The following is a 72,089-nucleotide window of genomic DNA, read 5'->3' on the forward strand; positions in this document are numbered from 1 at the left end:
TTGCACGTGAGCCTCTACCAAATTACAGGCTAATTCTTTCAGCGATTGTGTCTTTGCAGGCTAATAGCGAAGCGAAAATAAAATAAAATTATTCACAGTGCAGCTTGACAGTCGACTTCAAACATGACAACTTCATTTTGACTTGAATCTCGCACTCAGCTAGGGTTCCCCCCCCCCCAATTTCGTGATCTAAACTAGAATTTTTATTTCTATTATCAAGATTCCAGGTTCGCATTCTTCCGTAGGGCTTTTTCATTCTTTTGTAGGGGCATACATAAGCTTGGGAATCATCGATCGACTTTGATCCAGATGGCTCCCAGCTTCGCAACGATAGCTGCTGGCTCAGTTTCGTCAAACTCTGGGGGGCAAGCTCCTACCCATATCGTCAGTGAAGCCCCAACTCCCACTGTCCAGGTGGTCCAGGTCTCACTCAATGAGGTTTTGAAATTTTCTGAAAGTGCCCTAATCTGCCGGTTCAATGGTTTTTGGCCGCGGCTAACAACTCTCCACAGTTGGATCTTGGAGGTATGGAAGCCTATCATTTCTGATGAAATTAATATCTACCCCTGTGTTAGGGATTTCTTTATAATATATTTTGAAAACCCTGAAAATATACAGTGCATTCTAGATTCCGACCCTTGGGTTTGGGAAAACTCAGGCTTATTCATGAAGCCATGGAACCCATCATTTGATCCCTCAACAACATTCATAGCCTCAGCACCAGTTTGGGTGAGATTGCCAAACCTACCCTTGCATCTTTGGAATTTCTCCTCGCTAAAAGCCATTGGAAATGTAATTGGGAAATTTTACTGAAAGTGCCCAGAAACAAAGGAATATGCCAGAACCACCTATGCATGCATCTGTGTGGAAATGGACTTCAACGCCGAATTCCCAACTGAAATAAACCTATCAAGTAAAGACTATGTGTGGAACCAGAAACTCGATTATGAAAGTGTCATCTTCAGATGTCGATCCTGCTTTGAGACAGACCATCTAACCAAAAATTGCCCAAAAACCTCCCAGAAAAATTCTGCTAGGAAGAATCACCACAGATCTACATGGTGGGAAGGAGCACAAAAAGAACATTACACTATCATCAAGGAAGAATACTCTCCAGAAAACTCTGAATTGCAAGAAATCGGACAAGAAAGAAACAACTCTCAAGACAAGCAGGGGGAAAGCCCCGCCCAACGTCAAAAAAGTGAACTCGACAACCCCTCAAGCATCAACAAGTATGAGGATTCGAACACCACACAAAATAAATCTTCATTTAACAACAAAGCAGATCTCCCAAACCAAACTTCTTCTCCGACTATCTTCAAAAGGACGAACACAACAGATCGCAAAGCTAAGACACCAATGTCCCAAGAACCAGAAGAGATGAAGGAGATGCAAGATAAAGGAAATTGGAAGACCGTAGAGAAAAAAAGAAAGCTACAACATCAATCTCGCCAAGAAAGACGAGAAGCCAGACAATTAAGAACTAAGAAAATTATAGGTCCGATAGACCAATTTGGTCTTAGTGGACGTTAACCACCACCACCAAATAGGAATATAAAATGATTATACTCATTAGCAATAATTTTATCACTTTCCCAAAACAAATTGTATAAAAAATGCTCATCCTACACCTTGATGTGATCTATGTACTTCTGATTAATTAATAGAGGTAATGGGCACATTAATAGAGGCAAAAGGCAATAACATGTTCAATTTGATAGCCAATTAAATTGAGCATAAATAAATTAAATTATTTAAAAAAAAATCATATATTTCAATGTGTAATGTTATACTATAGAATTTTTTGCAATTTTTTTTTGTCAAACCCAAACTAATATGGGTTTGACCAAAAACCCATTGTAATATCCACTTTGGGGGATAATAAGATATATCATATATAAAATATAATTGTGCAAGTTTTTTATATTTATATTGTGAAGCATCTTGGGCATGGTTATATTTTTTAAATAACATACATTTTTAGATGTAAAAATGGTTGTTTCCATAAGATGAGATGTTTCTTCATTCGGCATTTGTTATGATTCATATGAATATAATTGGTAAGGAGTTAAAAAATCCCAATTTAAAATGAACTAGGGTGATTGCACCAACTCCAATCTCTTTATAGAAAATGCATGTAAATAAAATTCCAAAAGAAGCAGATGTTGAAGGCGTAGATTTTTACTTGTAGATTCAAACTACTTATGTAATATGTTAAAACAAAAGACTTGAATCTACTATACTCATCAACGGAAACAAAAATTGATCAATGAAAACACTAAGCAGAAAAGGAAGAATTTCAATCACACATAACACTTTTTTTTTGGGGAAAGCAACTGCTCAAAACCTCGACTGTCGATATTGCATTAGCCAGAACATCTAAGAAGAAAATACAATGCTTATTCAACCCTGAACAATTCCCGCACAAGTACAATCTATCTCTCTACTTCACAAACCATCTCAAGCCAACACTTAGCCAATTCTGCTGCATGCCAAGCCCCTACTTCCTTGCGCAATTCCTGAGAGAATTAACCATATTTAATTGGTAAATTCCCCACCCATAACTATGCAATCCATCATAGGCCTTCTATTGATTGCATGCACCATCTATACAACTCGAAAAATTATACAGCTGATAATACATAGTCCCTGAACTCTAATCTCAACTGGGTCTTCCTCTGAACTGACATGCATGAGTTATTTATGAGTGAATTTTTAGTCAACTGGTGGAGCAATGAAGCTGCTCCCCACTACTAATCCTCCTACTAGTTCCTCCAACTGTTTGAACAAATTTAATTCACTATAACTCAGTTAGACTAAGTTAATTAATTACAACTCAAAAAAACTCAACCTGGACCCCCAAAATTTAGGAATCACTCTACATGACTCAATTCTACTAGAATCTATTGAGCCAACTTAACTTAGTTAACTATTACATGTTGCTATGAGAATAGAATTTCGATTTAATTCTTAATTTAATTCAAAGACAAATTAAATTATTATTTTCTTGATGCTCTTTTTAATATTTCTTGTTGCTATTTTCAAAAGTTACGTACAAATGCATTGGCATTAAAGCATTAATTGCATAATACACATTCTGTAGTTGGCAAATTACCATAAACATGTTACATGTTTTTTTTATTTTTTAATTTATTTAAAACATAAATATACCAATGAAAGATATAAGTTTGAAAAATTAATAAAGCGAAACCTAAAAATAAAATTCCAAATTAAAAATGAATAACTCAATTAGTTCTTAAATCAATGGAGTACTTTGCGCATAAAAATCAAAATTTCATAAATATTGAAATTTAATATATACACTATTATAACATTTAGTATCAGATTAAATATATAATATTTATAAAAATTAAATTCTCAATTAAATATTAATTGAACAATTCAAAACATAAATACAAACGGTGAATGCGCAATGTAATAATTAAATCATTCAAGATTTATATAAATGTTGTTATACGTTCTCTCATTAAAAAAAATATAACCTGAAATGATTTACCCATCTTTAAAAAAATCCACCGGCATCATCATTCTTTATTTAAATTATCAAAATTCAAAATGAATATAAAAAATATCAAAATCGACAAATTTAACAATGAATATCCATTGGATAAATAAAAGAAACCAAGTGCTAATGTCTTTCTTAGAGGTTTTTTTCATGGACATCCCATCTCGTTTTTTCTCAAAATCTAACAAATAATTGAGCTAAATTTTGGTATTTGCACCAACCATACGGTTACCGAGGCATGGGTTTCCCTGCTTGCCTTGGTGGGATATGGAAATATATTTTAATGTTCTCAACGCACTTGCCCACGCAAAAACATATTTTTTCACTTATATATGACACATCTTCTCAGCACAATTAATGTATTAATGGTGACAGAGTCCTTTGTATAAACACAATTAGATTTTTATAAATATTTAGATTCTTTAAGTATATTATTTATTAATTGTTATGATACTATAATTTAACATAGATATATTTTTATAAATATTTAGATTTGATGGATATATTATTTATTAATGGTTATAATATTGGATGATATAATTTTTTTTAATATATAATTTTTAACTAATAATTCAATTTTAAATTCTATAAAATAAACTATTTCATTTATATAAATTAATAAAAAAATATAAAATTTTCAAAATATTTAATTTAATATTTACTCTACATTGATATCTATTTTTTTCAAAACTTTAATGTAGAATAAATATTCCCTTAAACAGCCAAGTCTCGTGAACACATTAAAAGCAATTTCATTTCATTTCAATCCTTCACCATATCAACGTCACAAAGCTAGGCCTTTGAAAGTGGTAAATTTGTTCGACACAATACGCAATAGCGATGGATACACTATACAATCCATGCTTCAAATAAGCCCCTTCAGCCCACCCCCAATACAATAACAGAAAACCGAAATCACAAGTTGTCAATGTCCTAGTTTAAAAGTAACAGATAATACAGCAGTGTTGGACGTGTGGCTATGGCGATGGTGGCCTCTGCTGCTCAACGGTGTGTACCCACTTGTTCATCTGTTACTGTTGCCACTGCCAGCCAAACTGAGGCGGCCAAGAACCCACATTGGCTGCGATCCACTTTCAAAGTTTCGTCTGCTGGTGGCAGTTTACGGAGGCCAAACTTGGAAGAGATGTTTACCTGCGCGTCCTATGCCTCCCACCTCACATTTCACCCAAATAAGCGAAAATTGAACGGACCGTCTGCCCTATTAGGTAATCAATTTATTCCCTCCCTTTCCGTGTAGGATCTGCTTTGTTGGTGAACTTGTTAGCATGGATAATTATTCAGATGAAACAGAGATATCACTCTGCTTTTGATTTGGCTGAAACCCTTGAATTGTAAAGTAAACTATGAAGGCAGCTACCCTGTTTCAGGATAGTATTGGAGACAGATAACAGTAGTTGAAAATCCAATGCCAGAATAACTAAATGAGTGAATTACGTACAGGTCTGGGGTTTAGGGTGGGAACAGTTTAAGAAAATGCTATTTTTTAAGCGTTTCATCTTTAAATCTTCAGAGAATAGCACTAATGTATTATGATTGTATATTCAGCTTGGATAACTTGGACAAGTGATTTGTTTCCCATAAATCTAGTGGATTATAGTGGTATTAAGAATATGGCGAAAACATGTGAAGAAAGAATGGAATGCAGTTTTTCACGATTTGGCTATAGTTTGATATTTATTTTAAGACCAAAGTTGCTACACGTCCAAACTATCTTAAGACCTTTCCCCAGTTTATTGTAGCTTTTGTTACAATTCCTTTAATCTTCCTGAAATTTTCCATAAACAAAGAGAAATGCTTAAATTTTTGGGATGCTTGCCTATTGTGTGTATCTATATATGTATAGAAGTTAGGCACTTTGCATTACATTAAAAAAAATGATTACATAGACCAAATTTTTCTGCTACTGGTCTGCCTGAAGGGAAACCAGACCAGTAGAATAAGTTTAAAATTTTGAGATTGCTAAGACCTTGTCTAACTAGAGCATCTTGTAAATAAAAACTCATATAAGAGGGCTGGCTGTGCCAGACCTTGACATGGATCAACATGACTAAACTAAAAAGACTAGTAGAACTGTAAATAAAAGACTAGTGAGTCATGACAACTAGTGGGCAAAAATTTCAGGCATCCACGTTGGCTAGTCACCATCCTCATCTGAGGAGAAGGAGATATTGGCTGATCTCTTGTCTAGAATGGTCAGCTTGCGGTCTATACTGTCATTTTTTTCCTCCAGCTTTGCCAATCTGATAGAATTCTCGTGTTGAGTGTCTGCATGGTTGGTGAGGATTTGTCCCATAAGAATTTTGGTGTGGCAGTAAATATTGACTGCTTGCATGTACCAGGAAAAATGTCACTGAGTAGAAGTCCCTATATGAGGGATCCAGTCACCAATAGCAGAATCGACATGGGGGTCGGGAATAAAAAGTCGGTCATGGCGCACTTCGGTTTCCACTCGTTCAATTTCTTGCTGGAACAATTAGGGGATGATTTCCTGGTATCAAGCCATGGAATCATGAGCTTGGGCGTCAGTGTGGCGCTGGGAAGTAAAGGCAACATCGTGATCCATCTGGGCAGAAATAGAGGAGTGCCCTTGCCTACCACCTTTGCATCTAGTGGTTGGTCCACCACTATTCATAGTTGCCTGAAGAGACAGGGAGAAGGCAAGAGGATAGTGGAAAGGAACACATGAGTCAGGGATGACATGAAGGGACGACTAGAAGGGAGAGGGGCTAAGGAAGGATAGGGACAACATGGGATAGGAGGCTGAGTAGTCTACAGGAGAGTGAAATGGCAATGCAAAAAGGGAGAATTGGCAACTTAGATGGAAAGATAAGCTGAGGTGGAGAGGGAGAGACGAACGAAGTGAAGAAAAAAATAGAGAACACAAGGAGAGAGAATGACTTGGAAAAGTGTGAGGGTCAATAGAATAAGGCGAGGCACTAGAGATGGAGCCTTGTCGTAAATCCCAAGAAGGAAATTCAAACCCATAAACTAGTAAACCCATAATCGAGAAAACTTGAGCAAAAATAGAAGGATAAATAATAGAGTTGAACTGAGAGAGTTGTTACCAGAAGTGGAGAGACATCAATGGAGAGGCTGAGTTTGAGTGCTCTGATGGAGTCTGGTGAGGAGCAACTGGTGTATAAAAGCACAACTCTAGCAATTCTCGGCATGATCAACCTTGAGCGCAATGCATGTTTTGGATTCCGAAGAATTTCCAAGGCCAAGGATCTGAGCATCGTCGTGCTGATGACTCGGAGGTCAAAAGCAGTAATTGCATTTGTATGAAAGACACCAAGACAAAAATTTGAGCTGATAATGCCAAAGGGGTTGGATTTTCTCAAATCTTGAATACCATATAGTAGTGTAGTGACAGTTCCCATGGTTGACATCCTGCGTGCAGAATGATAGCACAAATTCGGAGCCACTGCCATGTCAATTATGGTTCGAGCGTGGTAAAGATGTTAATTTTAGTTAACAATGGTATGTTCTATGCTTAGCACAATTACTTCAATGTTCCTTTAGTAACCCAATGACAATTTCCAATTTAGTTTTCAATAGCAAACACATTAATCACATTGACAATAAAAGTAGATAGAACATGAAACAAAATGCAGAAGACAAGCCAAGATAAGAGGACACCAGATTTGGCGGATGCTAGGGAAAAACCCCAATGTGGGGAAAACCCTTTGATCAATTCTTCTTATTATTATATCAAATGTTCAGTAGAGAGAGAGAGAGTACAAAAGTGAAAATTTGACTTGCCAAATTATAGTCAAAACAACCCTGTCAAATCTATAGTCAACTACAGTCAAATTCCGCCCTAACTAGAAAGTCAAAGATGGTCAATGCAACAATGAATCTTCCTTTTTGGAGCTCGGTCATACCCAGTCAAACTTGACTTGATAAGGTGGTTAAAGTCAACCCAGAACAGTCCTAAAAACTGCGGTCAAACTTGGTCAACTTTGCGGTCAACCTTGCAATCAGCCCTACGGTCAAAGTGCCCAGAAATTCTCGGTTCTTGTGCCAAACTGTACGCCCTGCCAAAAATGATTTTTTCCCACAAAAATTGTAGTCAAAGGATGAGTCAAAGTGCTCGGTCAACGCTGGTCAAACTCCTACAACAATCCTGAAATTCAGCCCTGCAATTTGCCCAGAAAATTCGTCCTTCTGCCACATGTGTGACAGAGAGAAGATTTGCCCAATAACTGTACGAACCAATGAGAGAACGAGAGAGAAGAAATGTGTGTGATGATGATGCCAAATGATGTGAGAGGGTGCTTTTATTTATACAAGTCGTTGAGGATGAAGGGTCATGTCCATTGGGCTTCATGAGCCTACATGATGATGTGGCCGACTTGAACAATTTGCACATGTGTGGGCAATAAATTCAAAAACACACTTCTGCTTGTCCAAATTGGATGATCTTTATATCAAATTTGGCCCTCTCGAAAAGAGGAATTTAATGCAATCATCATCTCCATCAAATGAGCTGTCCCAAGGTGGAATTTGGTCCTAGTTGCCAATTTTAACACTCCCTCTCAACTAGGGAGAATTCCACCTGCCAATCCATCCATCATCATCGATCATCATGCCATCCTGTCTTCATGTACCATCTCTATATCTCATCTCATCTTTGCTCTACTGAACACTGATATGAATAATGAAGAAGAATCGATTGAGAATGAGTCACAAGACCTTACCACTCTCCACTGGCAAAAGTTAGTCTAGAGGTAGAACCTCAATCAGACTTGATCCCAGATCAAGTTGTTGAAAACCATGCATCCTAGACATAGGGAGTACAACAGTACACGATGCGTCCATCGATGGTGCTATGGTCCCTATCCACTATTCTCAACTCATTGGCCAGATGAGAGGTACTTCCCATGAGTCCCAGACTACATGGGTAGGATGTATGTTGGGGCATCAACAAGAGAAGGTGAACCACTCATCCTGCTCATATGCCATAGGAGAAGGTGAACCACTCATCCTATGCATATGTCAATCGCAGGGGAAGGTGAACCACTCACCCTACGCACATGTCAATCATCATGGAGTATCACAGGGGAAGGTGAACCACTCACCCTGTACACAACGCACCAATAAGGAAGGTGAACCACTCACCCTATGGTCGCTCATAGCTCCAAGAAGTGCCCCAAGCCCTCAGGAGCTCCCAAAGCTCAATGTCCAACTCAAGAGGGACCCTCATGGGAGGGTCTTTCCACAACTCCAAGTCTCTCTTGGAAGGCTAAGAATTTGACCTTCCCTAAGGGCTTCGTGAGGATATCTGCGATCTGCTCATCAATCCTGATGTGGTGGAGCTTTATTGCTCCCCGTTGTACCATATCTCAGATAAAGTGGTACTTGATATCAATGTGCTTAGAGCGGTCGTGGAACACGAGATTCTCTGAAATCTGAATCCCACTCTGGTTGTCGCAGTAGATAACAATGGTATCCAACACATGCTCAAATAGCTCACTAAAGAGCTTCCTCAACCAAACAACTTCACAATAGGCCATACTAGCAACAATGTATTTGGCCTCGACGGTGCTTAGAGCAATCGATTTCTGCTTCCTGCACATCCAAGAAATTGATGCAAACCCTAGTGAGAAGCAACATCCAGACGTGCTCTTACAATCCACCACATTGCCAGCCCAGTCAAGATCAGTATATCCATGTAGCCTCAAATTCCTGACAGTGTATCTTAGTCCATAGTTGATTGTGCCACGAAGATATCTCAAGAGATTCTTAGCAGCAATCCAATGTACATGATGAGGCTCGACCATAAATTGACTCAACGTATTCACAGCGAAGCATATATCCGGTCGGGAGTTTACCAAGAACATCAGGGCCCCCACAAGTTGTCAATACTTGGAAGGGTTTGCCAATTCGGGCCTAGTAGCACTTCCACATAGTTTCTTGAAGTTGAGTTCCATCGGAGTAGACATAGACTTGCAATCCACCATCCCACATTCTCGAGAAGCTTCACAATATATTTTCCTTGAGAAAGGAAAATCTCACTGGGCTTTTGCTAGACCTCCAGGCTTAGGAAGTAATGCATCAGACCTAAATCCTTCATTTCAAATTTGGAAGCCAACTCTGAACTCTCTCTTGCGTTGATAAATGAGAGGGTGTGCACCTGTCAGAAAGATATCATCTACATAAAGGACCAAAATGAGAGCCATGTCCTTTTCAACCTTGAAGTATAGGTTAGGATCAACATCGCTGCTTGTAAATTCCAGCTTCATAAGATAACTATCAATTCTCTCATACCAAGCCCTAGGGGCTTTCTTCAACCCATAGAGGGCTTTCTTAAACTGGCATACATGTGTCCTTCGATCTTGTACTTCGAACCCCTGAGGTTATTCCAAGTAGACTTCCTCCTTAAGCGAGCCATGCAAGAAAGAAGTCTTAACGTCCATTTGATGCAGGCTCCATCCTTGAGAGGCAGCGAGAGCAATAATCGATCAAATAGTGGTATATCGGGCAATCGGTGCAAATATATCGTCATAGCCCACTCCTTCCTTTTGAGAGAAGCCTCGAGTAACGAACTCGACCTTATATTTTTTAGCACTCCCATCAGCTCCATGTTTAATTTTGTATAGCCATTTTGAGGTGACTATGGACTTGTCCTTTGGTCTAGGCGTCACATCCCAAACATCATTTTTCATGATAGATTCATATTCCTCATCCATCGCATCCTTCCAGACTTGGTGCTTTACAACTTCTTCGAATGTACATGGCTCATATTGAACAATATTACTCATAAAAACTAAGTACCCTTGATACTTGTTCGACTTCTTGCTTTCACGGAATGTCCCTCTTGGAGCAATATGTCTTTCAGCGTCTTCGAGAGTATCTTCGAGCCACAAAGGTATTTTTCCTGAGGTAGAGGGATCACCAGGAGGTGGATCAATGGTGTAACAGCCCCGAAATAACAATACGTAATTAATTAGATTAAACAAACGATTTATAATCAACACACAATTTATCAACTAGTTAACATTAAATTTCAAAAGAAATGTGACAAGAGACAACTTACCTGTGGAACGCTAGTTGAACTCTGCCAACTGCAACAAAGTCTTGGGGATGACTCTCCACCCAACCGTAGGCTCAATTGCACAAAATCTTGCTACAATTGGCCACCCTCGAGCCCTTAATCAACGTACTACTGCTAGGGTATCTTTTGTCTCACAACACTATTTTCCCAAGAGAATGGATGATAGAATCATGGAATGCCTCTCATCTTCCTCCTCATCTATTAAATAGAGCAAACATTGGAAGGGGAACCACATGCACACACTCCATGTGTTAACATGCAACTTTATTGCTTTCTTGTTTTATTTTTTTGTTTTTACTTTTTGATAGCTTTACTGATTTTTACTACTTTCTTGTTTTATTTCTTTTGTTTTTACTTTTTGACAACTTTACTGATTTTTACTATTTTTCTGTTTATTCTTATTTATATTTATTTAGAGCATGTAATTAATTTATTAATTTATTATTATTTATTATTTATTTACTATTACTATTTATTTATTTATTGTTTATTATTTATTTAATATTATATTATATTATTTATTATTTATTATTAAGGGACATTACATACTCTCCCACTTTAAGGAACTTCGTCCCGAAGTTAAGTTTTTATTATTTATTATTTTTATTAAGGGACATTACATTTATTTTGTTATTTATTACTTCATGTTACAATCCTGACACCCTCTGCTGAACTAGTATAACCAGCAAGCACTGAAAGTTTCACAACACTCGGGAAATCCCAAGGAATCTCTGTCCTTTTTCCCACTTTCAGAATCAGGCATAAGCCTCCTCGGTCTGTATCCTAGTCCAAGGCTGGCCCCAAGGCTCGCGCCTGACTCAGACCTCATCTGCCCCAAGGCAGGCATCTGGTACAGTGCTCAATGTCTCCGGGCATCTCGCAAGGTTGGCCCACTCCCTCCACAACTCACTAAGGCGCACAACCCCAGGCATCGAAGTCCTTACACCCCTACCAGACTTCGGCATCCCAATATAATACTAGGCACCTAGCCTTCAATATCAGGGACTTGGCCTTCTCAAGATGGTCCCATAGCCCTCAAGAGCTATCCATCAAGAGCTATACAAGACAAAGGAACCACTGGCATATGTAGTGTTGATTGAGCTTGCCTCAGCCCATATGGTGTTACTTATTCTCCCTCGTGCGTATGGGCTTGCACGAGATCATCAAATAAACCGGCCCTCTCAGCTCATTTGTGGAGTCCTGTCAATCATCACACCTCAACATGCAACCAATGCATTAGCTATACCATCATGGTATCATAGAAAATAATCCACATGCCAAGTCTTGCATGTCATCATGAGAACATTCATCATTGTTAATTGCAACATTATGATTAGTTCACCACACATTTTAATCAAGTAAACAAGGAAAGTCATTAAAAATAACATCCGCATCTTCCCAGGTAGCTGACCCTAGGCTATATTGGTCCCACTGGACCTTTGACTTGCTCAAACTCACGGTTTTCTCGATAGAGGCTATTGTTTCCTATCTAATATTCAAGTACACTGAAGGCCACACTTTAACTCGCAATCGAACATTTGCTGAGTGCTCTTTCACTCTATGAATACTGCCTTGGGTTTACGCCTGAGTTAGCGTCCATACATCTATAGTGAAGGATACTTGACAAAAATAACAAAAAACAACTGTATGAGTCTATTTCCTTGTACTCTTGGCTGACAATCGGGCATAAGCTCATCTGTCAAAGGTTTATCCTGCTTTTCTGTAGCATCATCATTATCCTTCCTTGGAATGGGGAGATCTTTGGCCTTCCCAAGTGCAGTGTCTTCATCAAAGGTGACATCATGGCTAACTTCCACATCTCTTTGTCCAGGCACATAGATTCTATATGCCTTTGAATTTTCACTGTAGCCCACAAATATACCTTTCTTCCTAGATGCTTCTAGCTTGTTTCTTTTCTCTTTAGGCACATGAAAATATACGGGGCAACCAAATATTCTAAAATGAGAAATATCATGCTTCTTACCAGTGAAAAGTTCTTTGGGTGTCTTGAAATCCAATGCTTGACGCGGGCTCCTATTTTGAACATATACGACAGTGTTTGCAACTTTTCCCTATAAGAACTTTGGTGAACCTTGATCATGGAGCATGGCATGGGTGGCTTCCATGATTGTTCGATTCTTTCTTTCAGCAACTCCATTTTGCTCAGGAGTGTATGGAATGGTTGTCTCCCTCTTAATGCCAACCTCTCTACAAAAGTCATTGAATTCATTTGATTCATATTCGGTTCCATTGTTGGTACTCAATATTTTAATTTTCTTCCTTCTTTGTTTTTCCACCAAGGCTTTGAAAGAACAAAACCATTTGAACACTTCATCTTTCTTCTTCAAGAAATAGATCCATGTACTGCGAGAGAAGTCATCCACAAAAATTGCATAGTATAAGTATCCTCCTAATGATGTTACGGGCAACATTCCAGATAGATCAGAATGGACCAAATGAAGAATATCTGTAGTTTGGCTTTTTACTTGAAGGGAATGGTCCCCTTGTAAGTTTCCCAGTTGCACAACCCTGACAAATTCCATGATTCATGTTGAACTCGGGCATACTTGTGACTATCTTCCTTACCTTAGGTAAGGCTTTGTAATGAAGGTGAGCAAATCTCTGGTGCCATAATCAAATACGCACCTTTCCATCAATGAATGCTACTTTGAAGCCTTTATCTTCCATCATAGAAATAGACACCAGGTTCTTCTTCAAACCAGGTACATACAATACTTCTTGTAGATGAATTTTTTGACCTTGATTTAAGTGAAGAGTGACAATACCTATTCCTTTCACAGGATAGGTGGCATTATCTCCAAATATGATCTCCAAATTAGTTTTCTTTTCAACGAAATTTGAGAGGGCCTCCTTGTACCCAGTGAAGTGCCTTGAGGCTCCACTACCAATCAACCAATGATCCAAAGAATCCTGAGAAGAGGTAGTAAATAGAGTGGAAATAATAAAATTCCTTTTGTTTTTCTACAACCTCATACTTGGAATTTCTTGTCCTTTTGGGATGTCGACCATTTCCATTTCGAGCAGCGAGAGCATTCCTCTTTCCTTTATTGTTGAACCTATAGTTCCTTCGATTGCCATTGCCTTTGAAATTGTTGTGGTTGTTGTTGTCATCATCCCTTGGAGAATTCTTCTTGTGAGGGCATTCTCTAGCGTAGTGGCCAAACCTGTTACAATTGTAGCACCTTCATTTCCTTCCTTCTTTGAATCCCTGCTTGAACCCTTGACCCTATCTCCTTGGACCAACATTATTCTTCCTCTTAGCATGAGTGGAGAATGCAGTAGGTTCATTTCCATTTGAGGGCTTGTCTCTTTTCAACAACTTCGTCTCTTCTTGAGTGCATCTAGCCAATAATTCATCAAAACTAGGAATCTTGTCATTATTGAGAATGGTTGTGTTAAACACATCCCATGCTCTTGAAATAACTCCAAGTGCAATGAGAGTGAGCTCCCTGTCAGCAATGACTTCTCCAGTGGATATAAGGTTAGTCTTGATTTGTGTGATCCTCATGAAGTAGGATTGGATAGACTCCCCTTTATCCATCTTGATGTCCTTCAACTTGTTCTTGCATTGTTTACTTTGAACATCCCAATCAGCTTATCATACATCTCTTTAGATGTTCCCAAATCAGAAATATAGGCAACCAAATGCTTTTGAATGGAGTCTATGATAATTCACTTAGCTTTGACCTCACCTTTCTTGTTCTTCGTCTTTGCAGCAGCAAGTGCATTTGAAAGAGGCTCTACCACTCTTCCCTGCACATAGTCCATGGCATCATGCTCTTCTAAAGTGAAATCCAAAGTCATCTTCCATGCATGATAGTGAGATTTGTCCTTATCCTCAGATTTGAAGTAAGATGTAGTAGCCATTAAAGCTAGTCCAATAATCTTGTCTAACAACTCTCCCTTGGTGATTGCTTTTCTCTCTCTTGCTTGGGCTTTGTCTTCACTTGACCTCTGATACCATGTTAATTTTAGTTAATGTAATGCCCCTTCTAAATAAATTTTTGCTAGAAGAGATCTCCCATTTTTGCCATTTTCGAGCTAACACATTTTTGGGGTACCAACTTAGGGAAAGTGGGTCAAATATTAAAGTTGGTGAAATGTGGGGGCCATCTGTCTAGGAATACACACCTCTTGGGAGAAAAATCGATTTTGTGAAGGGAGGTCGAAATATTTGGAGGGACCCACAAGGAAATGTAAGGAAACAATTAAAATAGAAGATTGGGGGCAACAATCGGCTCCTTTTGATAATTTGACATTTACATATTGTTGCTCAAGCTGTTCAGCTGAGTCACAAGTGGTGTTTAGCACCAAAGGTTTCCAAGGGGAAATATCACCCTCTTCTTCGGTGGACCATGAGTGCCACCCTAGGGAGGTAATCTATTGCTACTTGGGTGTGGAGATTTGCGGAGTTTGGAGCCCATTTCAATAGGTTTCCTTAAGCCAATTCGTACACTAGGGAAGACGCAGTAGGGAAATCGTATCACTCTTTTTAGCTGGCTTCCGGGGGTGTTTTCTTGGGAGAAATTTAATGTAGCTGCTCTAGGGGAAGACTAAGCCTTGTGGAGAATTTGGAGGCTGGAGATTGCTGTTTTTGGGTAGGACACATTTCTTTTTTTAGGGTCTGTGGAGGGGAGGATGCTGGACAAATTTGTGTGGTGTCAGGCTTAGCTCTAGAGTGGCAGAATTTGTGGTAGAACGCTTCTCCTACTATAGGGGAAATTTCCTAAAACACTTCCACAACAGATTGAGGAGGAATAAGGAGGATTTCAATAGATTTCATCACTGGGGGACGCAGTCTTTGTTCAGGAGGGTGTAGAGCCAAAATAGGGCAATTTTGGAAGGTGAGAATTGGCCAAAACCCTTTTTGGGTTTTTGTGGGTTGTTGAGAGGAGTCCGAGTTTAAATTTGCAGAATTTTCTGGGTAGTATTCAGGCCATACATCTCCTTTTTGTTCAGCAATATGTTTATTATTTAACCGATAATTGCACCATTTTGTGGGTTTTCCGTGTGGTTGGTTTGGGGAAAATTCCTTTATGGGTTTGGTTGAGCACATTGTGGAGAGACACCAACTACAATTTCTGGAGGTTTTGAGCACAAGAGTGGCAAATATCATCTTCTTCCAGCAACTGGAGCAATAATCTACTGGGTCTGCGCATAGCTTAGTTGGGCTGATATTCGAGCACTTGGGCATTGTTTTCTCAACTTGGGGCTTTGCTTGCTTGTTGTAGCAAGCCCAAGTTCTTCTTTCCCTCACTATATTGTACTTATTCAGCTCAAATTTTAATATAAAGACCCAGTTTTGGTGACAATATATGTGTATTTGCTATTTATGTATGTTTTCCATTTTTGGGGTATTGTTCATGTCACATGAGCATGTCTTTATGTTATTCACTGTTAATTTCCTATTAGGAACATTACAATGGTATCAGAGCCATGATCTTGGTTAACTGTGGGGTAGCCAACTAAATCATGTGAGATTTGGGTACGTATGCACAATGATGGGTTACACCATACACCACCCATGGCTCAAGGGAGATTCAGTATGCAGGAATTCTAGGGTGGAATCCGCTGGAACAATGAGAGGTTGGCTCAGTTGAGGGAGGTGTCAGACCAGATCCATCCTTGTCCCTACAACAAAGACACTAGAGGTGCACAGGCCATGGGAGTACAACCATCTACACCATATGGGGAGAGTCGACAAAATCAGGGCACCAAATCTCCTCAAAAGAGCAGACATGCTAGAGGCAGTTAGAGGGTGAGACCAGGAGGAGATTTTGTTGGTGGAGACTTGGATTTAGATATGAGGAGCAGGGGGAGGTCAAGCATGATGCCGAGGGTACACAGGGTCATGAGGAGCACGTAGATACACCCAGTGTGACATAGGAGCCACCCTTGCAGAAGTTTCCTTTGGTAGCCCCTGATTGACACGTTGGTGGAGATAGTTGGGCACACACCCATAGGACCTTCCATTGATGAGGTGCCAGTAGGCGCAGAGGTACCCAGAGCTGTGACAGAGTTCCCAGATGACCGCTACCTACAATAGCAGGGAGAGCACCTTGAGGAGTGTGAGCTAGATGAGGATGTTATGCTTGAGGAGCTACTTGTGGTGGGGCAGCTCAGGACTCCTGTTGAGCCCATGATGGAGGAGGATGGGTAGTCATCTTTTGGGCCTACCATTGACGGAGAGCAGCTAGATACGCAAGCAACTAGCAGAGTTGCAGTACTTCAGTCAGTAGCTCTCTTCAAGCTTACATAGAGAAGGCCTACAATATTGCTAGGTTACCTCTGCATGTTGGGGGGAGAGTGGTTGAGTTACTTAGACAAATTGTATATGTTGACCATGGCAGTGAGACGAGGTAACATGATTTGCACAGGGCACAACGCTCGCAGGGTGGAGTTGTTACGTATATTGGTGCCCTTGCATTTGATCCCTCTCACAGGGTTGGATGGCGAGAGGTATTGAGCTGGTACCCGATGGATCAGGCTAGGTGTCGGGATGTATCCATGGCCATAATTTAGCAAGGGCCTAGGGTTGCCAGAGGGGCTCGAGGGCCAAACTATTTTTGGGATCTAGGAGGGTTTCCCCATCACATCATGGATTCATTCGACGATGGTAGTAGCTGTGTGCTGGATCCAGGGATTGAGGGCACCCACACTCACAATTTTCTATCAGAGTTCCGAGCAACACTAGTGGCTAGCTGGATCTATAGGGGAGTAGGTGGACTTCGTGAGTTGTCCTGGCATGTGGATTAGGCCTGGAGCCGCAGGATGATCAACATACTCTTGCAGGGGCTGATCGGAGGAAGTGGCATCAATAGGCCACTAGACAGAGCATTGCACGGGGACGAGGCTGTCTTACGGATATGTGGGGTGTAGAGGACACTAGGGAGCAACACCTTAGTGACATTGCCACTGGCACGTAGGGAAGTTCGCCTGTTAGATCTCTCTGAGAGGATCAGAAGGGGAGGTCCACCCGTTCAGTGTCATGGAGGTGTGGTAGTAGAGATGGCGACCTTGACAGGATGTGAGGCACAGATGGATCACAACAATTGGTAGAATTATTTCGCCGCAAACTTGGGAGCCAAGGTTTCAGTTGACGAGTGGATCACTCCACTTCGAGATGAGTCAGACCTTGACAGAGAGAGATCTAGCTCATTCTTGGGTCAACACATGGGAGATCACTGAGGTTTTCTCCACATAGCGAGGTGCGTATTCCTTGTTGTTGCTGAGGATTGAGGCTAGCCATGGGGTGGGAGGCTTGGGTATTGTTGAGTTGTCCTCGCATGTTGGACCGCCGGTAATGACTAAAGATTTGCAGCGTTAGCGTGGCAGTTTCCTTTTGTGACTGGCACGGGATCTCGACCTCTCAAGGCTTGGCAGTTTAGCTCCCTTAAGGGACATGTTAGTTTTTATAGGGTAAGATCATATAGGTCTTCCATTGGGTTTTAGTTGCACGGAGAGTAGTTCACCCCCTAGAGATTCGCTGATGACTTGGGGCACAACGCTAGTATGGCAGGATGATTGGCACGTGTGGTTCTTGGCAGTTATTGGAACTATTCAGTGGTAGGCAACAGGAGTTGGGAGCGATGGTACTCCAATCTCGCTGTGGGATCCAAGGATCCATTGGGTTAGAGGACTACCTTGTTTTTGAGGATTATGGGGTTGCCAAAGGCAGGATTGCATCCTCTGGATGACAGGTCGGAGACCATCAGTATGATCTGTACGGGTCAAGGAAGGCCCTTCTCCCTATTGTTTTGATAGGAGACTGGGCGTGGATTGGTAGATGGAGACCTTGGCAGGGTGCCTTGGCAAGATAGACCTGTGCACAGTGGAGTTGCCCTTTATTGGATTTGTGGCAGAGATTCACTAGAGTGGATGACCCTGCAAGAGCATGAGAGGGTCGCAGTTATGGTCAGACCGATGCAACATCCACTTGGTGGACTCACTTTGAGATTAGTTTGGGACCTGGGAGCTACAAGGTTGAGCAGTTGTGTTACAGATTGGGGAGAGTGGGTTCTCACAGGGGGAGGTCACCTTGCTCTGCCATTGGGACTCCGTTTGATAGCAGGCACTTCACTTCCCAGGGACCAGTTGAGACGAGATAATGCCTCACTTGGGTGGCTATATGACCCGCAGGAGGTGGCCGTGATTGACACACCGGGACGAGGGATCTACTTTAGGGGACTTGGGTTGTATCTTCGGGAGTTCCCTCTTGAGGTACCTAGGATTGATTTTCCAGTGGGACAACCTTTCGAGGAGTTTACAGGGGCTTGGCAGCATCGAGGTGCTTTGCTTATCGACAGGAGGTGGGAGGACTCTTGCGCCCCTACACCTTGGGACTGCGCATGGAGCGAGGGGTGCTTCACGTTGAGCGTGATGGCTTGGGTCCATAGTATCTGGGGACTCCTTTATGACAGGTCAGCGCATGGATCGGGAGTGGCTCAGTGGCACAATTGGGACCCCGGTATTGCTTGCACTGATAGTTGGGTCAGTCGGGAGAGAGAGCTTGTTCGAACATTGCTTGAGGACAAGCAATTTTTGGTGGGGAGGACTGTAATGTCCCTTCTCAATAAATTTCTGCTAGAAGAGATCTACCATTTTTGCCATTTTGGAGCTAACACATTTTTGGGGTACCAACTTAGGGAAAGTGGTCAAATATTAAAGTTGGTGGAATGTGGGGGCCACCCCTCAAGGAATACACACCTCTTGGGAGAAAAATCGATTTTGTGAAGGGAGGTCGAAATATTTGGAGGGACCCACAAGGAAAAGTAAGGCAACAATTATAAATAGAAGGTTGGGGGCAACAATTGGCACCTTTTGATAATTTGACATTTACACATTGTTGCTCAAGCTGTTCAGCTGATTCACAAGTGCTGTTTAGCACCAGAGGTTTCCAAGGGGAAATATCACCCTCTTCTTCAGTGGACCACAAGTGCCACCCTAGGGAGGTAATCTATTGCTACTTGGGTGAGGAGATTTGCGGAGTTTGGAGCCCATTTCAACATGTTTCCTTAAGCCAATTCGCACTCCAGGGAGGATGCAGTAGGGATATCGTATCACTCTTTTCAGTTGGCTTTCAGGGGTGTTTTGTCGGGAGAAAATTAGTGTAGCTTCTCCAGGTGAAGACTAAGCCTTGTGGAGAATTTGGAGGCTGGAGATTGCTGCTTTTGGGCAGGATGTATTTCTCTTTTCAGGGCCTGTGCAGGGCAGGACGTTGGACAGATTTGTGTGGGGTCAGGCTCAACTCTTAAGTGCTTGAATCTGTGGTAGAATGCCTCTACTACTATAGGGGAAATTTCCTAAAACAATTCCGCAACAGATTGAGGAGGAATAAGGAGGATTTCAGCAGATTTCATCACTGGGGGACGTAGTCTTTTGTTCAAGAGGGCGTAGTGCCAAAATAGGGCAATTTTGGAAGGTGAGAATTGGCCAAAACCCTTTCTGGGTTTTTGTGGGTTTGTTGAGAGGAGTCCAGGGTTAAATTTTTAGAAATTTTTGGGTAGTGTTTTGGCCATAAATCTCCTTTTTATTGAGTAGTACTTTTTTTATTTAGTCGGTGATTGCACCATTTTGTGGGTTTTCCGTGTGGTTGGTTTGGGGTAAATTCCTTTCTAGGTTTGGTTGAGCACATTGTGGAGAGGCACCAACTACAATTTCAGGAGGTTATGAGCACAAGAGTGGCATATATCACCATTTTCTTCCAGCAGTTGGAGCAAGAATTTATTGGGTCTGCGCAGCGCTGAGTTGGGCTGATATTTGAGCACTTGGACAGTGTTTTCTCAACCCGGGGCTTTGCTTGCTCGCTGTAGCAAGACCAGGTTCCTCTTCCCTCACTATATTGTACTTATTCAGCTTAAATTTTAATATAAAGACCCAGTTTTGGTCCCAATATATGTGTATTTTCTATTTATGTATGTTTTCCATTTTTGGGGTATTGTTCATGAGCATGTATTTTTTTATTCACTGTTAATTTCCTCTTAGGAACATTACAATTAACAATGGTATGTTCTATGCTTAGCACAATTACTTCAATGTTCCTTTAGTAGCGAATGACAATTTCCAATTTAGTTTTCAATAGCAAACACATTAATCACATTGATAGTAAAAGTAGATAGAATACGAAACAAAATGCATTAGACAATCCAAGACAAGAGGACACCAGATTTGGCGGATGCCAGGGAAAAACCCCAATGTGGGGAAAACCCTTGTATCAATTCTTCTTATTATTATATCAAATGTTTAGTAGAGAGAGAGAGTACAAAAGTGAAAATTTGACTTACCAAATCAGAGTCAAGATAACCCTGTCAAATCTGTAGTCAACCGCAGTCAAATTCAACCCTAACCTAAAAGTCAAAGATGGTCAACGCAGCAGCAAATCTTCCTTTTTTGGAGCTCAGTCATACCCAATCAAACTCGGCTTGATAAGGTTGTCAAAGTCAGCCCAAAACAGTCCTGAAAACTGCGGTCAAACTTGGTCAATTTTGCAATCAGGTTTGTTGTCAACCCTATTGTCATCCTTGCGGTCAAAATGCCCATAAATTCTTGGTTCTTGTGCCAAACTGTACGACTTGCCAAAAACTAAATTTTCCCACAAAAATCGCAGTCCAAGGATGAGTCAAAGTGGTCAGTTAACGTTGGTCAAACTCCTGCAACAATCCTGAAATTAAGCCTTGCAATTTGCCCAAAAAATTCGTCCTTTTGCCACATGTGTGAGAGAGAGATCTGCCCAATAGAAGTACGAAGTTCGAACCAATGAGAGAAGGAGAGAGAAGAAATGTGTGTGATGATGATGCGTAATGAGGTGAGAGGGCACTTGTATTTATACAAGTCGTTGAGGGTGAAGAGCCACGTCCATTGGGCTTCATGAGCCTACATGATGATGTGGACGACCTGAACAATTTGCACATGTGTGGGTATAAATTCAAAATCACACTTCTGCTTGTCCAAATTGGATGATCTTTATATCAATTTTGTCCTCTTGAAAAGAGGAATTTAATGCAATCATCATCTCCATCAAATGAGCTGTCCCAGGGTGGAATTTGGCCATATTCGCCAATTTTAACAAAAGATTTGTTGTGAATGCCAACCGAGACCTCTTGTACTTCCCCGTGCTACTTGCATCGCTCAGGTGACGTTTAACTTGGTGCCGACTTCATGCCATGATCAATGAATTGACTGGAGTGCATGTAATGCGCCAATTATAGTGGGATCTGTAGCCCCCTTTTGTTTGAGCTGTTATCATATCAAGGTGGTGGGGAAGCCTTCTCCTGGGCACCCTCTTTGGGGTATATCACAAGTTCGGCAGAGGTTATATTAATTTCCAACAAAAAGCTTCATATATATATATATATATATATATTTTGTGGTTAGTGGCTTGCCATTGGGGAAACTAGACTAGTAGCATAGAAGTATGGCCTTGTTACCCACCATCCGTGGGTAGTATCTGTAGGAGAAATTATTCTCCTACGGATGGTCCTCAGCTGGCAACCAACAGCGCTTTGTCGCCACCAGATAGCTAGATGTGCCACTATCTCCGCCACCTGAGCCAGCCATGTGGTCCCTCACTCGTCTGTTATGATCGTATGTTTGAAGGTGGGCCTCTCGATCCCAAAGGTGTGGATTTTCATTGTGTAGTGGGGAAATTTTGTTTACTTATCATGAACACTTTTGGGTGTGGATTAGTGGGGGGATGCAGCAGAAAGAGCGGGCTAGGTCTCTACTCTTTTCTCCTCTGCTTGATTTCGTGGTTAGCCTTGTATCCTAGTCCTATGGGATCTCCTTTACTGGATACTAGCTTTAGGGCTAGCGCTACATGGGAAATCCCGAATTTGGTTGCGTTGTTCCGCTTCCTAGCACCATATGCATCAATCCTCTCTGCTCATTTCAACTCCATTCATCACGTTTCCCGTTTGGGTCCATATTTGTCCATTGGGTCCACACAGAGTTAGCCTCCCCCTCCCCTTGTCCACACTTTGGGTCGGGCTTGGAATGATGCCCTAGAGGTTGATTCAGCAAAAAGAAAAGAGAAAGCATAATTTGGCCATTCTCAACAGGAAATGTACCTTAAAATGCAAAAGATGGCTGGGACATACACATTTAATGTGTGGGCAAAAGCTAAACATGGGCTCTACCCCTATCATTATCGCCTATCACCCTGGTTCTTAGGGTCCCTCATATTGATCCCTTCATCCTTAATGTAGAAATTCCCACTGTAGATCAACAGATTATGCAATATACTAAAACACAATACAAGATCTACTTCTACAACAGTTTGCGGAAGCTTAATCGAATTGAGAAACATCAATAAGAACACATATAACCGATATGGAGAAATCTATCACACATAACACAGAAGATATAACTAGGGGAAAGCCTCAGCCTAAAACCCCAACTCTGTATTATCATACAAGTGGAAAGATAGCCAGTATTACAAAAAGAATCAGCTCAAAAGCTATCCTGCTCTCTCTGCAATACCTCTGCTGCTCATAGACAGTCAAAGGTCTCGCTCAAACCTCCTGATCTGCCCTCCAAGCCTCCTATTTGTTTGCGCAAATTTGATTGGGGTCTAGTGCAGCCGCTTGTGTGAATTGGCCTCTTCACACACTCACTAACCTCTGATCCAACTGCGCAATCCTGAAGGAGATAAATCCTTCTTCATGGATGAGCTTCCTTTATAGGAAAAACATTCATCCAATTGATAATACACTGTCCTTTTTCTGATCTCCACTGGGTCTCTGTCTGAACTGGCATGCATGAGTTATTCATGAGAGAATCTTCAGTTATCTGAAGTGCAACAGTTATATGCAAGCATGCATTAACTAACTGAACTTAATTTAAACAAACTGTTTAAATCAATTATAACTGGACTTGACTCAGTTAACTAAGCTAACTAATTACATCTCAAATTAGAACTCATCCTTATCTCTTTAACTGATGGATAAATTCCTCAATTAATAGAGAAATTGTTGCATGTCCTCACATAGACTTTATGTTTGATTTTTCACAACTAATTAACTCATGGAGAATTAATTAATTTATTTTCAAACAGCTGTTAAGTTCAAATTCGAATTTTACTTCTTATTTTTAGTCCAGGGGCTGACTAAAATAGGAATCCATCCTGAACTGCTAAAAATAACAATTCTATTTTTAGCACTTCCATTTTTCATTCCTTGTTGCTCAATTTAGCATTGTTACCCAAACTGCTATTTATAGTAGTGCTATTTTTAGCATTTCTTGTTGCTATTTTCAACACTCCCTCTCAACAAGAAAGGCATTCAACTTGAACCCGATCCTGTACCTTTGGAATGTTCTGCATGCAACACTTCTACCAAGTGTGGTTGCTCCAACAACTCTAGAAGCAAAAAAACTCCCAACTGACCTCTCTGTTGGGCTAGAAACATACTTTGATGCTGAAGCTCTACCTGCTGTAGACAAGTGCTCCCTCTCTGACCTCTGAGCTGCTGCAACACTCCATGCATCTTGCACCGTTGCACACCTCTCTGCGCCATCCTGCACTGGTGCAACACTCCTGTGCCTCTCGCATTGTTGCAGCCTGCTAGCTCCACACAGTCCTAGGACTCCTGCACTGTAGCTCTCTTTGCGGCTTAATCCGCATCTGTCTCTACCCACTCAGCCAGTCCTGCTACTCCTCGTCGAGGCTCCTATAGCAAAGTCGAATCAAAGAGGTTGGGTACCTCAAGGATCCTGCCCCTCCTCCTTGGGATGATCACTCCACATCGCCCCACCTCCTACTTGGAGGTATGGCTGCATGTGATCCCTGTGCCCACCTGGCTCGAAGTTTCCCCCTACTGGAGGTCTCTGCATGAGTAGATGTCTCTACTCGATCTCCTATCAACTTCTCTAGTTGTGGCTGCTTCACAACCTCCTGAAGTTGCTTCACCAATCGTGACTCCTCCACAATCGTCTGAGACTTCTTCTGGCGCTGCATGTTGAGAGATAATGTACTCTCCCTCTCAACCACCAAGTCTCCATTAGTTGCCTTACTCCTCAAGGCTTTGCATGCATCTTGAACCTCAAGAGCATACAGGTTCTTGACCCGTGAACCGATCTGCTTCACTTGTCTAGTGATGATGTGTCTAAGGAAAATCTTTCCCTTACTGAAGACTACATCATAGCCTCTGTCTTCCAGCATTGCGATCGACACCAAGTTTCTCTTCAGTCCTGGTACATACTTGACATCGGTCAAGGTAAGGGGAGCTCCATGCTCCCTATGAAAAACAACCATGCCTACACCTAAGACACTATACTTTTCATCATTACCCATCGCTATGAGTATATGGAGATCTTTCTCCTCCAAAGTACTGAATAAACTCTTGTCGTTGGTCATGTGGAAAGAAGCTCCACTGTCAAGAAACCAACCACTTCCCACCATGGATGAAACCATGCATGCAAACAGTGTGAAATCCAACTCGAACTGTGAAGCCAGTGCCTCACCTTCTGATCCTTCCACGGATCCCTTCTTGGATTTCCTCAATGGACAATTTGTAGCAAAATGGCCCACCTCATGACAACGAAAGCATCGCACTTTCGATTTGTCAAACTTCTTCCCACCATGGGAAGAACTAGATTCGGAATGAGAAACCTTCTCCTTCCCCTTCTTGGCCTTACTTGCTAAGACACAGTTTTCTTCATCCTTTATGGATGAACCATCTCTGGTGCTTCTTCTTATCTCCTCCTGCATCAAATCTGACTAAATTCGTTCCCAATCTGGCAGTTTCTCTCTTCCATTAACCGAGTCCTGGTAGTTATGCCAGCTCTTAGGAAGACCGAGGAGTGCAAGACTCACCATGTCATCATCAGCTATCGCGATCCCTACACTTCCAAGCTCATCCCTACATGTGGTGAGCTTGTTTAGATACATAGAGATCGTGTCACCCTTTTCACACTTGATCTTCCGAAGCTTGTCTTTTAGTGCCAGCTTCCTCTGATCATTTGCTATTCTGATATAGATCTTTCAACGTTTTCCACGTTGAAAATGGTGTCTCCTTCCCATGGAGACTCGAGACTGTTGGAAATAATACTGAGAGGGGGGGGGTGAATCAGTATTATCACATTAATAAAACTTTTTCATTTCCATAATCAGATTCATATATGCTACTTCCACAACTTCTTATGATTAAGTTAATTGATCTTCAATGAGTGCATTAGAACATTATCAACCATATTATCAGATAACAGATGCAGTAATAGAGAATAGATCATCACACATAAGGCACACACATGAACACCATGATATAAGGTGGAAACCCAATGCGGGAGAAAACCACCTGCTGCAAGTCATCTCAATCTTCTTTAATAAGAAAATCCTTTTACAATATTTTGTACTGGTGCAGTCTTATACCAGCACGGGAGCTACAACCCCCTTTGCTCTTGTACTAGCCGATCCATTTACTAGTACGCAGGCTGCTACCTGCTACAATGCTCCAAAGATTTCCTTTAGCTCTTGTACTAGCTTAGATACTAGTACGTAGGTGCTGACCTACAATCTTCTCTCCTCCAGGTACCATGTTTCATCAATTTTCAGACTGGATACACTGAAGCACAACACATAATCTGAAAGGCCACATTTCATCCAATTTTCATACTGGACCCAACAACAACATAAACAAGCTTCTGAATCACGCAAGCACTAGATCCATATATATACAAGTGAGTCATCAACCAGATCTAGTCCATCAGATCACATGAAGATAAGTCATTATGAACCCGATCCATTCATCTATCAAAACTGAAACATACTCTATCACTTCTCAGAATACTGTCATAATATCAGAAATTAGACATCACTTCAAAACCCAGAACACAACAATGATAAGCAGAGATTTCAAGAGAAGTAAGCAGCTTCACCCATGTAATGCCTGCTTACAGTACACACTGTTCTCAACTGCTCACCTGCTTACGTACGCACTGTACTCAACTGCTCACCTGCTTACGTACGCACTGTACTCAACTGCTCACCTGCTTACCCACGTTCTGTGTCCATTGAACTGTCTGCGGACCTCTGCACCCGCAACCCTTCTGTTCCTGCGTACCGGCGCACCTGAAACGCTTCGTGCCAGCGTATATACGCACTTTTCTTTCACTGTACCTGCGTACCTTCGGGCATAGATAATTTCAAGACTTCAAGAATAACCCAGACAGTCAGATCTACAGATCTGATCATGCGCCGAAGAGATCTCAATCCATCAGTAGATTCGCCTTATTTAGATCTAGACATTACTCCCAAGAGATCATAATATTTCAGATCTAGCTCTCATAAGATGTTCAACCCAAAACATACTCAAGCCAAATGATCTCCTTTGCTTTATATAGGAAAGCTCTTCCTCAAATCATGGATCAATACCACGGGCCGAAACCATAATAACACAATACCGTCGGCTAAATACCAAGGGTTAAACATAAGAAACCCCACGTGTGTTTTTCTCTGCCTTGAAGTAAGTGAACTGGGGGTACGCACCTCCTGAACGGGATAACTGCGGATATGTACGCACTTTATGTAACACCGGCCTGCGTGTATGCACCTTATGTAAGGTGTACTTGCGTACCCCTTATTTTCTTCAATATTTGATAGCTGATCATCAATCTCTGCTGCTGACTTGAAGTACTGTGATCTATCACCTGAATGGGTTGCCATCAAGGACAACACTTTAGCCATAATGCCAACAGAGACTATGTGATCTCGAACTCCCTCTAGAAGGATTCCCCTTGCTCTAGCCACACATTTCTTCCATTTAAATTTTAGCCAATTCAGCAGCACCAGTCGGTTTGGGGACTTCTTGATCAATGAAGTCCTTTAGACCGTTATCCTCTAGTACTGCTTCCATGTGATCCTTCCAGGCTATATAATTCGAACTGCCATCAAGGGCATATTTGAGTCCTAAACCATTAAACGCCATAGGTGAAATAGAGATGTGATAAGAACTCAATTTCTATATTCAGGAATCACAAACTTTAAACTTCTCCTTCTTGTATACTGTTCTTCCTTGATCACCTTTGCTCCGATACCATGTAGAAATTCCCACTGTAGATCAACAGATTATGCAATATACTAAAACACAATACAAGATCTAATTCTACAATTCTTTGCGGAAGCTTAATCGAATTGAGCAACATCAATAAGAACACATATAACTGATATGGATAAATCAATCACATAACACATAAGATATAACCAGGAAGCCTTGGCCTAAAACCCCAACTCTGTATTATCGTACAAGTGGAAATATAGCTAGTATTACAAAAAGAATCAGCTCAAAAGCTATCCTGCTCTCTCTGCAATACCTCTGCTGCTCATAGACAGTCAAAGGCCTCTCTCAAACCTCCTGATCTGCCCTCCAAGCCTCCTATTTCTTTCGGCAAATTTGATTGGGGTCCAGTGCAGCCACTTGTGTGAATTGGCCTCTTCACACACTCACTAACTTCTGATCCCACTGTGCAATCCTGAAGGAGATAAATCCTTCTCCATGGATGAGCTTCCTTTATAGAAAAAACATTCATCCAACTGATAGTACACTATCCCATCTCTGATCTCAATTGGGTCTCTGTCTGCACTGACATGCATGAGTTATTCATGAGAGAATCTTCAGTTATGAAGATAAACAGTTATATGCAAGCATGCATTAACTAATTGAACTTAATTTAAACAAAATGTTTAAATCAATTATAACTGGACTTGACTTAGTGAACTGAGCCAACTAATTACATCTCAAATTAGAACTCATCCTTATCTCTTTAACTGATGGATAAATTCCTCAATTAATAGAGAAATTGTTGCATGTCTTCACATCGACTTCATGTTTTATTTTTGACAACTAATTAACTCATGGAGAATTAATAAATTTATTTTTAAACAACTGTTAAGTTCAAATTTGAATTTTACTCCCTATTTTTAGTCCAGAGACTGACTAAAATAGGAATCCATCCTGAACTGCTAAAATTAGCAATTCTATTTTTAACACTTCCATTTTTCATTCCTTGTTTCTCAATCCAGCGCTAGTACCCAAACTGCTATTTATAGCAGTGCTATTTTTATCACTTCTGTTTTTAGCATTTCTTGTTGCTATTTTCAACAATTAAGGAACCCATGATTGTCCCAATCCCTGGTCGGTAATGAACTGCCCCACTTTAAGGGGTTAATCATTGCTATACCCTACACATCATGCTCTCATCCCTTCGAGCCTTGAGTAGTTATGAAAAAAATCAATCAAAGGCAAAAGGCATATGAAGAAGGGTGGAAAAACAAAGGCTAGGGTAACTCATGTACCATGATTGCTCCCTCCTACATTCATTCACCCAAATGTGGGCTTCCCTTATTATGGCTACCCTTATACTGTGGCATGCGGCTTGGAGCTTTTCCTTGATGCCCCATTTCATTCCATCATTTTATCACATGCTACCTACCACTTGGTGGATGTACCATGGACATGTCACCCCCTTTAAAGGTAAAAACCACCTAATAGGGTCCTTAGTTAACCCCCTTATTGAGCTTGGAGACACCTGTACATGCTAAAGCCCACTATGGAAGGGCATGCCACTATGAAGTGTCCACTTGGTTCCATGATTTGTAAGCTCTTTTACTTGATTACTCTAATGATTTGTTGTACTAGAAGGCGAGGGGATGCATTGGATCTTATACATGATTGCATGTGGGTCTCCATTTGGGGTTTTGGTTTCCCTATATGGGGCACAAGCCCTCCATAGGGTCAGATTGGCACTTGTAGGGTTGAGTGTTGAGAGCCATAGGCCTCCACCATAGCAGAGAGTAGATCGCCACTTCATGGATCCCTCAACACCATTCATTAATTGCTCGTGTTCTACCTTTTGGATGGGGATGATGCACCTGGACTGCCATGCCCATCCGAGTTCACACTTGCACCACACACTTGTAGATATTTCAGGGCCTAGATGAGGATGTGTCTCACCATGGTAGATAGGGGGAGGGCTTATGTCATCATTTTGGCCCTTACAGATGGTATACATGCATTATCAATCCACTTGGAGACCCATGAGGATGTTATTGTGGCCCCACACCCACTTGGGGACACGCCATATTGGATTTGCTTAAGTATCAAGGGGCCAACCCCTTGATCACTATGTCTAGAGCCTATTCTCTCACATTGGCACACTTTGGACTCCACTAGGCCTCCTTAATGGCTCAACAACTCATTGTATCTTACTATTTTGCCCTCTTAAAAGGATTCATCTTTGTATTATTGAGCTATCTTGGTGGGCTTGTCACCAAGTCATGTTACTATTGTACATTATTTTATTATTTGGGGCTTAATTAGGCCATTTAGGCTATTCAAACTCCTTTATGGATTGTATAAATAGATGAGAGGCTCATTCATTCCTCTCATCATCACTTGGATTGGATTAGTATCTCTTGAGAGATTTTCGCACTTGCTTTCTTGGACATATTTTTGGAGATTCTTGATGCACTATGATGTTTGGATTTTCGCTATTGTCTTTGGAGCTTTTTTCTAATGCGAATTTGATGAATGGATACTCTCTCTCTCTCTCTCTCTCTCTTGTAAGTAAAATTTAATGCTATTCTTGTTATCTAATTGTCTAATTCATGGTATTGTTATCATTATTCTTGTATGGGCTAAAATAATGTGAAATTCTTCTTGAAACCTTGAATAAATGATTTAATGCATGCGTTGCTCTTTGAGGGAGTGGGTGAATGTTTCTAGAGGCACCTCATAGGTTGAAAGACCTCGAAACTTCATCTCCTTTGCAAATTTGAAGTATAAATCCCTAATAACCTAGTTGTTGCACTTGGAAAGGCTAGCAAAGGTCAATTAGGGCTCCTTAGCATAAGAAAATATTCGATCTAGGTGTATCTTGACTCCATTAAGCCCAAGAAGCAAGGCACTGATCCTCGCATCCCTTTGGTGGTCAAAATAACCTCTCTTTTCTTCATCTCTTCCAATTCTAGGCCTAATCCTAGGTCTCCTAGGGCATTAAGAGAAATATTTTGCAGCTATCCTAAGCCCTTGAAAATCGATCTACAACTGTGCTGGGGTCTTCTCAAGGGATCCTCCAACGTTGAGCTCAATCTGACTATGGAATCTCGAGATATTGCAAGCCTTAGCTCAAAGATCGTTCTTCTCCCTAGGAGTCCTTGGGTTAGTGTCCTCACTTGGATCATTGCACTTGAATTTCAAAAGAAACTCATTCCTTTGGTCCTATTCTCCTCCCTAACCTGGTCAGGCCCCTCTATTGTTGATCAATTTCATACCCTTGACCTAGTTTGGGCCTTGTTACCCACCACCCGTGGATAGTATCCATAGGAGAAAATTTTCTCCTAGATGGTCCCCAGCCGGTAGCTAGCAGCCCCTTGCAACAACCAGATAGCTCGATGTGCCACTATCTCCACCACCTGAGCCAACCATGTGGTCCCTCACCCATCTATTACGATCATATGTTTGAAGGCCTCTTGACCCCGAAATTTTGGCTTTTCATTGGTGTAGTTGAGTAATTTTGTTTACTTATCATGGACACTTTTGGGCATAGATTGATGGGGGGATTCGACAGAAAGAGTGGGATAGGTCTATACTCTTGTCTTCTCTACCCGATTTGGTGGTTAGCCTTGTATCCTAGTCCCCTACTAGCTTTAGGGCTGACACTACATGGGAAATCCAAATTTTTGTTGCATGGTCCCACTTCCCGGCACCATATACATCGCTCCCCTCTACTCATTTTAACCCCAATTATCACTTTTCCCATCCGGGTCCACATTTGTCCATTGGGTCTGTAAAGAGCTATCCTCCCCATCCCCTTGTCCACACTTTGGGTCGGGCCTGAAACAATGCCACGAAGGTTGATGTAGCTAAAAGAAAAGAAAAAGCATAATTTGGCCACTCTCAATAGGAAATGTACCATAAAATGCAAAAGATGGTCAGGACATACACATTTAGCATGTGGGCAAAAGCCAAGCATGAGCTCTACCCCTATCTTTAGGGCCATCACCCTGGTTCCTAGGGCCCCTCATATTGGCCCCTTACATCATTAAGGAACCCATGATTGTCCCAGCCCCTGGTGGGCAATGAACCGCCCTACCTTAAGAGGGTAATCATTGCTATATCCCACACATCATGCTCTCATCTCCTGGAGTCCCAAGCATTTACAAAAGAAAATCAATAAAAGGAAAGAGGCATATTAAGAAGGGTGGAAAAACAAAGGCAGGGGTAACTCATGCACCCCGATTTCTCCCTCCTAAATTCATACACCCAAGTGTGAGCTACCCTTATTATGGCTACCCTTGTACTATGACACGTGGCTTGGAGCCTGCCTCTGATGCCCCATTTTGTTCCACTACTATATCAAATGCTACCTACCAATTGATGGATGTAGCATGGACATGTCACCGCTTTTATATGTAGAAACCACCTAATAGGGTCCTTGGTTAACCCCTCTATTGAGCTTAGAGATACCTGTACATGCTAAAGCCCACTATGCAAGGGCAAGCCACCATGAAGTGTCCATTTGATGCCATGATTTGTAAGCTCTTTTACTAGATTACTCTAATGATTTGTTGTACTGGAAGGCAAGGGGACACATTGGATCTTATATAGGATTGTAGATGGGTCTCCATTTGGGGCTTGGTCTCCTTATACAGGGTTGAAGCCTTCTAGAGGGCCATTGGAGTTTGTAGGGTGAGCATAAAAGCTCCTCAACTGCATGTAACTGAAGCTCCCTCTCAAGGGAACATCTCATGGCCTTCTCTTCATCGAACTTCACATCTCTACGAACCACTGTCATCCTGTTGGATGGCAGGTACACCCGATAGTTGTGAGGTGTATCAATGTACCCCACAAATATGCCCAACTCAGCTGTTGGCTCTAGCTTTTTCCGTGCATCCTTGGTAACATGACAGTAGACTGATGAACCAAAGATCCTGAAGTGTGCCACATCTGGTTTCTTACTTAAAAAAGCTTCTTCTGGTGTACTCATCTCAAGAATTCGATGAGGGCTTCTGTTCTGCAAATAAACAATTGTGTTGCATGCTTTAGCCCACAAGTGCAATGGTAGGCCCTGATCATGTAACATCGCCCGTGCTGCTCCCACAATACTTCTATTCTTCCTTTCAGCCACCCCATTTTGTTGTGGGTTATGAGGTGCTATCAACTCCCATCGAATGCCTTCTGTTGCACAGAAGTTCTTGAATTCATTCGACACATATTCTCCACTATTATCGCTTCTGAGAGCTTTAACTTTCCTGCTAGTATCTTTCTCGACAAGTGCTTTAAATTCACAAAATTTAGCGAACGTCTGATCTTTCTTCTACATGAAGAAAATCCAACACTTACGAGAAAAATCATCAACAAATATTACATAATACCTGTGCTTGGCCGTGGATGCTGTCGAGAACGATCCACACACATCTGAGTGAACTTGATCAAGGATTGCTTGCGCTCGACTGTCTTTATCATGAAAGGAAGCTTTGGTGTACTTCCCCAATGTACACCCTTTGCATGTGTCTCTCTGCTCTAGTGTACCCTTGGGAAGTCCTGTAGAAATTTGCTGCATGATCTTCAAAGCTCTGTGGTGCAAGTGACCAAATCTTCTATGCCACAACACACTGATGTCTCGACTCTGTACTTTCTCTGCTTTTTAGTGCTCAAAGCAATGCAATGTTCTACCTCCAATTTGTAGAGGTTCTTCACTCGCACCCCGATTTGCTTCACTTGTCCTGCGGCTATGTGACGAAGGAAAGCATCTCCCTTACTAAATATCAATGTTGCAGTAATCGTTATTTGGATATTATCGGTGAGGAGAAAAATCGTAAAAATCGGGAAAAAATTGGTAAAAATCGGGAAAAAATCGTAACATACAAAAATATTCATTTTTTTAATATCTAAAGCATCTACAACATAAAATAAATACATTGACACATAAATATGATAAAAGAACTAATATATAAGATGTTTAATATCATTTCTAGTGCTTATCACACATAACAGTGAATCATGTCCTGAATAGTAAGTCCTGACTCATGACTCCCAACTCAGCCTCAAAATATCAACAAAAAATGTAATAATGTATCTCATGAGTCATGATGTCAAATACAATGAAATGAACCTAATAACTAAATTTTAATACTACTGATTTCCTCTGCCCCTCTTGCGAGAAAATGCAATAGCTTTCTCTTTCCCTCTAGATGTAGATGTCGGTGGAGTTGGCAGTGGACTCTGCTGTGCTTTAAAAGCTGAAGAATTAGGAGCTATAGGAGGTAGACCACGTCCTCTACTGGTGGCAGGGGCAACCAGGATAGGTGGTGTCACCTCCTCCTCTTGTTGCTTCGCCTCCTCCTCCTCCTCCTCCTCCTCCTTCCCCTCCACTACCTCCTGCTCTAACCAATCATCAGCAGACTCCATGAGAGGCCTCTCGGCCTTAACCCTCCATGCAGCAGTGGTGTCAATCCCATCCAATGAGATGGCCTCCATATCAGGTATCATCTCAAGTTGCCTCACCCACAATCGAAGATTGTAGGAGACGTAGATCATGTCATTAAGTCGTTGGGACTCCAACTTGTACAAAGATCATGAAATAAATTTAATAATTATAAAAAAAAAATTGTTTAATGAATTCAAAAAATTATTTGGAAATTTGTGATATTTTAAGTGTTAACCTGTTGCGCTTCTTGTTGTGTATTTTTTCAAATACACTCCAGTTGCGTTCGCATCCTGAGGAGCTACATGTTTGGCCGAGGATTCGAATGGCAAGCTTTTGCAGAAGGGGTACCTTGGCACCATACATTCTCCACCATGCATCTACAACAAAATTACAAATAAAATTTTAAATAAACATAAGAAAAAAATGAAATTTGAAAGTTGAAGCAAAGTATGAAGTTATGAACTTAAAGAGAATGAAATTTGAAACAAACTAAAAAATACCTGGCATTTTGGTCGTCCTATCAGTCACAACCATGTCAAAGCTAAATGTGCCACCTGCCATCTTGTATGTCTCAATTTCTTTGGAGATTTCTGTACGTTCTACTGGAGATCGCACCATCCTCTGAACACAGGTTAAGAATCCATCCATGATCTCAGCATCAAATACAAACCCACATGGGTAAGAAAATGCGGGGTTCAGGTAGATCCCTGCAGCATGAATGGGACGATGGAGTGTGTTGTTCCATCGTTCATCAATCACTTCCCATAGGTGTTGTCTTTGAAACCCCTCATTTCCCTTATCATCATAGTAGGTCTGAATGGATTCTTTCACCTTGTCCATGGCCTCATACAAATAGCCCATTGCGGGTTTCTCACAATCAACTAATTGAAAAACCTTTACCAAAGGTTCAATAATGGTGCACAACTCCTGCACTCCCACCCAGAAGTCTTTCTGGTATGAAACTAGTCTGCATATGGCCTCTCCCTCTAGTGTGCGCGTCATTGTCAAAGCACGCCACTCCTCTGAAAGAAACATTCTCTTTACATCCCACATAGAATTTAAGAGGGATTGAAGAGATATGAAACTAGTGGCAAACCATGTAATGGTGGGGCGCATCAACTCTTTGTTGTTGGTGAATTTTCTCATCAAGCTAAGCACAGATGTATGATTATATATAAATTTTGTAATGCTTTTTGATGACTCAACAATATCTTTGACAAAAGAAATTTTCCCTATGCCCTCCAACATCAAATCAATACAATGTGCAGCACAAGGTGTCCAAAATAAAGTAGGATGCCTCTCCATAAGCATCCTGCCAGCACCAACATAATTTGCAGCATTGTCCGTTATGACTTGGACATGTTCTGCACCCACCTCCAAAATAAACACATCCAACAAATCACATAAAGTTTTTGCATCTTTGATATGTGAAGATGCATCAATAGATTTCATAAACATAGTCCCCTTGGAACAACTAACCAAGAAGTTTATAAGGGTTCTCCCGTTTTGGTTGGTCCAACCATCTGACATCACAGTGCATCCTGTTTGTGCCCATGATACCCTAAACTCCTCCAATCTTTTGGTGCATTCAACCTTTTCATTTTGAAGAATCCGGCTTCTAAAGTTATCATAAGAAGGGATTTTGTACCCTGGGCCAACAGTTGCAATAGCATCAACAGCAGGCTGGAAAAATGGATTATTCCTTGCAACGCTGAAAGGAATATCACTCCAAAGGAAAAATTTGGCCAACAACTGTTCTTTCTCAGTTTTTTTAAGCATTGAAGTGATAGATGGCTGTGAACCAGGTGTGGTTCTAGGAACAAAAAATGATGAGGCAGCTATCCGGTTGGTTGTAGATATTGATGCTGAAGTAGAACCAGTGCCACTTCTTTGTTCACTTGATCCTAACACAGCCTTTGTTAGTTGCTTCTTCCTTTCTGCTTTAGCGTCTCTATTGTGCTCTAAATTTTCCAATGATTTCATGGCTTTTCGGATGATTTCAGGATTTGTATTTGTGCAAGGCCCTACATCAAATCTAGGGATTTGTGCAAGGTGATACTTCAATCTGTAAACCCCCCCTGACATACAGTGCCCACACAACTTGCAAGACACGTTTATTCTATCAAGCCCTCCATCAGGTTCACCAAATTCTCACAGAAGGTCCAATTTCTTTGGCATGTTTGTAACTTGGTTGAACTCTGGATTCTTGAGTTTTAAATTTGTAAGATGAAGTTTGACTTTGAACTTTGAACTTTGAAGTTGAATGGTGATTCAGTGAACCTATGGAAAAATAAGGATTACAATTTACAAGTTACAAACTTACAATTTACAAAAACAAAAAAAAATTACATACATGAGTAACATGACAAAACACATGGAATTTTTGACAATTTAAGTTTTTAACAAACAAAATGAAAAATCAAATGACAAAAACTCCATCAAGATTCAAATCAATTCAAAAATATTTGATAACCCATTGAATTCTTTTGATAAACAATGGGTTATCCAGATTCCAAACCCAACAAAAAACATAAAAAAAAAAGTTACAAAACACAAAATTTTGGTGTCCATATCGGTTTGATGGAGAAAATTCATCTCCTCCTTAGCTCTCAATCTGTTTTTCTCCTCCAATCAGTGGATTCAGCTCCCAAACGACCAAGCTTTCTTTGCTAGGTCACTCCAAAACCCCGTTGCTGCCGGCGTGCCGCTGTCTGTGCAAATGATTTTCCAAAAATCATGTTGTTTGCTCTTATAAACATGCTGTCCACATGGCCCACGATTTTTTCAAATCGAATCGCGATTTTTTCCAAAAAATCGCTGTTATTTCAAAAAATCGCCGAAAAAAAACTTTGTAATTATCGCACGATTTTGTCGGTGAAATTTGGAAATCACGATTTTATCACGATTTTCACAACACTGCTAAATATCACATCATAGCCACGATCCTCCAACATGGCAATAGAAACCAAGTTCTTCTTCAACCCTGGAACATACATGACATCTCTCAATGTGAGGGGAGAACCAGATTCCCTCTGAAAGGTAACAATACCGATGCCGATTGCACTATACCTCCCATCATCTCCCAATTTCGATGTGCATCTAGAGGTCCTTCTCCTCCAAGTTACTGAAGAGCTCTTTGTTTCCAGTCATATGGAATGAGCCTCCATTATCCAGGTAGCACACACTACCCATCACCAATGACACCATGCAAGCGAGGAGGGTGAAATCCAGTTCGAATTGTGAAGCAAGAGCTTCACTTGTCGCTCCTCCTGAGGGCTTCTTATCGACCTTCTTGTGCGAACATTTTGTAGCATAGTGTCCTAGCTCGTGACAGTGAAAACATTTAATTTTCGACATGTCCTTCTTCTTGCCGCCCTGACTGGAATCTGATTTGGAATGGGATGACTTCCCCTTCCCTTTCTTCGCCTTTCTAGCTAAGGCACAGTTCTCCTCATCATCATGCTTGGATGAGGATCCGTCTCTGGTGTTCCGCCGAATTTGTCCCTGTACCAAGTCAGACCACAATCGCTCCCACTCTAGTTTCTTCTCCCTCCCATTAACTGAGTTCTGGTTGTTGTGCCAGCTCTTGGGAAGTCCTAGAAGTGCTAGGCTTACCAGATCGTCTTCTGCTACGGTGACCCCGACACTTCCAAGCTCATCTCGACATTGGGTGAACTTGGTCAAGTACTTCGGAATTGAGTCGCCCTTCTCCATCTTGATCTTTCTGAGTTTGTCCTTTAGTGCCAGCTTCCTGTGGTCACTGTTGTTTTGAAACAGGTCCGTCAATGCCTTCCACATTGCAAATGGAGTTTCCTTACCGTGGAGATTCGAGACAATATGATCTCGAACTCCTAGGATGATCCTTCTCGCCTTTGCTACACACTTTGTCCATTCTGCCAGATCTTTAGCATTAGATGTTAGAGGCTTCGGGATATCATGATCTATGAAATCCTTCAACCCGTTTTCTTCCAACATTGCCACCATCCTGTCCTTCCAAATTTGAACTACCCTCAAGGGCATACTCAAGTCTCAATCCGTATAATGATATCCTGCTGGCTCTGAAGTATGAAATTGCAAATTCGATTTCACCTACACAACAAACTCGTATTCTCCTCTTCTATAATGATTTCAACTCCGATACCATGTAGATTTTTATTGTAGATTCAAATTGTAGATTGTGATATGCTAAAACAATTGACTTGAATCTACTCTACTCATCAGCAGAAACAAAAATTGATCGATGAAATCACGAAGCAGAAAATGAAGAATTTCAATCACACATAACACAATAATTTTTTGGGGAAAGCCTCAGCTAAAAACCCCTTCTATCTGTATATTGCATTAATCAGAAGATCTGAGAAAAAAATACAATGCTTGTTCAACCCGAACAATCTCTGCACAAGTACAATCTCACTCACTGCTTCACAAACCAGCTCAAGCCAATACTTAGCCAAATCTGTTGCCTGCCAAGCCCCTACTTCCTTGCGTTGTTCCCTTGGGAATTAGCCCATATTTAATTGGGAAATTCCTCACTCATAACTGCGCAATCCATCCATAGGCCTTCCTCTGATTGCATGCACCATCGGTTTAATTTAGATGATTTTACAACTGATAGTACACTGTCCCTGAACTCTAATCTCAACTGGGTCTTCCTCTGAATTGACATGCATGAGTTATTTATGAGTGAATTATCAATTATCTGATTGATCACTGCATGTGAATTAAATCCAATTTAATTCACTTGACCACTCATTAGTTCCTTGAACAGTTAGAACTAGTTTAACTGAATTTAACTCAGTTAAACTGAATTAAATAATTACAACTCAATAAGAACTCAACCTGGACCCTTAAAATTTAGGGATCACTCTACATGACTCTAGATAGACTTCCAACTTGATTTTACTGAGCAAACTAAGTCAACTCAACTTAGTTAACTGTTACAAGTTGCTATGAGAATAGAATTACAATTTAATTCCTAATTTAATTAAAGGACAAATTAAATTAAGATTTTCTTCTTGATATTTTTAACATCATTTAAGAAATCAAGTAAAAGTGTTTATAAAACATGGACAACAAGTGGGCACTTCACAATGGCATGCCTTTCCATAGTGGGCTTTGGTATGTGCTAATGTCTCCAAGCTCCAAATAGTGTTAACGAGGCATCCTATTAGGTGCTTTCTACTTCTAAAGGGGGTGGTATGTCCGTGGTACATCCTTCAAATGGTGGTGGCATGTGGTATAATGATGAAATGAAGTAGGGAATGAAAGGGGGCAACGTGGATGACATGCACGATGCCATGACACAAGGGTAGCTAATAAAAGGGAAGCTCACACTTGGGTAAATTATGTGTAGGAGGGAGCAATCGTGGTGCATGAGTTACCTTGACCTTGATTTTTCCACCCTTCTTCATATGTAATTTTCCTTTTTATGATTTTCTTTGGTTAACTGCTCGGGGCTCTAGGTAATGAGAGCATGATGTGTAAAGTATGGTAGTGGATGCCCCTTTAAGGTGGGGCATTTCATCGCCCACTAGGGGTTGGGACAATCATGGGTTCTTGAATGATAAAGGAGGTTGATCAAGGGCCATGTGGGAACCAGGGTGATGGCCTTGGAATGGGTTAGAGCTCATGTCATGACTTTTGCCCACGTGCTAAATGTTTTTGTCCCGGCCATATTTTGCATTTTGTGGTACAATTTCCTGTTAAATGTGGCCAATTGTATTTTTTTTCTTTTTCTTTTAGCTGCATCAACCTCCAGGCATCATTCTAGGCCCAACCCAAGGTGTGGGGCAAGGGGAGGCGGTGGTTGACCCTATGTGGATCCAGGTGGGAGGAGAGATGATTAGGGGTGTAGTGAGTGGAAGGGGAGAAATATATGCGAATCGGGCAGTGGAACCATGCAACCAAAATTGGGGTTTCCCATGTAGTACCATCCCTAAAACCAATAGGTTAGTAAAAGAGATTCCACAGGACTAGGGTGCAAGGTTAACACCCCCAAAGAGACCTAGGGGACAAGAGCACTGACCTAGACCACTCTTTCCGCTGAATCCCCCCATTAATCCATGCCCAAAGCTTCCATGATAAATAAACTAGAATACTCAATTTCCAAATAACAAGACATACCTTTAGGTTTGGGAGGCCTACCTTCAAACATACGATCATGACAGATGGGTGAGGGACCACATAGATGGCTCAGGCGGCGAAGTAATGGCACATCAAGCTAGTTGGTGGTGGCTGCAAGGGGCTGCCGGATGAGGACCATCTTGGAGAATTTTTTTCCTCCTAGGGATATCACCCACAAAATGGTGGGTAACAAGTCCGATTATTGAAATTTCCAAGGTAGTTTATGGATCATGAACTTTACTTCAGCTCAAGAGAACTTTCCTTGCATAGAATTGTCTATTGGTTGGGTGGAGAGGTCTCTTACATGAAACCTCTCATTGGGGCTCATGTCCTTGGGGAAATGTTCTGGAAACATACCCATTTATGACATTTTGGAAAGTCCTAGGAAATGCCTCTGGGAGTTCCATAAACATAAACTTCAAGAACACATGTATTCTTAGACATTTCTTGTTGTCAACCTTGTTTCTTATTTTTCCCATATGGTGGGTGGGTCTTGTGATCCACTAATGAGGTAAATATCAAATAAAAAGAAAGGAAAAGAGGAAATTAATGCATCTACATCCTCTTCCCTCTTTCAACCATCATGTTTTGTTTTCTCATTATCATCATTGTTTACAATGTTAAATTCTAAATAAATTTTGAGTTTTCTTCCTATTGCTTTGTTTCATTGTGCTAACCAAACCCGTGATTTCTCACATAGATTAACTCATAGTAATATAGGAAAATAAACTATATGGACAAAATATATTGAAAAATAGAAAATAGCCTTTCATTGCCATCAATTTAGTCTTCATTTATGATCTCCATAATAGATCGTATCCCATATAAGCAATTATGCTGATCATTGTATATAAACTATTGATGTATTACCTTCTTTATATATATATGCTCATATCTACAGATAATATATAGGTATTCCTCTTTGTAATGTTCCAAACTAGGAAAAATAGTGCTATGCAAAGAAAACAATAAAAACAACACCATAAAATTGAAACATTCAATGCACACCCATAAAAAGTCCGGGAATAACCAACAACTGAGCCATTTTATTATAATCTGGGAGAAAAGTACAATAATGTGGAAGTGGTGCACCTAGGCTTGCCTCAATGGCAAGTGTGATCAAGCCCAGGTGGTAATATGTCAAGCCCAGATGGCACAAATAACCACTACAATGATGCCTTGCGCTGCCCTTGTGAAACTGTGCTGTGTACTGCAAAGATGTTGCTGGAAACCCCGCCTCCGGTGCTCAGAAAATGACGGGAAATTAGCCTCGGCATCTCCACCAAATACCCAGAATAAACCACGAAGGAATTGGCCAAATGTTGCCCTCAAAATTTTGGCCTAAATTCCCCTTAGCTCCTCTAGCTGCTGTGTTAATTTTAGGTATGTTCTATGCTAGAGCAATTTATTTCAATTTTCACAGTTAGCTCAATACCTTTTCCAGATTAGTAATCACATCAGCATTAAAGTAAAATACAGATGAACATAAATATAAATCGTAGAAGACAAGCCAAGACAAGAGGACACAAGATGTGGCGCTAGCCAGGGACAAACTCCAATGTGGGGAAACCCTTGATCAATTCTTCTTATATGTTCTTCAATAGTTCAATAGAGAGAGAGAGTACGTATATAATAGAAGCCAACACTTTGACTTATCTAGATAAGAGCATAGATCATCTCTAAGAAGATGATACATGAGATCAGTTGAAGACATGCTGCTTCAACTGATTCTCCAAGGTGACTCCTTCACCAATCGTTGTGCTGCATTTCGTCATCATGCTGCACCTCACCACGCTGCACCATGTTGCACCCATCATCACTATGCTGCATCTCATCACGCTTCATTACCCATCACTGTACTGCATTATGTGCCATTGCTGCACCATGTTGCCATCCTGACCTATGTGTTGGCTGCACCTTGCTTGCTTGTTGTCCCTAGCATGCTTGTTGTCCTTAGCATGCTTGTTGTTGCATGCTAGTTGTCCCTTCCATGCTAGCTGTGGCATTGCATACTTGGTGTATTTGCTGCTAAGTACCATACAACTGTCCCAATGTTAGTTAGCTGCCCCTTGCATGCTGCTCTCTTTCGGAGACAGATGCTTCGGTTGTTCCGACAGTTCCTGACAGTTCTAGCAGTTCCGGCTGTTCCCGACAATTCTTGCAGTTCCGGCTGTTCCCGGCACTTCCGGCAGTTCCGGCTGTTCCTGGTAGTTCTGGCAGTTCCAGCTGTTCCCGGTAGTTCTGGCAGTTCCAGCTTTTTCGACAGTTCTGTCTTTTTCAGCAGTTCCGGCTTTTCCGACAGTTCCGACTTTTCCGATAGTTCCAACAATTCCGACTTTTTCGGCAGTTCCGGCAGTTCCAGATTTTTAGGCAGTTCCGGCTTTTCCGACAATTCTGGCAGTTTCGGCAGTTCCGACTTTTTCGGCTTTTCCGGAAATTCCGGCTTTTTCGGCTTTTCCGGTAGTTCAAGATTTTCTGGCTTTTCCGGGAGTTTCGGCTTTTCGGCTTTTCCGGTAGTTCCAACTTTTCGGCTTTTCCGACATTTTCGGCTTTTTCGGCATTTCCGCTTTTTCGGCAGTTCCAACGTTCTGCCCTCTGGATAAGGCAGCGGTATCCCTTAGGATCTTTCCTCCTACTAAAACCCAAAGACAAGTAGAGAGAGGAAGAGATCCCAAGCGTGTGTGGAAATGACTTGAAGGCCACTTCTATTTGTACTAAAATGTTGAGCACATGTGGGGTTTATTTGGTTGCTGGCCGACCTTGACGAATTGTCTTATAACACAAATAAATTCATAACTCCATGAATACTTATCGGAATCGGATGATTGTTAGATCAATCCTACACCTCTCGATGAGAAGGATCCAAGAAAAATATTAGCTGCCATAAATAAGATGACCCATGGCCCTAGTTGCCAATTTTAAGACTCCCTCTCAACTAGGGAGAACTCCATCCGCTGATTCATATGTCCAACGGTACTATCTCTGCCATCGGTGCCCTGCACTGCTCTGCGCTGCTATGCTTTGCTCTGCTTTGTTCTGTTGAACCATGAAGAAGAAGAATTGATCGAGAATGTCTCATATCATTCTCTACTGACCCGAAGTCAGTTTCATCTGAAGAGAGTGTGTCACATCACTGTTACTGACCCGAAGTCAGTTTCATTGATCCTGGATCAATGGAGGTCATCCTAGCATAGGGAGTACGGTAGATACAACGATGCGTCCATCGATAGAACTACTATGGTCCCTATCCTCATTTCCCTGCTCATTGATCAGATGAGAGGTACTTCCCATGAGTCCCAGACTGCATGGATAGGATGCCTCGACAGGAGAACGAATCATCTTGTCAGTGGATGCCACGGAGAACGAATCATCCTGTTCCACAGTCGCCACGGAGAACAAATCATCCTGGCCCACAGGAGAATGAATTATCTGTTCCACAGTTGCCACGGAGAACGAATCATCCTAGCCAACAAGAGAACGAATCATCTTGTTCCACAGTCGCCACGGAGAACGAATCATCCTGGCCCATAGGAGAACAAATCATCCTGTTCTATAGTCGCCACGGAGAACGAATCATCCTGTTCCACAGTCGCCACGGAGAATGAATCATCTTGGCCCACAGGAGAACGAATCATCCTGTTCCACAGTCGCCACGGAGAACGAATCATCTCGGCCCACAGGGGAACAAATCATCCTGTTCCACAGTCGCCACGGAGAACGAATCATCTTGGCCCACAGGAGAACGAATCTTCCTGTTCCACAGTTGCCAAGGAGAACGAATCATCTTGGCCCATAGGAGAACGAATCATCTTGTTCATAGCACACCATCAGGGGAGGGTGAGTCGCCCTGTGGTTGTATGTTGCTCCAGTAAGTACCCCAAGCCCCCCAGTCTCCAGAGCTCTTAGAGCTCAATGCATGCAACATGCAGGACCCTTATAAGAAGGTCTCTCAACGACTCCAAGTCGTTCAGGAAAGTCACAGATTTGACCTTTCCCCGGGGCTTTGACAAAATGTCAGCGACTTGTACATCAGTCTCAATGCGATGGAGCCTCCTTGCTCATCGACTTACCATATCCTAGATAAGGCAGTATCTGATGTATATTTGCTGGAGCAATTATCGAATACGGGGTTCCTCAATAATCGAATCCCACCTCTGGTTGTCACAGAGAATCACAGTGGTATTCATCATGTGTACAAACATCGCACTTAAGAGCTTCTTCAACCATGCAGCTTCACACGAGATCATACTCATAGCTATGTATTTGGTCTCGGCGGTGCTTATAGCAATCGACTTCTGCTTCCTGCTCATCCATGATATCGAAGCAGAATCCAAAGAGAATCAGTGTTGAGAAGTGCTCTAGTGATCCTCCACACTGCCTGCCCACTCAGCATTCGAATAATCATGCAGTTTCAGATTTCCGGCAGTGTATCTCAATCCATGAGAGATTGTGCCCTGAAGATATCTCAGAAGATTCTTGGCACCAATCCAGTGAGGCTCAACCAAATATGAGCTCACCATGCTAACTGCAAAACATATGTCCGGACGGAAGTTCACCAAGAACATCAACGTGAATGAGTTTATGAAACTCAAAGGCATTTCCCATATCTGGTCCGACATCACTACCATATAACTTCTGAAAGTTAAGATCCTCGAGGTAGTCACAGGCTTGCAGTTTATCATTCCACATTCGGAATCCAACTCCCTCTTACTTCTACAAATGAGATGGTCTGCACCTGTCAGAAATAGGTCGTCCTCATAAGGTCCCGGTATGAGAGGTCTATCATCCACAACCTTCGGGTAATGGTTTGGATCGGTTTCACTCCTAGTGAATCTCAGCTTCATGTGACAACTATCAATCCTCTCATACTACGCCCGGGGAGTTTTGCTTCAAGCCATAGAGGGCTTTCTTCCACCTGCATACTTGAGATTCGTAATCATCAATCTCAAACCCCTTGGGTTGTTCCAAACCTGTGGACCTGCTACATGAGGGTCTCCTTGTAAGATTTTCCTTTGGTACATCTCAAACATGTACTTTCATGCTCCTTTTGAATTCAGGCATCCTTGTCACCACCTGACTCACAGGCTTGCGGTGCTATGTGTCAATGGACATGGTCCCTAGTGGACTTCCTGCAACTTGATACAACCCTGAACTCAAAAACATCTTTGAAAATTCTATTTTCAAACATGTACCTTTCCATTGATGAGTGCTACACTGAATCCTTTGACTTCCATTGTTGAAATGGACACCAGGTTCTTCTTGCGATCAGGTACATAAAAGAGATTCTGTAAATGAATTGAGTTACTCTCATTCAATTGAGGGATAACATTCCCTACACCCTTTCCAGGATAGGTGGCATCGGCTCCAAGTATAATCCCACGATTGTTTCCATCTCTACCAAATTAGAGAGTGCACCCATCTATCCGATGAAGTGCCTTGAAGCACTACAATCAATAAGCCAAATTCCCAAAGAATCTGAAGGAGAGGGCCAATACAAGATAACGCTTCTTTATCTTATCAGAAACAACATTTGATTCTTCATACCTGGGGTTCCTTACTTTCTTTGAAAAAGTCGACCATTTCCTTGATGACCTGCATTACCTGTCATTCCTTTGATCATTGAAGATGTCCCTGGAATGATTGTTATCTTCATCAAGAGATGTGTCTCTGCCATTCGGACACTCCTTTGCATAATGGCCGAACTTATTGCAACCAAGGCATTTGCCTTTCCTTCCACCCTTAGATCCGAACTTCCCAATGAAGTGATCTTTAGGTAGGCCATCAGAAACTTCTGCTGTGCCATTCTGATAATATTCTCTGCTTCGACTTCACCCTCGGTGAATTGGAAGAGGGATGAGGAATCCACTGATCCTTTTGTCCTTTCCCAATTGTCTTCGGTGATTGCTCTTTCACTCTTGCTTGGGCATTGTCTTCACCTCAACTCTGATACCATGTTAATTTTAGGTATGTTCTATGCTAGAGCAATTTATTTCAATTTTCACAGTTAGCTCAATACCTTTTCCAGATTGGTGATCACATCAACATTAAAGTAAACTACAGATAGAACATAAATATAAATCGCAGAAGACAGGCCAAGACAAGAGACACAAGATGTGGCGCTAGCCAGGGACAAACCTCAATGTGGGGAAACCCTTGATCAATTCTTCTTATATGTTCTTCAATAGTTTAGCAAAGAAAGTACGTTTACAACAGAAGTCAGCAGTTTGACTTATCTAGATAAGAACATAGATCATCTCTAAGAAAATGATACATGAGATCAGTGGAAGACACGCTGTTTCAACTGATTCTCCAAAGTGACTCCTTCACCCATCGTTGTGTTGCATTTCATCATCATGTTGTGCCTCACTACGTTGCACCATGGTGCACCCATCATCACTATGCTGCATCTCATCACGCTTCATTAATCATGACTGTACCCATCACTGTACTGCATTATGTGCCATTGCTGCACCATGTTGCCATCCTGACCTATATGTTGGCTGCACCTTGCTTGCTTGTTGTCCCTAGCATGCTTGTTGTCCTTAGCATGCTTGTTGTGCATGCTAGTTGTCCTTTCCATGCTAGCTTTAACATTGCATGCTTGGTGTATTTGCTGCTAAGTACCATACAACTATCCCAATGTTAGTTAGCTATCCCTTGCATGCTGCTCTCTTTTGGAGACAGATGCTCTGGCTGTTCCGGCAGTTCTCGACAGTTCTGGCAGTTTCGACTGTTCCCGGCAGTTCCGACTGTTCCGATTGTTCCAACAGTTCCGGCTTTTCCGGCAGTTCCGGCTTTTCAGGTAGTTCCGACTTTTCCGACAGTTCCGGCAGTTCTGGTTTTTCCGGCAGTTCCGACAGTTTTGGATTTTTCGGCAGTTCCGACTTTTTCGGCTTTTCCGACAATTTTGACAGTTCCAGCTTTTCCGACAATTTTGACAGTTCCAGCTTTTCCGACAGTTCCGGCAGTTCTTGCTTTTCCAGCAGTTCCGGCATTTCCGGCTTTTTCGGCTTTTCTGGCAGTTTTGGCTTTTCAGCTTTTCTAGCTTTTTCGGCATTTCCGGCTTTTCCGGCAGTTCTGGCTTTATGCCCTCTGGATCAGGGCAGTGTTATCCCTTAGGAACTCTCCTCCTACTAAAACCCAAAGACAAGTAGAGAGAGGAAGAGATCCCAAGTGTGTGTTGAAATGACTTGAAGGCCACCTCTATTTATACTAAAACGTTGAGCACATCTGGGGTTTATTTGGTCGCTGGCCGACCTTGACGAATTGTCTTATAACACAAATAAATTCATAACTCCATGAATACTTATCGGAATCGGATGATCTTTAGATCAATCTTACACCTCTCGATGAGAGGGATCTAAGAAAAATATCAGCTACCATAAATAAGATGACCCACATGGAGTTTGGCCCTAGTTGCCAATTTTAACATGCTGGCTGAGTTGGTACCCCTGTTAGACCCCTTAGATCTGCCCAAAAAATTCTATAAAATTAGGAGTGCGATCCTTGCCCAAAACCTAGAAAAACCCAGAAAGGGTTTCCCTTGGTTCCAACCTTCAAAAATTGACCCTTCATAGCTTGGCCCTCCTCCATTTTCGAATTATGTTGTTGTGACTGATCCTGTCAATCTCTACTTTCCTAACTCCAACAATCCTCCTCAAATGGCCCTCCAAATGATCTCCCAGCATCCTAGCTCCAAACTCCCCCGGATGGTGCTGCCCCAAAGAATCTCACTCCCATGCTACGCAGTCATGGAGGAGATGATGCAGTCCTGAGTGTGATGAAATGAGAGCTGCGTGTAGGATGGCCCTCTTGTCTATAGCTGCCCTATATACTCCTGAAAATGATGAAGGATGCTCCTTTCTCCCCAACTTCCCGGAGTGCCTCACGCTGTGACTGCGCAATTCCTGTGCTGTTGTTACTCCCCTTGCTGCTGCTACTCGACTTACAGCTGTTGTAACTTGTCTCCTCGCTGCTGCTATGAACTGAGATGAAGAAGAACTCCCTTCTAGGGCTGGCACTCAAAGTCCACCGAAGCAAGGGTTGAGATCTCCGCTCGGAGACACTCGTGTGCTAAACAACACAGTAACCCTGCGAAGCAGCTCGAGCAACTAAGGTTGAGTTCAATATGTCAAAAGATAAGATATACAAATGAAGAGAGATGCCTTCCTTATATAGATTTCGTGGAGCACTTTTCCCTCCATTTTCCCTGCATCGTGGGTCCCCCACATTGTTAGGAAACCAACTCACAAAAAGATAGAAAAGATAGATCAACACCTTAGAATTCAGCCTCTTCGAGGGGGCAACCTCCTTTATATTACACAAATGGACAATTCTTGGATGATACAAATGACTAAACCTCCCTTCTATATATAGGAGTCTAAGGGGTCACAATATAATCAAGCTGACATAACAGTAATAACATAAGGGCACAAAAATAACAACAGTGAGTTTCTATGGGGCATACTAATAACAATATGGGGACAATATGGGCACAATAAAGGATACAATGACAATAGTAATGGGGGAATCACTAGTATTATAGGGGCCTAACATGCCCCTCTCTTTCCGAAAAGCATTGTCCTCAACGCTTGAGTAGTTCTAGATGATTTTGTATAAAATTCTCATCCTCCCATGTGGAATCTTCAGTGGATAAGTTCTTCCACTTGATGAGATACTCCGAAATTGATCGATTTCGTCGCTGTTGAGTTCTTGTTTCTGTGACTACTTCCAGTTCCAATATGATTTTTCCTTCCTCGTCAAGTTTTGGCAATATTGTTTGAACTGGGAGCTTGTCACCTATAACCTTCTTTAAACATGAAACATGGAAAACTGGGTGCACTCGGGAAGCTGCAGGAAGCTCCAATTTGTATGCCATAGTACCAATCTTTTGCAACACCTTGTACGGATCATAATACTTTGGTGATAATTTATTATCCTTCTTAGCTTGCTTGAGGGACATTTGTTTATATGGTTGTAGCCGTAGGAATACCCAGTCACCTACATCAAAACTTCTTTCGCTGCGATGTTGATCTGCCTGTTGTTTCATTCTATTCTACGCCAACGTGAGGTTATCCTTTAAGAGTTGGAGAACTTGTTGTTGATGCTCGATGTGATGTTCCACTGCTTGAACCTTAGAATTTTCTCTTAAATATGATGTGATGGATGGTGGATGATATCCATTAAGTGCTATAAATGGGGTCATTTTTGCTGCAGTATGGAAGGAAGTGTTATACCATCATTCAGCCAGGGGCAACCATTTGACCCATTGTGTCTATTTATCAGATACAAAGCAACGAAGATATCCTTCCAAACATTTGTTTACTATCTCAGTTTGCCCATCAGATTGAGGATAATAAGATGAGCTATGAGCTAACTGAGTACCGAGACAAGAAAATAATTCTGTCCAAAAATTTCCAGTGAAAATGGGATCTCTTTCGCTTACAATAATCTTTGGGTTTCTATGTAGCTTTTGAATTGTTTCCATAAATGCAGTGGAAATTGTACTGGCTTTAAATGGATGTGATAATGCACAAAAGTGTGCATACTTGGTAAGTCTATCAACTACCACCATGATGACACTCTTTCCTTCGGACTTGGGTAAACCTGTGATAAAATCCATTGAAACCTCCTCTCAACGTTGGCTTGGAATGGATAAAGGTTGTAATAGACCTGGAGTCTTAATTGTTTCAATTTTATTTTGTTGGCAAACTAAACATTCCACCACAAACTTTTGAATATCCGATTTAAGGCCATCCCAAAAAAATTCCTTCTTAACCCTGTGGTAAATTTTTAAAAATCCTGAATGTCATAAGAACCTTTTTTTGAGTTGGGAATTCTTACATAGGTATAAGCGATCTTTGTACCATAACAAATCATTTTTCCAGCTAAATGTATCAGATGTACTAGGATCTTGTTGTAACTTTTGAATGAGTGCCCACACTTCTTCATCATTCTTCCATTTCTCCCTTGTTTCGTTTATCCAATCTAGTTGGATAATAGAAATGGCACACAACAATGCTTCCACATCCTCATCCTTTCTTGAGAGTGCATCTACCACAACATTTTGCTTCCCTTTTTTGTAGATGATTTCAAAGTCATAACCCAACATCTTTGTGACCCATTTTTGTTGCTCTTCAGAGGATAATCTTTGTTCTAAAAAGTATTTAAGACTATCATGATCCATTTTTACCTTGAAGTGTCTTCCCATTAGACAAGGTAGCCATTTCTTAAGTGCATGTAGTATTGCCAACATTTCCTTCTCATAAATAGCATTGTGTAAATACTTTCCCTTGATTGGACGATTTTCGAAAGCAATGGGTCTTTCATCTTGTATTGAAATAGCACCAATTCCATTTCTTGAAGCATCACATTCCACAATAAAGGTTTTTGTGAAGTCCGGCGTAGCTAAGACCGGTGCTTGGCACATTGCCTCTTTAAGATGTTCGAAGGTCTTTGTTGCTTCTGGAGTCCATGAAAATGCGTCTTTCTTCAATAATGTTGTTAGAGGTGCTGCTATTCTCTCATAATTCTTAACAAACTTGCGATAATACCCTGTCAACCCGAGAAATCCTCGCAAATTCTTTATGGATGTGGGGATTTTCCATTCCTTAATGGCTTTAATTTTGCTAGGGTCTACCTTAACACCTTCATGAGATGCAATATGACCCAAATATTCCACCTCTTGTAGTCCAAAGAAACATTTGGAGCTTTTTGCATATGATTGTTTCTCCTCTAATAGTTTGAGCACCCTGTCAACATGTTCAACATGATCCTTCCAAGACTTGATGTAGATTAGTATATCATCAAAAAATACTCACAAATTTTCTGAGGAAGGGTTTGAAAAGGGAATTCATCAAACCTTGAAATGTAGAAGGTGCATTGGTAAGGCCAAAAGGCATGACCAAAAATTCATAATGATCCTCATGAGTTCTAAATGCTGTTTCCGGAATGTCTTCAGTCTTCATTTTGATTTGATGATATCCTGAATGAAGATCCAACTTGGTGAAGTAAATTGATCCATGCAATTCATCCAATAATTCATTAATGACAGGAATGAGAAATTTATCTTTAATAGTGAACTTGTTGAGCTCCCTATAATTCGGACACATGCGCGATGATCCATCCTTCTTGTGCACCAATACTACTGGAGCAGAGAAAAAACTTTGACTAGGTTGAATTATACCAGCCTCTAGCATTTCTGCAACCATACGTTCGATTTCACTTTTCTGGGCATAAGGATATTTGTACGGCTTGATGTTTGGAGGAACACTTCTTGGAATCAAATGAATGGCATGATCATGATCACGAATAGGTGGGAGACCTTTGGGAGTCTCAAATACCTTGGAATGATTGTCCAAGACTTTTTGGAGATCTGGAGAAATAGATGATTTCGATGTGGGAACATCTAGCGAACATAATTGTGCAATTACATCTCGTTGTTCATTCTTTAAAAGCTTTGTCATACCGTTAGAGCTGATTATCTTTCTTGGTTTCCCTGCAATACCCCTTAATTCAACTTCCTTTCCTTCCGCACAAAATTTCATGAAAAGTTCTTGAAAATTAAAAGCTATTGTACCCAAGGATTGTAGCCATTGGACTCCTAGTACAACATCAACATTACCCATTGGAATGGAAAGCATTGGGCTAATCAATACATATTCTCCCATGGATAGCTTGATATTATGGCACTTTCCAGAGCAATTTATGGTTCCTCCACTTGCAACCGTCACTTGACACTCTGGTGCTGGATATAGGAAGCAATTCAATTCCTTTGTTATCTTACAATGAATAAAATTATGGGTACTTCCCAAATCAATCAACACTATTACCTTTTTCTTCTTGATATGTCCTTCTATCTTGATAGTTTGAGGAGTGGTAATTTCAGGCAATGCATTACAAGATATGGTTGGATTCATTTCTTCTTTATCTAGGGTTTGTTCCCGGAGTATATCATTTTCTTTTGACATTTCTTGTTCCTTTTCTTCCTCCTGTTCACAATCTATGCAAAATAATTTCTTCTCAGCACACTTATGACCTTTAGTGTATTTGGTATTACAACTGTAACAAAGCCCTTTTGCTCTTTTTTCTTCCAATTGTTGTGGTGTCAACTTTGTAGGTTGTGGAAGGCTAGGGGAAACAACAATTCCATCTTTATAGTTGTGAGTGGTAGGCTTCTTGGTTGCCATAATTTTGCTTTCCATTTTTCTTTCTAACCTGAATGCCTTCTCCAATGAATCAAGTTCCCAAAGGCGAACCTCATGTTGGATATTATCCTTTAAAGTTTCTATGAACACATCAATCCGATGCTCCTCTAGAATATCTTTTACCCTTATGTTCAATTTTTGGAAGTCCTTAATGTGCTCTATCATTGGACCCTTTTGTTTGACATTTATCAATTAGCTAAAAAAGGTGTTGCTTTTTGTATCCTCATTATGTGCTATCATTTCTTCCGTAAAAATTGCCCAAGTGACAATTTGTTTACGAGAGCAAAGCCATTGATACCATACAAACTGATTTGGTTCCAAATATAAAGTTGCAATACGTACCTTTTGTGTGTTTTGCACATTATGGAGATCGAAAAATTGCTCCATCTGTAGTATCCATGTTTCGAGATCTTTGCCATCAAACTTACTCATATCGATTTTTGGAACATGGTGGGTCTTCAATCCAACATTAGAGTCTATGAAATCATGATTAACATTTCTTTTGTTCTCATCATGAGTTTTCTTTAATACCCTTTCACCATTAGTGACCATTTCTTGTAGCAACTTATTCAAATTTATCTTCAATTCTTCCATCTTATCGTCCATGCCATTCATCTTAGCGTCCATGCCATCCATCTTAGCTTCCACGCCATCCATCTTAACTTGCATGCCATTCATATTAGCTTCCACACCATCCATTTTAACTTGCATGCCATTCATATTAGCTTCCACACCATTCATCTTGGCTTCATTTACCTTTAGTGAGAGTGAAATTTGTTGTACTTGGTCTTGTAATTTTGATATATCATGTTGCATTTCTTCTTCTTCTTCACGAGTCATGCTAGAGCTTTCAAGTTGCTTGCTAGGTGTTTCCATTTTCTTTCTCCGGGGCATTAATTATTGCTAATAATTCTTCACTATTCCCTTTGAATTCCTTCAAACTAATTTTTTAAACCAATCTTATGCAAAATTTTAAAAAAAACTACACACCCTTTTTTCACTTTGTAAGAGCTCGATATTGAATCTATTGTATCTCTGTAACTGTGGATCTCGAATATCAGAAATCTCGTCCTGTGGTAGCCCTTTCAGTCCTCTTTCTAACCCCACAAGTCTGATCAAGATTGGATTCTCCAAGGAAGAGTTATGCCAAATCTCCCACGATGACCTGATTATAGACTAGTTCAGTATAACGAACTTGTACGACGTGCCATGTGTCATTGTTTCAACCTTAGTACCTAACACTGATACACAGAAAACTACAGGCCGTTCTATTTCTGAAACTTCTTACGAAATTTCAATTTGATGCTTAAAACTAAAGTTATGGCGATTTCCCTAGGTCACCTGTTTGGAATGTAATTCGGGAGTTTGCAAAAACCCTAACTTCCTCAGATCATATCTCTGCAAATATAGCGAGACAAGCTCTGAAATTCGGACTTGAAGTTCAGAACGATTTCCTGCTCAAATAGGTTTTTTTGTAGCTTCTGAAATGTCACAGAAAAAAAGTTATAGCGAAAATGCCACGATGACCTGTTTGGAGTAGCGAAACCCTAGAATCCAAACTATGATACCAAATGTTAGGAAACCAGTTCACAAAAAGATAGAAAAGATAGATCAACGCCTTAGAATTCAACTTCTTCGAGAGGGCAATCTCCTTAATATTACACAAATGAACAATTCTTGGATGATACAAATGACTAAACCTCCCTTCTATATATAGGAGTCTAAGGGGTCACAATATAATCAAGCCGACATAACAATAATAACATAAGGACACAAAAATAACAATATTGGGTTTCTATGGGGCATACTAATAACAATATGGGGACAATAGGGGCACAATAGGGGCATAATAATAACAATAAGGGATACAATGACAATAGTAATGTGGGAATCACTAGTATTATAGGGGCCTAACACACATAACCATCGATTTCCCCTCCATGCAAATCGAACTAGGGAATGCGTATTCCCCTAGTATGGGTGGCCCCCATGTATGTTTAACCCCATCAAATTAACTTCTACTAAGTCTAGCCTCCTAATAAAATCAAATGGCCCCCCATCACCTCCAAAATTGGCCCCAAAATGTAGAAATTAATACTGTTCCAGAATAATTTAGGAAGGGACGTGACACTCTTGTTTGACAAAGCATTAAAATAATACAAATATATCATTTTTATCTTTATCAGATTATTATTACTTTTTTTCCAAATTTATCATATTCATCTTTTTTCTCAAAATCCAAAATGAAAGTTTATACAGTTTCTATATTTGATCTCTCTCTCTCTCTCTTTATATGTTTACATTTTGCTGTTTCCTATGTTTTGTTAAAGTGGTGTTTCCAAAACTTGTACCTGTTTCAAATTGTACCCATTTCTCCATTTCAGGTCATATAGGTGGAGACCCGAGACCAGTCCTTTGGCAATTTGAATCTCCTTTTTTTAAGATAAATGTTATGCTTTAGATGTACTTTGGAGATATTGAATGATTATGTGGTTGAATATGTTGCATTCTGTTGTTTGTTTAGACGTACCTTTGCATTTAGCTTAGAGGCATATTTGTGTTTTCTTGCTCGAGGGGATTGGAGTCCAGACTGATCAAGATTATGGGCCATTATATGAATGTTTCACTATTCAACTAGATAGCTCAACAATACCTATGTTTTCTTAGTGGCGTTATCCTAGAAACCTACAAGGGTGTAGCTCCAACATGATTGAAAAATAAATTAGAAGTCTCCTACCTCTATAAAAAGAGAGTGACTATCTTATTAATAAGAGGAAACACTATGAGAACATAAAGAGTGGAAAGGATAATTAGTGAACCTCCTGTGAGAGGCTTCCACAACTTAAATTCAAGGCTTCATATCATAATCATATGTACCATGAACTACCAGAGCTCATCAGTTGAAAGTCCAAGAATGGTTGGAATTTTTGGGGAACCCCACCTGATTCTGCAAGACCACTACAGCCAGCGAGACTGAGCCTGGTCCATGCAACATTTTTGGGGCTAGTGCCAATAATACTGAAAGATACTTGCACTTCTTGTTTCTATTATTTTTAGGTACTTCGTTCGGATTTGATTTGTTTTCTAAGGACATTTGGGTGCTTAATTAACTCCAAAAGGTTGTTCTTTTGGAACTCAAAAGACTTGTGTCTTTGGCAGGGCACAGGGCACTTTTAGCGAGTCATATTTACCATTATTTTGGACACCATCTAATTCCTCCTTAAAAGAATTTACAATTAACATATATTCTTATAAGTATATTTGGGTAAGTACTTTAGATAAGACAGGAAACCCAAAGAAATGTCAGAAACTGTATTCCAAATCAATAATTGACGGTGGACTTTGTATGACAGATGTCAAATTGCAAGGCATTTCAGTTGGTAGTGAGTGCATGATATGAACTATTCAGTCTGTTTATCCCTCGGCCTTATTGTCTAGGCTAGGATAAAGTAGTGTAGACTTCTCAGTCAGTCCACTTGGAGAGGACTCCCTTTCAATCAATTAATGCTTGTCATATAAAAGTGGACTCATAGCTAAAGCTATTTGGAAAGTAGTCTAGTAAGCCTGCAATAAACATTTAGTGTGGAGTTGTGATGAATTTCCTGTGGGTTCAGGACCACTGTTGCCCATTGGGTGGTCTCTTTCAGTTAAATTGACAATGAATATCTAGGCTTATCGTTTTGACAGCAAGCTACATTTTTCTTTTAGAAAGGGAGTTCCTAACACCATAGATCTTTGGGAAAAGTAGTATCAGGCTAGATACACTTGATTAAACATCAAAAGAATTTCCTCCCCACCATCTTTGGCTCTTTTTCAAGCTATACCTCATTCTGTTAGTGGAAAGCTTATATGTTCTTTAGTTATGGCATGGTGCAAGGACTAGAATTGGTATCCTGATACCCTGTTAAAAGCCTGTGTTCCCTATCGTTACCCAGGTATGATCATTGATGTTTATGAAAAGCTCAATAGCATTGGAGAGTGCAGAAGCTAACTTTTGCATGGAGCAAGATTTTAGAGACATCTGGTCAACTGAGGTTGAGAAGCCAAAATGCTTTTCACCGAGACATTTCTTAACAAAGGGATTAATGTTGGGTTATTGCTGCACAATTTGAATATTTATTTATCCAAAATACCTGCACCTTTTGTCACAGGGAAGAAACTTGCATTTATATTGAGGTTGGCCCAAGGTGAGGCTATTTTGGGCCTTTTGTGAAAAAGTATCTAGTCCTTTCTTTTTCAAGACTCTATCTAGGGAGATAGCATCACAACCCACTTTAGGGATGCACATTCTTTGGAAGGGGTTCTGTTGTTCCATGGCAGATAGTTAGGGCGATTTCTCCTCTGCTTTATTTGGCAAGTTGAGGAATCTATGCAAATTTGAAGGGGACTTGATCATGGAAGTAGGAAAAAATATTAGCACTTATCTGCTAATCTTGTAGACATCTGAGATCTCATTAGAAAGCAAGATATCCAACACTTGACTGAAAGCACTTCACCCTGACTCATTGAAGATTGGTGTGTGCCTTGTGGGGTTATGCCCTGCAAGGTTGTTCCTTTCAGTAACCGATATGCCTCAAGTGGTATTCTACATGCAGTTGGTTATGATTTATTAGATTCAGGATGCTAAATGTTATCAGAGCCTTCTCTCTATGGAACAAACCAATTATGGAGAAAGCCACTATATCCTTAAATATCTCTACTTCTGTGGTCCAGCAGTTATGTAACACATTTAATAGGCCCTTGAAACAACTTGAACGAGCTCCTTTGAGAAGTTCACCCCCCTTGATATGTATTTGTTGTGCTTGATTAGATGTATGGATCTTGTAATCAGCTTTTGTTTTTCGAGGTCTAATAGGCCATCACTATTTTCTAAATGTTCCATCGTTGCTTTGTTGTTCATTGGTGGTTAATATTATTAGAATATTTTGATTCTTGTTCTTTGAAGGATCACCAAATAGCTTTAAATGTTTAAAACACATTTATACAAATAATAGAATTTAGCTGACTCATTGCAAAATTCAAATGTATAACAGGAGGTGGAGGTTCTGGTGACAGCAAAGACACTGACAAGAAAAAGTTCATTACCAAGGAGCAAGAACCTGAACAGTGAGATTTTCCTACACGAGGAATCATTCTGATTGGCCTGGTTTGATTACTATTTTTATCATGAATGGATTTATCATCAACGATTTTAACTCTCTCCTCCACTTGCAAGAATACTAGTTTGGAAGAGTTCGTGAAAATGTTTTCAAAGCAGTGATTACTTTCCTCTAAAGGGATCCCAATGTAGGAGGGCTGTTAGGCTAGTTGGTAGCTGATTTTTCACATTGGTCATCATTTGGGCTTTTGATTCTAGTCAGTTGTTCAATTCTTAATCATACACTGTGTTTCATTGCTCTGTGCAGGTATTGGCAGACAGCTGCAGAACGGGACGGAGTGAACCCAATGTTAACCCCACTTCCATATATAGTTATATTTGGTTTTCTGACGCCATTCATTATTCTGGGAGTTGCATTTGCGAATGGTTGGATTAAAGTGCCAGTTAGATAGGTGAGAAACTGTTCTTGAGCAATACTTAGGCTGCTTTAAGCCGTCTGATCACTTCGTAGTTGACTTTCGGGGGTCAAGACACATAACTTTGCAGTATCTATTCAGGTGTAGCTGTAGATTCTGGATAACACTAGCATATAGTTGGATGCTGAATTTGTTCTTATCCATCACTTGTTGAAGTTGGGATGGTTTAGGTTATATTTCAAGCTGGAATATACAATATGAATGACGAGTTGATCACTTGAAGCAAATTATTAAAGATAGCTAAATTAATAACAAACACATTAAATAAGGGCAAGGCTTGAAATTAGATCTGTACATTTGGCTTGCTGCAGTTAAGAAAGGTTGAGAATCATGATACAGAAGAATTTTGCTCGGATATGAATGATTTAAGCGAGTCTCTGAAAGGATGCTTGGTTGTGTACTTATGCTTTCGTTGATATTTGGAGGAAATCATTAGCTGTCTGATTGCGATCCCTATTTTAGAATATCAACTTTGTGAGACTTGAAAATACCTGCATGATGGATCCCTGAGCTTAGGAAGTAGTTATTAGGGAATTCTGAAGGGTTTCCAAGTACATGAAATTTCTTGTGACAGTAGAAAGATTGAAGAGTTCCCTTTGAGTTCCAATTCAACCTCTGTTTCCCTTCAAGAGTTTAGAAATTAGGATGAGGAATATCCAAATAGAATGAGGAGTTACAGACATTCATACAGAGAAAATTGGGTGGCCTTCAAAATATCCAAATACATGTATTTTATCTTTTCAAAACTGTATGACACATATTGAGCCTGCATGGCAGCTTGCAGGTACACATTGATAAGGCACCTGGATAAACACCTTAGCAACAAAACACTGGAAAGAATCATGATGTAAGGACAGGGCTTTTTAGTTTTTCTACCATTCTCCCGTTTTTTGTATGGGTCCTCCAGACCTTATATTAAAAAACATGAAGTTGAATAACATGGAAGGAATATAGATTTGGACAGATTAGTTTCAAATAAGAGATAGAGCTCAAAGAAACGAAGATTGACCACAAATGATCCGATATAGTACATTATATTCTCCTTTATATAATCTCTTAATGCTTAATGGGAAAGGATACAAAGACATATCATTATGTAAAGGTTACTATACTGATCCAAATTTCCAAACATCAACACACATCAACACTCTTCTATTAAGAGAAATATGTTGCAAATATTCTAAATGATCAATAATTCAACAGTCCCACTTCGTTGAATATTTGCAATAAAGTTCAAACTAACATTTCACAAAAGTCTTTGCTTCCTGATGTAATTTCTATCATATCAGAGGTTTTGAGTATAGATGTTTGCTTAATTTTCTCCATACGAATATCAAGACAGCACACGTCTATAGTGAACAAATGGATTTGTGCTACCACATCCATAGTGAGGGTAGGAATGAAAAACCATGCTAACACACACTATTAAAGAGGGAAAAGAGGAGAGTGGAGTCACCACTTGGTTAAGGCTAAACTGAGAAGCCATGGAGAGAAGAAATAGAGGATAAAGAGAGAGAGAGCCACTAGGATAATTAAGGTTTTAGATCCTGATTATATTAACTTATCGTTGTAGATTATCGGGGCAATTCACTTTGATTTTTGTTTAATTTTTACCAACAAATTAGTGAAGGATAGTAAAATTAACAAACTATGGCTACTTCACTGCTTTTTCCTTTTATGAGCTAGAAAATGCAAAGAGAAGTATGGAAGGAGATGACTTGGAATCCATTGTTGGAGGTGTTGAAGCTAATTGGGTTGAGGAAAAGAGTTGTGATAGGTCTCTAGGAAGAATCCACATCCAAACACGTATCTCAGCTTTCTTGCTAGACAAGATTTGAATGTGATTTGTATATGTGTGTGTGTGCACGTGTCTACTTAGCTTTATCATTGATATATATTTTATGGCACTAGATCTAGATAGATAGATAGATAGAATAAGCAAACAAACACTAGATCTAGTGCCATAAAAGATATATCAATGATAAAGATAAGTAGATCAATGGTAGTGCCGTAAGAGGGAATGATGCATCCCTTGCCCTAGTTGTGATGAAATGTCCTTTGAGATTGTAAGGTTGAATGTATGTTGGAACTATGCCAATGAATATGCCTTAGGATGAATCAACAAACCTTTAAGGTTAGAGTCATGCTAATCACAAGAGGTCCATATAGAGCCAGTGAAGATGATGAAAGGTACAAGTAGCCCAAGAGCATGGAATAGGTGGAACATCAAGATGTTTTGCTAATCTAAGTGTGCATTTGCAAATTAGGGTTTCAAAGGATGGTTGTTCAAGAGATTTCGAGGGGCTTTACAAAGAGGAATTGAATGGTTTAAATAAACAAGGGAGTAACCTCAAGGCATAGATGTATGTTAGGTTAGTCATTGAAGGGTCCAACCCATATGAAAAAAGTTGCACCACAAGGGTTGAATTAGTACAGTGGGTTTTTAAAGAATGTACCCTCTTAGTAACTTGCGATATACTCTTTGTCAAGAGATTAGTTAGGGTTAAGAAGAATTAGTTCTCTTTTACTCCATTAATAGCAACCCAAGATGGCTTTAGATTATCATGAATCTATAAGGAAGTATGCTAAGTGATTATGGACATAATAGAGGGTTTGTAGCCCCAAGTGAACCTCTAAAGTTGAGAAATACCCCAAATCACTGCCTTGACGGTCAAAGTGAACCAAAATGGCAACCAAGGGCTAGAGACTATGTAAGAGAAGGCAACCAAGGACTTGACCAAAGTGCTAGATATCCTTAATAGGTCAGAAATCTAATCTATTTAGGGGAACTCAGGAAAGGTGGTCCATGATTGAAGCACCATCTAGAGGGATAACATATCATTATTGGCTAGGCAGGTCATGCATGGATTAGGGTCACACCCTTACCTATGTGGTGGGTAGGTGCATGTGAATAAGATCTGGGAAATCCATATGCTACATATTGCCCCCTTTGCAAGCATTGCTATCCATGAGATGAGAATAGTAGTGAGGAGCAAGCAAGAAGAGAAGCAAGGAAAATAAAATAAAGCATAGAAAAAACAAGAATAAAAACAATAACAAAGTAATGATGCATTAGGGTCTGCCTATTGTTGATTTTTGTAGATACGGTCGGTATCAAAATTAAAGAGGGAAAAATATTTTTCATAAGTTCGGAGGACAAGTTGGCCCCACCAATTGAATGGGCTTTGTTATCCCTTTGTAATTCCTCAAGGCTGAGGAGAGGAACCCAACAATGACCACAAACCACTTTAAAACTGGAATCTAGCCCTTCCAGTTTCAGAGAGGGCTCGCCCTATATGAATCTTCAGCCTTAGGTCTTAGGCTAGGTATTAAGATCACAGGAATAGTTTTAATAGTTTGATGGCAGGGAAGTGGGGAATCCATTGTGCATGGAGTCATATTGAGCTAATGATTTTTAGTGATATGACGGGAAAATGAGGAATCCTTAGACATGGGCAAGGTAGGAAATCCTTATGGTGTCTTTTGTCTATTTTCGTTGTAGAGAGGTGAGTCGTGGAGTAGTGGAATTGATAACATATAAAGCGTCTAGTGGAGGATGAATTTTAGATATCACAATAGAGGAAAAACACTAAATGTTTAGTTAGTTATAACAGAGCACTTAACAATGAATTCTAAAACAAATTCTTTCTTAACTAAACATGAAGACATAACAAATCAAGCATGATTATAACAAGAGAGAAATTCACATACACAAGAGAAAACATCACCATAAGAAATTGACACATGAATCCCTGTAAAAGTAGACTTCAACCTTCATCATTCACTGAAACTTAATGAAAATGTACAATGCACAATGTCTTCTCTATCAAACCCTGACCAACCCTTTTCTTAGTCAAAATTACATTATATATAGACCAAAAAAACTATTAGTTCCTCCCTTTAGGAACCAAATTCCTTAAAAAGATTCAGTTTCTGCCAGTAGTAGCGAATATAGAAATACTTTCTAGAAACTAGGAAACTGTTTTGACTAAGAAATTCTTAAACAAATTACATTAAATACATGCATAAAAATGAGGCTCAAACCTCCCAAACACCTAAGGACATTTATCATAACCATGAGAGTCAATTACATGAGGTTTAGATTCGGATTTTGTGGTCAAACTGTTAACTATGTGGAAGCGCAAGGCATTTGCTGTGCTAGTTCCTTCTTCAACAAACACAATAGAAAACACAACGAGTTGATGATTTGCAAGCTTCTGATCATGCCCAGTACCACTTGATGTGCCAAACAAGTACAAAACAACTCCTAAATCATCATACACCCACCGGAAAACACCTGTCTAGACTTTAAACTTCCTCCCATAAAAATCACCACCTACAGCAGAAGTGCAACGAATTTCCACCTGCATATGTTTGACTAAGTGTTGGGGTCTCTGGCTAAAGAAAAAAGCTTGCTGATAATACTGACAGTCTTAAAAACTGTTGGAAAACACTGAGAGGGGGAGGGGGGGTGAATCAATATTCCTTAGCAATTAGCACTTTTAAATCTTTTTAGAGCATTAGTTAATCTTCAATTATTATTAATGTTTATACAGTGATAACAATAAATAAAAGAACACAGGAGGCACAAAAATTTTAGGTGGAAAACCCCCTCCAAATCAAAAACCACCGAATGCTTTTCGAATAAATTCTTTAATCTTCAGCTCCAATTGAAATGAAAGCAACAACTTCCTAGAATTCTAGAAAAGCATTCTTCTCCAGCTCCAACTGGAAGTACGCCCCAACGCCCTGGTTTCTTCAGTAATCAACTGAATGGATGCCCCAACACCCTAGACCAACCTACCACCCTGAAGTTTTCACAGGCTCCAACCTATATGCGACTTCATGCACCTGCCTAACACCTCCTTGCCACCCTATAATGTCTGAAATGAGACACGAGTGTGGATTGCCGTACCAGGGACAATGATCCACAATACAATATGATTTACAATGATTTTGAGTGAACACCCAATCACACTATGACCTGCAACCTAACCATGACATCATCTCAATAGATGCTCCTGTACCTCCCAACAATGCCTTTTCGACTCTAGGTAGATTGATTCTTTTACAATAATGACTCTTCCAATGATGTCACTTTTACAAATGACTCTTCTACAACTTTACAATGATGACTCTTAGCCTTTACACTTTTTCACAATATACGAATCACTGTCATGTCTTTAAAGGATGTCCCGCTGCAATACTTCCTTTGATTTGATACTTCACCTCTTGAATGCTCGCTTGATGCTATCCTTGAATCTTCTTCTACCTGCATGCAAATTTGCCCAGCGAAACCCAATCTCAAAAGGAAAAACAAAATACCCTTCTTACCTTTGCCTGCAAAACACATGTAAGTGCATAATAATGAATAAATACAAATTAAAATTACAATGCATACCTGAAATTTGCTTGTCACTTTTGTTGTTGACTTGTTGCAGTAGTAGACAAAGGCTCCCACTCTTGATATAGGCCTGGACTCTATGCAAGACTATATCCAAAACCGACCTAAAGATATATACAATAGAAACTGATGACAAACCCTAGACTTGTGATGAACCAAGTTCTAAGTACAACAATAGAGACCATTCTATCAACTATGACAAGATAAGTAACATGAATTGACAACATCGTATAGATTTAGTAGACTCGGTGTAGCATCAAATATGTAATATCAAGAATAGGACATCCGAAATGTGGTATCAAAACTAACTGTGACATATAGAGACATAGAGATATAACTAAGACCCTATATATACTTACATTGTCTTGCAAAAACATATGTCAGAGATGATACCAAAATTCAAATGTAAACATTAATCATACATACCTTGCTGTAGGATACTTACCCTTCACTGTTGATGTGTGGTCCTTACTACAGTGATCCTTGAATGCATGCTTTTTCTTGCCTTCTAGGAGATCGATATTGAATGTGTTGTATTTATGTAATTTCAGATCTTCAAGGTCTGAAATTTCGTCTTGTGGTAGTCCTCTTAGTCCTCTTTGCAACCCCACAGGTCTGATCAAGATTGGATTCTTCAAGGAAGAGTTATGCCCAATCTCCCACGATGTCTTGATTATAGCCTGGTTCAATAGATCGAACTTGTACGAAGTGCGACGTGTCACTGTTGCGACTTTCGGCCCTGAAAATGCTACTCAATAAACTACAGTCCGTCCTCTTTCTGTGATTATTTACGAAATTTGAATCCAATGCTTAGAGAGAAAGTTATGACGATTTTTCCAACGTCACCTGTTTGACATGGAATTCAGAAGTCTAAAAAACCCTAACTTCCTCTGATCATATCTCTGAAAATATAGCGACTAAGATCTAAAATTCGGTCACGAGGTTCATCAAGATTTAAGCTCAAATGGGTTTTAATTTCAGCTTCTGAAGCTTCGCAGAAAAAAAAAGGTTATAGTGAAAATGCCATGATGACCTGTTTGAAGCCACAAAATCCCTACAAGAGGAGGATATGAGGGTCATTATTTATATGAATGTCTTGAGTTGAGAGGGTCCTCAACAAGTGAACGTTGGAGGGATTTTAGGAGCAAAAGAAATATTATTAATTATTGACTATTCAATGACCGCAACCAATTATGAGTGCCATGCCACAACCCCATAGGGTTTTAACCCGCTTACTGGGGTTACTAACTTCAAATGCAAATAACTCTCAAACCGTGAAGAACTGGGAGGTGTACCATATATCAACGGAAACATCTCGACAAGTAGAATCCATATCTTTGACGCAAAATAATATGAGTTGTCAAGTCAAAATTCCCTTGCAAGATCGGGGTAGCCCTTGGTGCTACTTGGGTTGACATCAATGAAAACCACTGATCAACAATCTCCCCCTTTGGCATTGATGGCAACACAAGTACTCCCTCTGTGATCATGACACCTCTTCCTATTGCCTTCTGTCCCCCTTTGTCATCAATGGCAAAGGGTAACTTCCCCTAACAAACAACCATCCTGTGGACCTGTACGCACCTCCACTCCCCCTTTCTACTCGAGTAGATAAGAGAAAGAGTCTAATGAAAAATTGGGAGAATCCCAAGCTTTTAGCGAAGATACTGAAATGCTTCACGAGGTAATGGTTTGGTAAAGATGTCAACAATTTGTTCCTTTGTGCCAACATATTCAAGCTTGATATTCCTTTCGGCGACCTGCTCTCTAACAAAATGATATTTAATCAGAATGTACTTCATTTTGGAATGCATCACAGGATTCTTGGAGATATTGATGGTGCTGGTGTTATTGCAAAAGATGGGAATAGGTTCATCAAACTTGACTTCAAGATCTTGCAAAGTTTGCTTCATCCAGAGAACTTGTGTACAACAAGCTGCTGCTGCGATATATTCTGCTTTTGTTGTGGATAACGAGATTGAACACTGCTTTTTTACTTAACCATGAAACAAGACAACCACCTAGATAGAATGTTTCTCCATTGGTACTCTTACGATTATCAACACTTCCTACCCAATTTGCATCTGTATAAGCTTGGATAACCAGATCATTTCCTTATGATATCGAAGAATTCTTTTGACGATAATAACATGAGATTCTTGTAGTGCTACTTGGAATCTTGCTACTTGTCCAACTGCCTGCATCACATCAGGCCGGGACACTGTCACATATAGGAGACTACCAATCATGGATCTATACAACCTTTGGTCCACATCCTTTGACGAATCTTCTAAGCTTAACTTGCAACCTATTATCATGGGGGTAAGGACTGGCTTGCAATCTTCCATTTGGATTTTTTTGAGCATTTCCTTGATGTACTTGGTTTGATATATGAATATTCCTTTATCTTGCTGAGAAATCTGAAGCCCCAAAAAGTATGTTAGCTCGCCAAGCATAGAAATTTCAAACTCACTTTGCATTTTTGTGGCTAAGTCTTTACTTAATCTGTCATCATTGCTTCCAAAGATTATATCATCCACATATACCTTGATAATCGTTAGGTTATCTTGATCCACTTTCACATAGAGATTGATGTTAGTGCTTCCTTTCTTGAATCATTGTTGATGTAGATACCTATCAAGACGATCATACCAAGCCCTAAGAGCTTGCTTGAGACCATATAATGCCTTCTTTAATATGCAAATGTATTTTTATTTATCAGTGAGCAGAAAACCTTCGGGTTGTTCAATGTAAACTTCTTCTTCCAATTCACCATTTAGAAAGGTTGACTTAACATCCATTTGGTAGACCTTGATTTTTCTCGAGCATGCATAAGCGAGAAACATCCTGATAGCTTCCATTCTGGCAACGGGAGCAAATGTTTCTTCAAAATTGATTCCTTCAACTTGTGCATATCCTTTGCAGACTAATCTTGCTTTATTCTTGGTAACCTGTCCATCCTCATTTAATTTGTTTCTGAAGACCCATTTAGTTCCAATAACATTTTTATCCTTTGGTCGTGGAACCAATTAACAAGTGTCGTTCTTCTCAATTTGATCTAGTTCTTCATTCATAGCTCCTACCTAGTGTTCGTTTTGACTAGCTTCCTCAAAATTGCTAGGCTCAAAAGTCGCTAAAAGGGCAAGATGGGATCGCTGTGATGAACGAAGTTATCGACTTCTTCTAGTTCCAATTCCTTCATTTATGTTGCCGATGATCTGATTTGACGGATGATTCTTTTGATACCATTGTTTTGAACCTTTTGGAGAAACTTCTTGTACATCGTACTGATCATTTCTTATTTCTTCTTGGTTGACTGGTGTTTCCTTATTTGATTGGTCTTGTTATGGAGCTTCTTCTTCATCCTTCAAATATTCTACCTCAAGCCCCTTAGATTTGCTTGAAGATACGATCTCATTGTTATCCTTTAGAACACAGTCTTTGTTAAAAGTAACATTTACACTTTCAACTATTTTTTTTTGCCTTAGATTGTAGCATCTATAAGCCTTTCTTTTGCCCGAATAACCAACGAAAATACCTTTGTCAAACACGGGAATCGAACTTGCCCAATTTTTGGTCTTCGCTTTTGATGTATCATTTACTTCCAAATATTTTGAAGTATTTGACATTAGATGGTCTTACTTTCCATCGCTCGTACGGAGTCATGTTACAATTGTTCCTGAGAAGGTCTCTGTTTATAATGAATACGACAAGATCAATTGCTTGAACCTAGAATTTATCGTCTAAGTTTGAGTCTTTTAACATGGTTCTAGCCATTTCCTGTATGGTTCTGTTTTTTCTTTAAGCTACTCCATTATGCTATGGTGTTCTAGCTGTTGAGAATTGCCTTTTTATTCCATGTTCGTCACAGTGTTGCTGAAATGCTTTGGACTTGAATTCTCTGCCATTATCTGATCTTAGACATTTGATCTTCAAATCGGTTTCATTTTCGACCAATTCCTTGTAGATTTTGGAACATTTGAATGCCTTAGAGTTTTTCTTCATAAAACTGACGACTGTCATTCTGGTGTAATCATCTATCATTAACATAAAGTATAATTCACCGACTAAACCTTTTGTTCTCATAGGACCACATAGATCAGCATGTATCAGTATGTATTAATTCCAATGGACGTGACACAAAATGTTCCTTTGTCTTGAACTCAACTTTTGTCTGTTTGCCGTGCCGACAAGATTCACATATCGTATTGGTAAGTTTTGAGATTTTCGGCATTTCTCTAACTGCTTCCTTTTCGCTGATCTTGACCAAATTGTCGAAATTTATATGTCCCATTCGTTTGTGCCATAACCAGCTCTCATCTTTTTTTTTTCCAAGAAACACCCTTTAGATGTCTCATTCAAAATATATATGTCGTTTGGAGTTGTGCTTGTTGTAGCCACAATTTTACCAAACTTGCCTTTCCTGATTTCACATTTCTTCGAGTTGAATAACATCGTGTGTCCTTGATCGCACATTTGTCCAACACTGAGCAGATTGTGATTCATATTTTCAACCAACAACACATCCTTTGCTAATGCATCCTTGCTTCCAAGAGTGGCCGTACCTGCTCCTATGATGTTTGAAGACCCGTAATTTCCAAAAGACACTGTTCCATCCTTCTTTTCTTTCGAGGATATGAAATTATTTGTATCTCTAGTCATATGCATTAAGCAACCATTGTCAACATACCATACATTTCTGTTTCTTTGAGCCTTGAGTGTGAGAGCACACCTTTGAGTCTTCCTTTTCCATACCATTCTAATTTTGCAAGAATACCTTTGAAGAACTTCCAAGTCTACAATCTTTGGTCAAGTGTCCAAAATTGTTACATTTGTAAAATTTGACATCATCTCTCAAATGATCAAATTTGTTGATATTCTGCTGAGTTCTGGAATATCCATTTTTGAGAGATCTCCTGGAATTATATTCATTCCAAACATACATGCGACATTTTGAAGCTCTATGTCCAAACCTTCCACATGAATAACAATGACCATAAAAGATAGGTTGATACCTGGGAGGAAATCTTCTTTGAGGAATTGTCTTCCAAGGTTCTTCTTGTGAGTCTTGATCTCTCGATCTAGCTGGGAGATCTACTTGCTTGGTAGATTTTGCATATCCATCTTCTTTAGTTGTCATAGAAGGACTTGACTCCTTTTCGAATTTTCCTTTGTAACCAAGACCAGCCTTGTCGTTGCGTGATCGTTGGTTGCTGATGAGTTTGTCCAAAGCCTTTGAGCTATTGGCGTAGTTTCGAAGAGTTTTTCCATTTTTTACTTCCTTTTGTAAAGAAATGATTTCAGCTTCCAATGTTTCTCTTTCCTTGTTTCTTCCCTTTAATTCTTTCTTGAGCGATTCTTCAATTCGTTTGTATTCTTCAACCTTGATTTTAAGATTTAAGGCCTATTCCCTTTCTGTCTTTAATTCGTCTTCAAGAGTGTTGACGTGCTTCTTCTCGACCTTGAGCTCTTTGATAACCATGATCACTTCGTTTTGAAATTCAACCTCAGTCATTTCTTCTTCTTCGTCTCCTTCTTCGTCAGGTGCCTCTTGCTTATTGTGCTTGGCCATAAACAATACTCTTCCATTGAATTCTTCTTCGTTATCACTGTCTTCTTCGGATGAGGAGATATCTTCTTTGGAGAAGAAACTTTTCTTAAACTATTTCTTCTTGTCTTGTTTGTTGAACTTCTTGGGACTTTTATTTCCTTTCGTAACAACCTCATTTTTGTGAGGACATTTGGCTGCAAAATGCCTAACCTCACCACAATCAAAACATATTAATGGAAGTTTACCTTTAAATTTTCCCGTACCTGTTCTCATTTTCCACGAGAAATAAGCAAACTCTTTATCTGAGAATTCTTCTTCGTCTTCTTCCTTTTCCTCATCCTTACAATTGCAAGTTTTTTCTTTCGGAGTCTGCTTGTCCTTACTATTCTTCTTGGATGCGACAAATGCTGTTTCTAAGTGAGATGTGCCATCCTCTTCTTCAATCCTCATTTCATATGCCGTAAGAATTCCATGCAATTCATCTATGCTGATATTGGTCAGATTCGATCTATCTTCCAAGACAGATACCTTAGAGTTAAATCTTGTTGGCAAGGTTCTGAGGATTTTTCGGACAATAATTTTCGTTTTAACAGGTTATCCCAAACCTTCCAATGTATTTTTGTTTCATCAACACGCTGAAAGTATGTAGCAGTATTTTCATATTCCCTCATTTTGAGTTGCCCAAATTTTGCCCTCAAAATTTGAAGTTTTGCTTTTTTCACTTTTGAGTCACCTGCATATATATTTTCAAGCTTGCCCCATACCTCTTTAGCAGTTTTTCAACCCAATACCTTAAGATAAACAGATTCAATAAGCCCACTGATAATAAGATCTTTAGCCTTTGCATCACATACCATATTTTTCTTACCTTATTCATCCTGGGTCGGTGTGAAGCCTTTATCAACGATTTCCCATACTTCATATCCTTGTGACAACAAATGAATGTGCATTCTTCCACTCCAAAGTGCATAGTTATTTCCATTGAACAAATGAACTCTATTCTTAGTATGCTCCATAATCTCCTTCCAGTTGTTAGACTTCTATTGAAGGAACCAAGATCTGATACCAATTGCTGGAAAATACTAGGCGGGGGGAGGGGGTGAATCAGTGTTCCTAAACAATTAGCACTTTTAAATCTTTTCAGAGCATTAGTTAATCTTCAATTATTATTAATGTTTATGCAGTAATAAAAGTAAATAAAAGAACACAGCAGGCACAAAAATTTTAGGTGGAAAACCCCCTCCTGGTAAAAAACCACTGAAGGATTTTCTAATAAATTCTTTAATATTCATCCTCAACTGAAATGAAAGCAACAACTTCCTAGAACTCTAGAAAACCATTCTTCTCCAGCTCCCACTGGAAGGACGTCCCAACACCTTGGTTTCTTCAGTAATCAACTGAATGGATGCCCCAACACCTTAGACCAACCTATCACTCTGAAGTGTTCACATGCTCCACCCCGTAGGCAACTTCATGCACTTGCCTAGCACCTCCCTGCCACCCTATAATGACTGAAATGAGACAAGAGTGTGGATTCCCATACCAGGGACAATGATCCACGATAGAATATGATTTACAATGATTTTGATTGAACACCCAATCACACTCTGACCTGCAACCCAACCATGACATCATCCCAACAGAGACTCCTATACCTCCCAACAATGCCTTTTCAACTCTAGGCAGATTGATTCTTTTACAATAATGACTCTTCCAATGATGACACTTTTACAAATGACTCTTTTACAACTTTACAATGATGACTCTTGGCCTTGACACTTCTTCACAATACACTGAGGGCTGTCATGTCTTTAAAGGATGTCTTGCTGCAATGCTTCCTTTGATTTGATACTTCAACTCTTGAATGCTCGGTTGATGTTGTCCTTGAATCTTATTCTACTTGCATGCGAATTTTCCCAGCGAAACCCAATCTCAAAAGGAAAAACAAAATACCCTTCAAATTACCTCTGCCTGCAAAACACATGTAAGTGCATAATAATGAATAAACACAAATTAAAATTACAATGTATACTTGAAATTCTCTGTTATAGACATTTTTGTGCCTTACAGCATTGAGCATGAAATGTCCATAATCTAAGGGATCCAAAGTCCCTAAACATGTTGTTCCTACCCCTAGAGGAACAAGGCTAACAAACCACAACAATTCACAGAAGTTCTCCACCAAAAAACTGCTCAAAACAAGTCGATTTAGGATCATTTCAGTGGCTACACTAGCTGTTTGCGCTGAATGTCAAAGCCAACACTGGCTACCTGCGTTGAATGTCAACTGGAACAAAGGCTACCTGCGCTGAACGAGAGTGGACAAGTGGCAGGCTCATTTCTCAAGGTGTCAAAACCCAGGAAGCTTCCAAAATGACACTTGCCTCAGGGAATTCGACTGGTGATGAGTAAGAGGTTCCAAATCTCCAAGTGGAAGCAAGAACCTCCAAGTGGACTCAAGAACTGACAGAGGGAGAGGACACTAGTCAGATCTCAAGCTGACTCATCCTCTCTCCAAACATCTATATATGGATCTCTCCTCCATGAGATCTAGGAGGCTGGAATTTTGTTATTGCAAAGAATTGCTGTTGGTTTGAGACTGGAATCATTGGGTGCTTAATGCTTTGAAGGGGCTGAATATAGGAATTCCATTTGCTGGGAAGGAGATGCTGGATTGGAGCCCTCTGGGTTGTATCTCTTCCTGAACCTTGTTATTCATCAATAAAGCTATCTTGGTTTCTCCTATATGCTGATGTATTTTGATGTATGAATGTATTAGTGTATTTGGTTTATTTCTAATCCTAAACTAGTTATGAATGTGAACATCTGTCTTTGTGTAGTGTTCTTCCCTTGTCTCAAGTAGTTGTTCTCTTGTCGCAAGTAGCTGTTCTCTTGTGATCTTGCAGGAAGTTGTAGCTGGATAAGCAAGAAGGCAAGTAGCTGTGAACACCCAAAGAGAAGGGAGATTGGATCGAGGGACAAACGGAAGACACTGGTAAGTCTATTGATCTCTCTTCTTTCACATTTCATAAAGGAAGAAACCAGTATAGCTGTACTCGTTTGTTGCTAAGGCACTGTCACGCCTTAGGTGGATAGGATCGTCTTGCATAGGCATTTTTCCCCACAAAAAATTGGCGACCATACTGGGGAGATCTGTCTAAGTCATTTTATTTGTGTTTCTATCA

General features: G+C 40.3%; 1 protein-coding gene across 1 annotated transcript; it reads left to right on the forward strand.

Moving 5' to 3' along the window:
* Positions 1–4,366: 4,366 nt before the first annotated feature.
* On the forward strand, positions 4,367–58,217 carry LOC149142264 (uncharacterized). The gene is made up of 3 exons (XM_089447045.1): positions 4,367–4,752; positions 57,409–57,481; positions 57,781–58,217. The coding sequence occupies exons 1-3, from the start codon at positions 4,506–4,508 to the stop codon at positions 57,923–57,925; spliced, it is 465 nt and encodes a 154-aa protein (XP_089303171.1). The 5' UTR covers positions 4,367–4,505; the 3' UTR covers positions 57,926–58,217.
* The last annotated feature ends 13,872 nt before the right edge of the window (positions 58,218–72,089 follow it).

The sequence above is a fragment of the Pinus tabuliformis genome, chromosome X, assembly GCF_031772625.1.
Source record: "Pinus tabuliformis cultivar Carrire ecotype Pingquan chromosome X, CPIR1, whole genome shotgun sequence".
Classification (NCBI taxonomy): Eukaryota; Viridiplantae; Streptophyta; class Pinopsida; order Pinales; family Pinaceae; genus Pinus; species Pinus tabuliformis.

Coding starts and splice junctions, on each gene's coding strand:
- LOC149142264 (XM_089447045.1), top strand. CDS start 4,506: ATGGCGATGGTGGCCTCTGCTGCTCAACGGTGTGTACCCACTTGTTCA. Junction 4,753..57,408: donor CGGACCGTCTGCCCTATTAG/GTAATCAATTTA, acceptor AATGTATAACAG/GAGGTGGAGGTTCTGGTGAC. Junction 57,482..57,780: donor AAGGAGCAAGAACCTGAACA/GTGAGATTTTCC, acceptor TGCTCTGTGCAG/GTATTGGCAGACAGCTGCAG.